A 72089-nucleotide genomic window follows, 5' to 3' on the forward strand; every position below is an offset into this window, starting at 1 on the left:
ATTACGACAAAACTGATTAGATTGCAGGTTTAGTGTCTTTTTAACTCATGTAATGGCAAAGGTGTATAACATTGTCATTTGCTTTTAAAATGGAGCTATATGCATATTCCAATTCCTATATTTTTATTGGACAGTATTTTAAATTTGGTATTGTATCAATGTGTCTATACTGAATTGTATACAGAATAGTCTTTTACCACACTTTGCAATGGAATGAGAATACTGTAACAAAATACAAATCCACCCATTTGATAAAAACTACATTGTGCTTGATGGTGTTTGTGACAGTTTGGCTTTTGTGGTGATGTCAGGGCAGGAAGAAACACACAGAGTGGTGAGTGAAATGTGCTGTTGCACCGGCTTATTATAAATTAACAAATAAAACAGATGCACAAAACACTCAAAATAAACGGCACAGTGGCCAAGCGAACAGACAAACAAACACTGACCTATAACAAGTAGTGGACTGGTGTAGACACAGCATGTGTAGCAATTATTATTAGTATTATTATTTTGTTCTCCTTTCTCTCTCCTGTACCTCCTCGCTGTACACCCAACCCAGTGTAATTCATGCATCTATGTATAGACAGCTGTGCTGCGATTCAATTACTAATTAATCACTCAGTTGAATCCCAGCATGTGAACTAATTGTGCAATCCCCGTGCCTCCATACAAATACCCAATTTAATCTGCATGTGAAGTGATTGTGCAATCCCTGTGCCTAAATACAAATATACATCACCTGTGCTACATAACCCACATTCCGTGCACCATTACAATAATACATATAACAGACAACATAAAACACAAAATACGCCGCCACAGTATTGCACTCTGTTTTCAAGTGTTGTAATACTGCATCATTGCACAGTGTCAAATCAGCTGCACAGTAAAATAGAAATGGTTTTAATTTAAGACAACCGATCAAGAGAAGCTTACTTAGAAGCAGACTTCTTTCCCTGACCAAAATAATAATAATATTTCTGTACAAAAGACAACAATGTGGTTAACATTAAAAACATGCACAATATGCTAATGTGTATGCACTGTATTGTACATATTGATCTAAGATAATTTTAGTCCACTAAATCAATCACTGGCATACATTTTGGTATTGATTTTCAATTGTATAAGATCCCCTGTGTGGACAGAATATTGAGTTCACTTACTTGGATCAACAGTCAAAGTCATTCTAACAGCGCTCTGGCTGCATTAGCGTTTTACACAGCGCTCTGGCTGCAGTGGCGTTTCACACAGCACTCCGGCTGCATTAGCGTTTCACCCAGCGCTCTGGTTGCAGTGACGTTTCACACAGCGCTCCGGCTGCAGTAGCGTTTCACACAGCGCTCTGGCTGCAGTAGCGTTTCTCACAGCGCTCCGGCTGCATTATTATTTCAAACAGCCCTCCAGCTGCAGTGACGTTTCACACAGCGCTCCGGCTGCATTAGCGTTTCACAGAGCACTCCGGCTGCAGTGGCGTTTCACACAGCGCTCCGGCTGCATTAGCGTTTTACACAGCACTCCGTCTTCATTAGCGTTTCTCACAGCACTCCGGCTACAGTGGCGTTTCACACATCACTCCGGCTGCATTAGCGTTTCACACAGCGCTCCAGCTTCATTAGCATTTCACACAGCGCTCCGGCTGCAGTGGCTTTTCTCCAGCACTCTGGCTGCATTAGCGTTTCACACAGCACTCCGGCTGCAGTGGCGTTTCACACAGCGCTCCGGCTGCATTAGCGTTTTACACAGCACTCCGGCTTCATTAGCGTTTCTCACAGCACTCCGGCTGCAGTGGCATTTCACACATCACTCCGGCTGCATTAGCGTTTCACACAGCGCTCCAGCTTCATTAGCGTTTCACACAGCGCTCCGGCTGCAGTGGCTTTTCTCCAGCACTCTGGCTGCATTAGCGTTTCACACAGCGCTCCGGCTGCATTAGCGTTTCACACAGCACTCCGGCTGCAGTGATGTTTCACACAGCACTCCGGCTGCAGTGGTGTTTCACACAGCGCTCCGGCTGCATTAGCGTTTCACACAGCACTCCGGCTGCAGTGATGTTTCACACAGCACTCCGGCTGCAGTGGTGTTTCACACAGCGCTCCGGCTGCAGTAGCGTTTCTCACAGCGCTCCGGCTGCATTTCCATTTCACACAGCGCTCCAGCTGCAGTAGCATTTCACACATCGCTCCGGCTAATTGGCGTTTCAGTGTAAGAGGGCCATACTTACGTAGCTGCATCTCCTTTCTACTGCAAAACTCCTCCATGTGATCAGTGTGGTGCCACTCTCTATCCAATAACCACACGCAACACAGCTGATCAATGTGTATAAAACATATCACTACATGTTTATTTCCTCTGCTATTCACTGCAGAAGTTTGATTTTGGGGCAACTACCATCACATTGAAATGACCAAGGAATTAACTCTAGCAAGATGATTTCTACTTACTGGGCTCAACAAAGAGTTTGCTGCCGTTTCCAAATGTTAATTTCCAAGTACCAGCATACCCAATTGCACCGACCAACACAAAAACATGTTTCTAATTGAGAAGTTCAATGCTTGGTGGCAGTATTAAAATCAAATACAATTCACAACAAGTTCATTTTCACTAATAAAATGGGCTGATTTATTATTTTATTTATTTATTGTTTTTTTTTCTGCAAAACAAACTGCAAAGAAAAGGTGCAATAAAACCCACTCCTCGTTACTTCCACTACCTGAGATAATCAAACACTGCACTGTATCCTCTTTATAATGATGGTGGGCTTGCTCATCTCCCACCTTTAACTAGTGTTCAGTTTTTACTGCCAACGCACAGGCACACACCACACACTCGGTTTGTTAATGACAACTATATACTAGTTTCACTTATCATATTGGGTGCCATGTGTAAAAAAGTGTTAATATTTTAACATTTTTTTTTTCAGATTTAACTTAAATCTTGTATTTTTTTCCCACATTTATAAATGTTGTGAATTATATATATATATATATATATATATATATATATATATATATATATATATATATATATATATATATATATATTAATGTGTACATTCAGATATAATTTATAAACCTAGTTACAAGACTTAACATTTAGCGATTTGATTGGCTCTTGTAATGCTAATAGGGAAATATGCAAATGTGAGCATTACAAGAGCCAATCAAATAGCGTGAAAGCCCAATGTGGACAGAGGTCATTTGCATACAAACTCCAGATTTAGCTGGCAAGTTAAATATTTAGCTAAATGTTAAATCGTGTTAAGAGAGTTAAGATTTAGTTAAATATTTAGCTAACTATTAAATCTTGTTTAGAGAGAAGATTTAGTTCAATATTTAGCTAAATGTTAAATCTAGTTAAGAGATTTAAGATTTAGTTCAATATTTAGGTAAATGTGTAATCTAGTTAAGAGTTTTAAGATTTAATTAAATATTTAGCGCAATGTTAAATCTAGAACGAATGGGATCGGATCCGAGTTGACTGGATCCCGATCATAAGAAGGTGTCATACTAAGAGAATCTGGATCAAGCTCCATTGATCCGTAATCTTGATCCAGTTTTGGAGCTACACGTGGTGAAACTAACCAATGAGAAGCGAACATGTCTGTGTGGGGCGAAGTTTCAATAGTCCCGCTGTCAAATGTGTAAACAGCCTGAGATCACAGTAATGTCACGGAGAAATGGCAAATAAAAAATAATATAAAAATATCGATTATGCCACTCTTAAAAATGAAAGTGGGCACTTTCTTAAAAATAAATACTTGGATATATATTCATTATTATTATTATTATTATTATTATTATTATTATTATTATTATTATTATTATTATTATTATTATTATTATTCAGAAAATGTACCAGGGCCGATTTTTACCCTGCGTTCTGCTGCCAGATAGTGATGGGAAAAGTGAAGCCTCCTGAACCACTGAACCCTCTGAATCATTTGGTTTGCAAAAAGATTCCGAGCCGAAGCACACGAAGCGCTTCATGCTCTTCAGTGCCATCTCTTGGTAGATCTGCACAACTCAATACATTGAGTAAACACAGACCTCTATCTCCAGAGAAGGCATTTAGTACAGTGGACAACTGCACTGACGTTTCATACACTTTTGACATACAGTATATATATACTTTATAAAGTAGAGAGGTGGAAAATAGTGGGCTCAGATCCCTGCAGTTTCCTTTTTTAAAAAAGTTGTGTACTCTGTATCCTTTATACACATAATAGATCGTTGGATTTTTTACCAATAATGTTCATAAAGAGCTCTGTTTGTACATATGTAATGCTTTTTTGTTTGTTAATTTGAAAAAAAAATATTTATGAAATATAAAACAAAAAGCAGCATCTTGATTAAAAAAATAAAAATCCTTTCAGCTTGACTGCAACACCACTGCGAGCAGTGTTGACAAAGAGTACGCATTGGATAAAAATAGTTTCCTTCTACCAGCTACTGCTAAACACCGTTCATGGATCACATGACCTAGTGGTTCAATGAACCACATGAAGCTTTGCTTCGTAACACTGTTTGCTTCAATTGGTTCATGTAGGGTCGAATCAGCTGATGATTCAGCCACATCACTACCGTCAGTATAAAGCAGGTACTGTATATAGAAATGTCCGGGGTTAGTGTACGAGTAGGCAATGTAACTGCATCACTGTGCGTAGTTAACACAGTGGTATATCACTGTACAAAAACCTGGGGAGGAAGACAGGGGGTTAGACAAGTGGTTCAGCTAACCTCAGTGTAGGTGACAACTGTCGTTCTTTCTTTCTTTCTTTCTTTCTTTTATGAAAGAAAGAAAGGCTATGTAGTACATGCAGTATCAAAATACCACACTGTGACGCACTTTGACACAGCAAGTATTAGTGTAGCTGTACTGTTTAGGATTGATTTTAAGATCCTGCTTTTAACTTACAAAGCTTTAAATAACCTTCCTCCCCTATATCTAAAATATCTGCAGATGTGTCCCAAGTCACTCTCTTAGATCACAGGATGAAGATTTGCTCATCAGTAATCCACAGATACAGAGAAAGAAGGCAGGTGGCAGAGCGTTCAGTTTTAGAGCACTACAGTTGTGGAATGATCTGCCACAATTTGTAAGGGAGGCACCATCTCTTGTTGCTTTTAAATTAAGATTAAAAACACATTTGTATCATTTAGCATATATATTTTAAAGGGAAAATGTAACAACCTATGTTATACTACTTATTTTTCTTTTTTAAGGTATGTGATTTAAAGCAGTATTTTATCATCTTATCGTTTCCTATTTCTCTAGTTTCATTTGTATATTATAATCTCTTTATCTGTAAATTGCTTTGAGGCATTGATCGGCACTATATGAGAAATGAAGGCTGATTGATAATCTGGGCATTCCAAACCCAACAGACCATGACAATCTCCCGTCTCCGAACTTGTGTGCATTTCACGTAATACTGTGTACATGAAGTATATTAATAGTAAAATACTGTAATAAAGCTCATGCTTTGTTGCTGACAGTGACACTGATGGATACCGATAATGCAAATACTGCCCTAACCCCCACCCCCAGCATGGGGGTGTGTCCCGGTGGGGCGGCTCGCAATAAAGGGAGCCGCTGACCACCTCCGTGCCAGCAGCCAAGGACCAGGAACATCCAGCTGTCCCGGACAAAGAAATGCATATCTCCGACCACCGTATGTGGAACTGGGATCAGGGTTTTGATTATTATCCAGAGTAAGGATTAGTTTAGGGATTTAAAATCTCACAGTCTACAAGTTGTATCAGCGGGACCTCCCTGTGTAGCGGGAGCAGTGCTGCGGGGAGTCCCTGTGTAGCTGGAGCAGTGCTGAGGGGAGTCCCTGTGTAGCGGGAGCAGTGCTGCGGGGAGCACCTGTGTAGAGGGAGCAGTGCTGCGGTGAGTCCCTGTGTAACAGGAGCAGTGCTGCGGGACCTCTCTGTGTAGCGGGAGCAGTGCTGCGGGGAGTCCCTGTGTAGCGGGAGCAGTGCTGCGGGGAGTCCCTGTGTGGTGGGAGCAGTGCTGCGGGGAGTCCCTGTGTAGCGGGAGCAGTGCTGCGGGGAGTCCCTGTGTAGCGGGAGCAGTGCTGCGGGGAGTCCCTGTGTAGCAGGAGCAGTGCTGCGGGGAGTCCCTGTGTAGCGGGAGCAGTGCTGCGGGAAGTCCCTGTGTAGCAGGAGCAGTGATGCGGGACCTCCCTGTGGAGCGGGAGCAGTGCTGCCGGGAGTCCCTGTGTAGCGGGAGCAGTGCTGCGGGGAGTCCCTGTGTAGAGGGAGCAGTGCTGCGGGGAGTCCCTGTGTAGAGGGAGCAGTGCTGCGGGGAGTCCCTGTGTAGAGGGAGCAGTGCTGCGGGGAGTCCCTGTGTAGCAGGAGCAGTGCTGTGGGACCTCTCTGTGTAGCGGGAGCAGTGCTGCGGGGAGTCCCTGTGTAGCAGGAGCAGTGCTGTGGGGAGTCCCTGTGTAGCAGGAGCAGTGATGCGGGGAGTCCCTGTTTAGCGGGAGCAGTGCTGCGGGACCTTCCTGTGTAGCAGGAGCAGTGCAGCGGGACCTCCCTGTGTAGCGGGAGCAGTGATGCGGGGAGTCCCTGTGTAGTGGGAGCAGTGCTTAATGTCTTCATGGCACATTATGTAGTTTTGTTTTCCTTTTTTGTACACTTGTTGCCTACCTGTGCACTACATAAGAACATAATAACATAAAAAAAAGTTTACAAATGAGAGGAGGCCATTTGGCCCATCTTGCACGTTTGGTTGTTAGTAGCTTATTGAATCTCATCAAGCAGAGTTGGTTCCAGACCCTCACAATTCTCTGTGTAAAAAAATGCCTCCTATTTTCTGTTCTGAATGTCCCTTTATCTATCTCCATTTGTGACCCCTGGTCCTTGTTTCTTTTTTCAGGTCAAAACAGTCCCCTGGGTCGACATTGTCTATACCTTTTAGGATTTGAATGCTTGAATCAGACCAACACGTAGTCTTCTTTGTTCAGGACTGAATAGATTCAATTATTTTAGCCTGTCTGCATACGACATGCCTTTTATACCCGGGATAATTCTGGTCGCTCTTCTTTGCACTCTTTCTAGAGAAACAATATCCTTTTTGTAATGCGTTGACCAGAACTGAACAAAATATTCTAGGTGAGGTCTTACTAATGCATTTTAACATTACTTCCCTTGATTTAAATTCAACACTTCTCACAATATAGCCTTTTTTACAGCTTCCCACCCATTGTCTAGATGAAGACATTTCTGAGTCAACATAAACTCCTAGGTCTTTTTCATAGATTCCTTCTTCAATTTCATTATCTCCCATATGATATATATAATGCACATTTTTATTGCCTGTGTGCAGTACTTTACACTTTTCGCTATTAAATGTCATTTACCATGTGTCTGCCCAGTTCTGAATGCTGTCTAGATCATTTTGAAAGACCTTTGCTGCTGCAACAGTGTTTGACACTCCTCCTATTTTTGTGTTGTCTGCAAATTTAACAAGTTTGCTTACTATACCAGAATCTAAATCATTAATGTAGATTAGGAATACCAGAGGACCTAATACTGTGTACTCCTGTGGTACTCCACTGGTTACCTCGCTCTATTTTGAGGTTTCTCCTCTAATCAGTACTTTCTGTTTTCTACATGTTAACCACTCCCTAATCCATGTGCATGCATTTCCTTGAATCCCTACTGCGTTCAGATTGAGAATTAATCTTTTATGCAGGACTTTGTCAAAAGCTTTCTGGAAATCTAAATAAACCATGTATGCTTTGCAATTATCCATTGTCGATGTTGCATCCTCAAAAAAATCAAGTAGGTTAGTTAGACATGATCTCCCTTTCCTCAAACCATGCTGACTGTCTCCCAGGATAGTGTTACCATATAGGTAATTTTCCATTTTGGATCTTATTATAGTTTCCATAAGTTTACATATAATAGAAGTCAGGCTTATTGGTCTGTAGTTACCTGGTTCAGTTTTGTCTCCCTTTTTGTGGATTGATATTACATTTGCAATTTTCCAGGCTCTCGGTACAACACCTGTGTCAAGAGACTGTTGCATGATCTTGGTTAACGGTTTGTAAATAACTTCTTTCATTTCTTTGAGTACTATTGGGAAGATCTCATCCGGCCCAGGGGATTTGTTTATTTTAAGAGCTCCTAGTCCCTTTAACACTTCTGCCACTGTTATGCTAAAATGATTTAAAACTGGATAGAAACAAGTCAACATCTGGGGCATGTTGTCCATGTCCTCCTTTGTAAAAACCTGTGAAAAGTAATAATTTAATATATTTGCTATTTTTTTCTTTGTCTATGGTTTTGCTATTTGTGTCTCTTAGACATTTAACCTCCTCTTTGAATGTTCTCTTGCTGTTATAATATTGGAAAAACAGCATCCATTTTCAGTTCACAAGAGCCTGTGCAAACCATAGCAAATGCCTAAAATGAAAATGAACAAAAAAGAGAGAAAATTGAGAGCAAACAAGTAACCCTTCTGTTAGTATCCCATAGGAGATCCCATCAATATAAGACTTGCATGTATTGTAACTCCATGAACTTCCATGCAATCAATTCCATTTGTATGTGTTTATATTTTACCTTGTTGTTTTGAGAAATGCATGCAGGTAAGCATGATAGTAAATTAATCTGCAGGGTGTGAATTTCAGCACGGGATTGCAGAAATCTCACATTTTCCAAGCTGCTCTGCATATCTGCAACTTTCAGTGCGGGAAAACCCTGCAAAGATATTTTAAGACATCATGCTACTGTATTTTTCACCCAATTTAGAATGCCTGAAACGTACAACAATCTATAAGGAAGTGGGTGCCAGTGACGAAATCACTGTGAGCTATCTTGTAACAATTGTAAATCGCCCTGGATAAGGGTGTCTGCTAATAAATAAATAATAATAATCAGTCCTGAACAAAGAAGATTATGCAGTGATCTGATTCAAGCATGCTGAGTTGTTCTGGTTAAAATAAATAAATAAATAAAAGTAGTGCTGGATATTTTAAGTGCCGTGAGACTTTATTCTCTCGTACGTGATTCTCGGCCGCTCTCTCTAAGGATTATAGAAACTCAGTTCACTGCAGTAAGTAAACAGTTTTGAAAAAAAGATGATACTAAGCCTATCTAGGTGTTGTTTTGCAAGCGGGGTGCCAGCGCACCAAAGGTTCTGCATATATTACTCAGGCACCGTAAAAGCCACCTACCTGGTTCAGCATGTTTAAAAGTACAGACTCTGGGCTTTCCAATGACGTGTTCAGTGTGTGTATGCCTTTGTAAGGATAACGATAGGTTGCGGATGCAACCCCGGTTCCCTGAAAGAGAAAATAACCATCAAGGTATGGGACATTGCCGTCAGGCAGTAGGGATTGGCTGAGCTTTATGTCAAAGCTGCCGATAGGCCTCCGCGCAAGCTGCCGTGTAAGCCCGCCCCCCTGGGAGCTTACTATACGCAGCGCGCGGAGAGTGACTTCCTCTTTTGCCCTTCAGGCCGTGAAGGCTTCCAGAGCGACCTCGCGGCTTGATGGTTATTTTCTCTTTCAGGGAACCGGGGTTGCATCCGCAACCTATCGTTCCCTTTCAAGTCGAAAATAACCATCAAGGTATGGGAACAGTGTTCCCAAGCCGTCGCGAGGGAGGATTCTCGGCAGTAGGACAGCCTTACGTCATAACGCAACTGCGTAGGCAGTACATCTACACATATGCGGAGCTGCGCCTCAGTGTCTATGCTCGCAATGACACCTGTCCCAAGGTGGAATAGTCACACCATATCGTCAACCACTCTAGACGTCCGCAACCTGAGGCGTCATAGAGTGCAACACAGATGCTCCAAATGACGGAGCAGAGGATTCCAGTAAATTTAACCTGTAAAACCTCATGAAAGTATGCGGCGTAGCCCAACTGGCTGCCGCGCAAATATCAGACACCGGCACCCCTTGAAAGAGGGCCCAGGATGTCGCCATACCCCTGGTAGAATGCGCCTTCAACTGCCCTGGTGGTGGAAGGCCTGCAGATTCATACGCTAATTTAATAGCATCCACTATCCAGTGGGAAAGGCGCTGTTTAGACAGCGGCTGACCCAAAGATCTAGAACCATGGCATATGAACAACTGTTCTGTCTGCCTCACAGTCTTTGTACGGTCAATATAACACCTCAATGCCCTCACGGGGCAGAGCATGTGTAACCGCTCTTCCTCTGGGGAAGAAAAAGGAGGAGGATGGAACGCCATCAACTCGACTGACTGGTTCATGTGGAACAGGGATATAACCTTTGGTAAAAAGGCCGGATTAGGGCGCATGGAGACCTTAGAACCGTCTCCTGCAAAACGAGTACAAGAAGGATGCACTGAAAGTGCATGTAACTCGCTCACGCGTTTTGCTGATACCACAGCCAGCAAAAATGCAGTCTTAATAGATATGATCTTCATATCCACGCTGTGGAGAGGCTCAAACGGTGCCTTGGCAAGGGCTTCTAGCACCACATCAAGGCTCCACGACGGTAAACTGGTCGTTCTTGGAGGCCGCAAGCGTCTTGCGCCTTTCAGAAACTGAGATGCCAAAAAATGGCAACCAGGTGATAACCCGTCAATGCGTACATGGCAAGCCGAAATAGCGGCCAAATACACTTTAAGTGTAGAGGGAGACTTACCCTCATCTAACAGCTTCTGCAGAAACTGTAATATCACTGCCATAGGGCAGGAGACTGGGTCATGGCCCTCAGCCAGACACCAACTCTGAAATAATTGCCACTTATACGCATATTGCGACCGAGTAGAGGGCGCTCTCGCACTCTGAATGGTGGATATAACCGCCGTCGAAAGCCCTAAGGCTGACAGGCGCTCCCGCTCAGGGGCCAAGCCCATAGCTGCATGAGCTTGGGGTTCGGATGCCATAGCCCTCCTTGGGCTTGGGACAACAGGTCCGCTCGCAGAGGGAGCTCCCTCGGGCGACTGTGCAACAACTGCACTAGACTCGGGAACCATATCCTCCGAGGCCACCGAGGAGCGATCAGGATCACTGTCGCTTGCTCTACCCTGACCTCCTCCAAGAAGGCGGGGAGCATCGAAATCGGTGGAAATGCGTACAGGAGCCCTGGCGGCCATTCGTGAGCCAGTGCATCGACTCCTAGGGGGCTGTCGAGGTCCTTCACCGAGAACCATAAGGGGCAGTGCGTGGTCTCTCGCGAAGCGAAGAGATCGACTTGCGCTGTGCCGAACCAGTCCCAAATGCGCTCTACCACCCGAGGGTGAAGACGCCATTCGCCTGCAAGAGGACCTCCTCTGGATAGGAGATCCGCTGCGTAATTGACTCTGCCCGGTAGATGAACCGCCCGCAGAGAGGCTAAACGCGGTTGAGCCCAAAGCAACAGCCGTGTTACCAACCGGTGAAGACCGGGGGACCGCAAGCCGCCCTGGCGGTTGATATACGCCACTACCGTGGTGTTGTCTGACCGCACTAACACGTGCTTGCCTAGAAGCACTGGCAAGAAGTGCCGCAGGGCAAGGTCCACCGCTCTGAGTTCCAGAGCATTGATGTGGGCCGACCTCCAGGGTCCTGACCACACTCCGCGAATCCCCGACCCGTTCCAGACTGCTCCCCAACCTTGGCTGCAAGCGTCGGTCGTAATAACCTCCCTTTGGAAGATGGGACCCAAGCGTACGCCCTGGCGGATGTTCGACGGAACTTTCCACCAGCGCAGTGCTTCCCAGCAGGTTCGGGATACCCTCAACCTGCGGTGTTTGTCTCTCCGCGGATGCAACGCGAAGGCATTGAACCAGGCCTGCAGAGGTCTCTGGTGTAGTAAGCCCAAAGGAAGGGCTTGCGAGGCGGCAGCCATCAACCCCAGCATGCGCTGACACAGCTCCATGCTGACTGTTTCTCTCAACCTGAACAGGGAGAGACACCGCTCCAGTGAGGCAACTCTTTGTGTCGACAGGGTCGCTTCCATGGACACAGAGTCCAGATGCAGACCCAAGAAATCGGTCTGTTGGCTTGGCACGAGGCGGCTCTTCTCTGAATTGACCTTCAGACCTAGCCGCTGAAGATGGTTCGTAACCATCACTGTGTGCTGTGCCAACTGCTCCTTTGACTGCGTGCAGACGAGCCAGTCGTCCAGATAGTTCAACAGTCGGATGCCTTGAACCCGCAAGGGGGCTAAAATGGCGTCCATACACTTCGAAAAGGTTCGAGGAGCTAGAGACAGGCCGAATGGCAGGACACAAAACTCGTAGACCCTGCTCTGAAATGCGAAACGTAGGTACTTCCAGTGACCCGGACAGATGGGAACGTGAAAGTATGAATCTGTGAGGTCTACGGTGGTAAACCAGTCGCCCTGCCGGACAGACTGGACAATGTGCCTGTGCGTAAGCATCTTGAACGACAACACCCGTAGGTATTTGTTCAGTAGCCGCAGATCTAAAATAGGACGGAGCCCGCCGTCCTTTTTTGGCACTAGGAAGTACTTGGAGTAGAACCCCTGGTCGGTCAGAGCAGGGTCTACTAGTTGAATGGCACGCTTCTTGAGCAATGCCTGTATTTCTGCATTTAGAGCTGAGGACTGAACCGAGTCCTTCACTGCAGTTACCACCACTCCCCTGAAGGGGGGGGGGTTTAACCGGAATTGAAGGGTGTACCCGGTGAGTATAGTCTTGCGCACCCAGATGTCGTTGGTGCATTGTTGCCAGAACAGAAGCTGTGGAACAGTGTAGGGGTGGGTTAATGGCTGCTGGGGTTTCTCAGGGCTGCTTAGGCTGCGCTCGCTCACGAGGGGCCTGACCAGAGCCACGAGGGCGTGGTCTGCTACCTCCTCTGGGGCGCCACCCTCCGCGCTGCGGTCTTGCAAACGCGGGTTGGCTGCGTGCTGAAACCCCCAAAGGGGCGGTTTTACTGCCCTGTGGATGCGCTTGCTGCTGCGGCGGCGCCCTGCGCCATTGGCGCTCTTGTGGCCGCCTTGGCTGGAAAGGTTTGCTTGGCCACATCTTAGCCAACTGCTGCGACGCCTCACGCGCCTTGACGGAGCGTTGCAGCATCTCCTCCACCGCTGGGCCAAACGTGTGCCCCGGGGATATAGGAGCATCTAGCAACGGGGCCTTATCAGGCTCCTGTACCCTAGCCTGTGAGAGCCATAGCTGCCTCCTTGCCACTACAAGGGAAGCAATGCTCCTGCCCTGTGCTCGCGCATTCAGCTGAGCCAGCTTAACCAAAAGCTGTGCAACTGCACCCAGCTCGGTTCTAAGTCCGACGGATGGGGACTCAGGCAGGTCGCGAATCAGCGCCGCCTGGTAGACTGTCAGGAGGCTGGCCACGTTAGACAGTCTAACTGCCTCTGTAGCCGTGGCATAACCCTTTTTTAGTTGGGCCTCCGTAATCCTACACTGCCTGTTAGGGCAGGAAGGGTCCTTAGCCAGCCCCGATAGTGTCGGCGTCTTTACTAGCGCGGCGAACGCGGCGCCCACTGGCGGAAAAAATGCTAACCCAGCTTCGCTCGCCCCGTGCATGGTGAAGACCGAAGCCTTGCGAGAAGTCGCAGGGGCGGAGGCCGGGGCTCCCCAGGTGGACTGCACCTCCTTAATAAAATCCGGGAACGCCGGGAGCATCCTGGACTTAAGGGGCGGAGCCGATGGCAACTCAAATAAAGAGCGTCGTGTTGGCTCTGACGCAGGCCAGTCCACGCCTAAGTGACGGGCTGCCCTCTCCACCACTGACCAGATAGGGTCATTAGTATCCAGCACTTCAGGGTCGTCCTGCCCAGAGTGCTGGGATGCCACCTCAGGCTCTGTGTCTTCAAAGAGCGGGTCTGCGTCAGATGCGTCCCTTGAGACAGCATCGGCGTCCCACTCTACTTCCTGGGGCACTGGTGGAGGAACCATCGGCTGACTAGCGCTGGGTCCGGTTACCATCTCTGGGGCCCGAGGCGCCACATTCGCTAGGGTCATGAGGAGGGATTGTTGTCCCATCATGAGCTCCATAAACTGCGACATTTGGAGGTGAGCTCAGCCACCCCAGATGTGTCCTGATATCGTCTACCCCTTCGAGGGGAACGAGAGTGCCTTCTCCGGCGAGGCGATCGAGACTCCCGACGGGGGCGAGCCCCGCGAGAGGAGGGACTGCGGGAACGTTCCCGAGCACGTCTAATTGGAGACCTCTGACCAGCTGTAAGCTGGGAAGATGGGCTCAGAGGGAGCTGAGACGTCGCCGGCAGCGACACGACAGATGATGGTGGGGCCGAGACGCTGTGGGACGAGCCCGAGGATGGGGAACGACCTCCAACCGCCTTCCTAGCTCTCTGGCGAAGGGTGCGTGTTTGAAACCCCGCACATAGCTGGCAGTATGCCCTGTCTGCCAGGGCAGATGCAGCATGGTCCGGCCCCAAGCATGCGACGCAGTCCTCGTGAGGGTCGCTGGCAGGCAACTTGGCCTGACAGGTCACGCAACGGTGGAACCCAGACATAGTAGAACGCCGAAGCGTCTAGTATTGACGTCAATCACCAAGAGTGTGCATTGAGCACTGTCGCGTTAAAAGCCGAGGTGCGCGGGTCGAACACCGAAGCGCCGGGCACCAAGCGTCAAGCACCTGAAGTGCGTGCGTCGAGCGCCGCCGCGTCGAGCGCCAAGGCGTCGAGGGTGCGTGCGTCGAGCACCGAGCGGCGAGGTGCGTGCGTCGACGTCGAGGGTGCGCGCGTTGAGGCGTCGAAGCGTCGAGCACCGAGCGTCGAGCGCCGAAGCGTCGAGCGCCGAGGCGCGTGCGTCGAGCGTCGAGCGTCAAGGGTGCGTGCGTCGAGGCGCCGAGCGCCGAGCACCGAGCGTCGAGCGCCGAAGCGTCAAGCGTCAAGCGTCAAGCGTCGAGCGCCGAGCGTCGAGCACCGAGCACCAAGCGTTGATGGAACGTGCACCGAGCGTCGAGCGCCGAAGCGTCGAGCGTCGAGCACTGAGCCCCAAGTGCAGAAGCACTAAGCACCAAGCGCAGAAGCGCTGCACAAAGCGCCAAAGCGCTGCACCAAGGAAATCAGCACCAAACAGCAAAACAATAAAAACAATTATTCACTGCCAAACATAAACTATATATACATATGCATGGTTAAAAGTGCCTGGGGTCTGCCAAAAAATATGCTGGGAGACATTGTTACCTTACTTTGGCAACTTATTTCTCTTACTGTGTGACAGGTATTGACTTTTTTCCTATGTTTCACTTGAGTGTTGGGAACTACAAATTAAAAGTGAAATGGTGCTTTATTTTTGCTGTGCCAGTACCCTGAAATCACATATACTATCCTTGCTGTATAGAGAGTCTGGCAGTTCTCAACAGGTGCGTGTTAAAGAAACAGTAACTGGGGCTCCTGAGTGGCGCATCCAGTAAAGGAGCTCCATGTAGAGTGCAGGATCCATTCTATAGTCTGGAGGTTGCGAGTTTGAGTCCAGGCTATTCCACAGCCGACCAAGAACGGGAGCTTCCAGGGGGCGGTGCTCAATTGGCCAGCACCACCTGAGGGGAGGGATGGTTAGGTCGGCCAGGGTGTCCTCAGCTCACCGCGCACCAGCGACCCCTGTAGTCTGGCCAGGCGCCTGCGGACTTCCCTGTAAGCTGCCCGAGAGCTGCGTTGTCCTCCGACGCTGTAGCTCTTGGGTGACTGCATGGTGAGTCCGCAGTGTGAAAAAAAGTGGTCGGCTGACTGCACATGCTTCGGAGGACGGTGTGTGTTCGTCTTTGCCGCTCCCGAGTCAGCGCAGGGGTGGTAGCGGTGAGCTAAACCTAAAAATAATTGATCATTTCCAAATTGGGGAGAAATTAATAAAAAATAATTGGCAACAACTAAATTTATTTAAAAAAAAAAAGATACAGTAACTAATTAATAAGAAATTACTAGGCCCAGATTAAATGTATGCCTGGGTGTTTAAGGAAACTATCAGGATCACTGGCTGCCATTGTTCTTAACAAGTGTGTGATTTGTGGTAATAGAATACTGTGTCCAATTGTAATTACATCACTTCAAAAACAATCAGCAGAGAAAGGAAAACAATCCCAAACATAGAATATATTAAATAAAATCCCTCTTCCTTCGCAAATGTTGTTACATCACACTACAATAAACCACACAATCTGTGGCACACACACACACACATCTACTTGTTTATTTGATTGTGTTGCCCTCTTGTGTACAAATTAAGTAATAGTAGCACGAATAACCCCTAGGTTTTAATAATAAACCATGACAGTTTGTCTCCTCAGCAGTGTGGAGTAGTGGTTAGGGCTTTGGACTCTTGACTGGAGGGTCGTGGGTTTAATCCCTGATAGGGGACACTGCTGCTGTACCCTTGAGCAAGGTACTTTACCTAGATTGCTCCAGTAAAAACCCAACTGTATAAATGGGTAATTGTATGTAAAAATAATGTGATATCTTGTAACAATTGTAAGTCGCCCTGGATAAGGGCGTCTCCTAAGAAATAAATAATAATAATAATAATTTTGATGCGGTGAACATGCTTGTGGTTAGTAAATTATTATTATTATTCATTTCTTAGCAGACGCCCTTACCCAGGGTGACTTACAATCGAAAGCAAATACATTTCAAGTATCACAGTACAAGTAATAATACAATTAAGAGCAAGATAAATACAATGACTTTGGTTCAAGCAAGTACAAGTGTGACAAAATACAATTCAATGATACAGCAGTTAACAGTGTCAGTGATAGTTACATCAGGATATGATTAAATACAAAATACTACAGATTAAACACTTGGCAGATTACAGTACTCTGACGTACAGGATTAAATACAGTAAAATAGGGGCAGATAAGAGCAAGTAAAGCGCATTTAAGGAAGGGTGATAAGTGTCCCAGGCGAAGAACAGAGGAGTTCTACATGTGCTTTCTGAAGAGGCGAGTCTTGAGGAGGCGCCGGAATGTGGTCAGAGACTGGGCAGTCCTGACATCTGTAGGAAGGTCATTCCACCACTGCGGGGCGAGGGTGGAAAAGGAGCGGGCTCTGGAGGCAGGGGAGCGTAGAGGAGGTAGAGCCAGTCTTCTAGTGCAGGCGGAGCAGAGAGGTCGAGTGGGGGTGTAGGGAGAGATGAGGGTCTGGAGGTAGCTGGGTGCAGTCTGGTCAAGGCATCTGTAGGCTAGTACAAGAGTCTTTAACTGGATGCGAGCGGTGATCGGGAGCCAGTGGAGTGAGCGGAGCAGTGGAGTTCTGGATGAGCTGGAGCAGACGGGTGGCGGACGCAGGGAGGCCAGCAGGGAGGGAGTTGCAGTAGTCTAGGTGGGAGACTCCCAAGGTACCAATAAGAATGATCTGCCTGTAAATGTTTCCTAGCAACAGCACGGTTCAGATGATTTTGTTGATGGTTAAATTGCAATCATACTTGTGGTTCCATAACTGCAGATTTGTTTTGGTTTTCACATATATGAATATAAAAATTATTTACTGTAATAACGAATAAGAAGATAACGCCAAACTAATGTTTTATTTTATTTTTTTTAATAGTTTTTATAAAGACGTTGCGTTGACTTTCATAATTTGAAAAGTTACTGTTCTAAACCTCAGAGGCCCATGGGATAGCCATAGTTATAAGAACGTAAGAAAGTTTACAAACGAGAGGAGGCCATTCGGCCCATCTTGCTCGTTTGGTTGTCAGAAGCTTATTGATCCCAGTTATGCAAGCCGAGCTAAAGCTATGCTGCCTTTGAAGTAGCTCTACGTCTTCATGTGTACATTTGTAAGGACGTTGTTTTAACTGGGAGCAGAATGCCAGTTGCATTGTGATATCCTGGGATACTAAATTTGTCTTATTCACATATACAGATTCAATCCGGTGCAACGTCCATTTTTGCTACTTTGTCAAAAGTTGCTACCGATAGAAAAAAAAAGACACTTATAAACATCACATTTTGCTACCTTGTCATAATCTGCTATCTGGTCAAAATCTGATACCAAAATGTCATATGTAGCTATTGAAACTATTTTTTTGGTTTAGTTAAAATATTTGAAGTGCTTTTTAAACCCCCAAAAGTAAAGACTAAAGCTAAGGTTTACAATTTTAAAAAGGCAAATTATGAAGGAATGAAACAGAGACTAACAGAAGTAGATTGGAGTAAAATAATGTGATATCTGTATAATGTCAAATAATGTATAATGTGATATCTTGTAACAATTGTAAGTCGCCCTGGATAAGGGCGTCTGCTAAGAAATAAATAATAATAATAATAATAATAATAATAATAATAATAATAATAATAATAATAATAAAATAGAGAAAACATCCACAGAAAAAAGATGGCTAGTTTTAAGAAATGTAGTACTAGAGGCACAAAACAATTACATACCATCAGCAGACAAATCAAAATCTAAAACAAAATGGCCAAAATAGTTTAATAGATGAATTAAATATATTCATAGAAAAAAGGCACTTTATAGAGTGTTTAAAAAGGGACCAAGAACAAAGTACACAGAAAGAGTCAAAAAGGAAGTTAAAAAGGCCAAGAGAGAGAGAGAGATAGAAATGAGCATTGCTAAGGTGGCTAAAACCAATTGCAAAAAGTTTTTCCAATATTATAACAGCAAGAGAACATTCAAAGAGGTAAAATGTCTAAGAGATACAAATGGCAAAATCATAGAGAAGAGAAAAAATAGCAAATATATTAAATGATTACTTTTCACAAGTTTTTACAAAGGAGGATACGGACAACATGTCCCACATGTCGACCTGTTCCTATCCAGTTTTAAATAACTTTAGCATAACAGAGGCAGACGTGTTAAATGGACTAGGAGCTCTTAAAATAAACAAATCCCCTGGGCCGGATGAGATCCTCCCAATAGTACTTAAAGAAATGAAAGTTATTTACAAACTGCTAACTAAGATCATGCAACAGTCTCTTGACACAGGGGTTGTACCGAGAGCCTGGAAAATTGCAAATGTAATATCAATCCACAAAAAGGGAGACAAACCCCTATATGTTAACAGTGTCCTGGGAGACAATCAGCATGGTTTTAGGAAAGGGAGATCGTGTCTAACTAACCTGCTTGATTTTTTTGAGGATGCAACATCAACAATGCATAATTGCAAAGCATATGACATGGTTTATTTAGATTTCCAGAAAGTTTTTGACAAAGTCCCACATAAAAGATTAATTCTCAAACTGAACGCTGTAGGGATTCAAGAAAATGCACGCACATGTAAAAAACAGAAAGTACTGATTAGAGGAGAAACCTCAAAATGGAGCGAGGTAACCGGTGGAGTACCACAGGGATCAGTATTAGGTCCTGTGCTCTTCCTAATCTACATTAATGACCTAGATTCTGGTATAGTAAGCAAACTTGTTACTATACCACTGGTGGTGGTTGGCAGGGATGCGGTTAATTTCCTATCGCTGCCAAAAAAATGTGAGAATGTAGCTGCAGCCTTTATTGAGTAATTGATGATTAATTTAGCTCCAGCCACATGGGATATAAGGGGAAAGAAATGCTTTGTTTGGGGTGGTGTGTGACACTTACATTTTTGTACCTGTAAAATTCAGTGAATGCTCTGCTCAGCCTGAACAGTTTTCTGTTTGTTTATCCCTCTGTTTTGGCCTGTATGCTTTTTTCTTTTGTATTTTGTGTTACTTTTGTTTACTAAAGCGTGCTGAAGTGCTTAAACTGCAGCCTTCCTTGCCTCTGAGTCTCCGTCCCTGCCAATAACACCTGGGCCCACAACGCTATCCTGTCACAAAGCCATACTTATTTAAACAGCAAAGTAAGTATAATATTTAAGCTTTCTCTTTCTTTTTTTCCTTATACACTTATATATTTTGCACCAAGAGCAGGGGGTCGAGGCAATGCACCCCTATGTATGCCCTCGCTCGACCCGTTCCTTGTCTTTGTGCTGATATCTATTGTGAAAACTAACTGCTGACCTGGGGGGGGGGGGGGGGGTTATGGGCTCTAATGAATTTGCAGTGACACTAAAAAGACACATCTTGTAAGATAGAGTTTTAAACCAGTGTTAAATGTTGTTTGTTTCATGTAGAAACCATGAATACACGTGTTCTCAGATTAACACTTTGAAAATATAAATTATTTTGGCAGTTTATGTATAAAACAATAGAAATAAATCCCTTTATTCTACATTTGGTGTTAATCTATAGGATTAGCGTAAAATGAAAAACTGACAAACACAATATAATGTGCTTTAAGAAACACAGACTAGGGAGCCTGCTGAATGTTAAATGAGGAAGGCAGTCCCACTGAATCTTCAGATATTGTGCTGCTGCATAGATTGATTCAGTCAATGTGCTCTCTAGCACCACAGTAGTACACAGCGCTATCTTCAATGTGTGCAGTCTTTATCTCCAGAGAGAATGTGTTATTAGAGTAGTCTATCTCTGCTACTAAGCGCTCTTTAAATCCTATGCCATAATCCTTTCCTTCCCTGCTAATATATTCCGGAGACTGCCTGTATCACTGTCTGTACCATTTTATCATTGATTTGTAGCACGTTATGTTGGTTTCTCAACCCGCTTCCCTTTGTCTGCCTGATTGGGCACCGACTAATTGAATTATTGATCAATTTACACACCTGAATATAAATATCACATATTTTTTTTTACAGACTGCAAGGCCATCTTGTGTGTTTGCATTTGGAGGTTGGCACGCCGAGTAAGAGAGAGTGCAACGAACCAGTAAATGGAGAATCCCGATTAAGTATTGGGCTGATGTGCCAGTCCTGAATAATGAACGCGTCCCCCTCCAAAACACTGTTCAATAGTTAACCAAGGATAACCCCCTCGGTTATCCCTATAATTAAATTAACTATTTTAACTGACCAATTAAGTAGAATTAATGACTACGCCATTTTGAAGCGAATATAACTCCAAATAAATAACAGGTTCTTTAAAAATCTAAAAAGCTCAGTGTGTAAAGTGAGGACAACAAGGTATAAAAACAACAAGAATTTTATTTAAACAAAATATCACAGCTTTTACCTATAGCAGCAGATTTGATAGCAGCAACCTTTAAACTATAGCAGCAGATTTTTAACCAAGAGCGATCCCATCAGACCCTAAGCACTAGGATACTTTAAATAATGTCACACCAACACTTCTAAATAAAAAAAATAATAATTAACAGCACAATAACACTTAAATGACACCCTTCAAAGCAAAATAGTGATTTCCACAAACACAATTCCAAATAAAATATCAAACCTTAAATAACACACTTAAAAAAAAAACTAATCAGTGATTTTCATAGAAAAACAGAAAACTTCATGCAACCTAAAAAATGCCTAATGCTTAAACCCTCCAATAGCCGCTATTTTAGTTAATACACAGGTGGATACAGTGCAGGTGTGCAATCAAAAGTTAACAGGCCTTTTATAACTATACATTGTAAACACATACACAATTACAGTTAGGATAATCAGGAGAAAGACGCTACTCTAAAAGTCTAAAACAACCAATAACACAGGAAAGAAGTTTGTATGCAGCGCTCAGATATTACATCAAAATTCACAGGATCGTAATTACCAACTCGGAATACAGACAATGCACATTCTCTTTTGTAATCAACCCCATACACTTGCGACCGACGTCTAAGAGCACGGGGGATACTTCACTGAAACCACTCCAATATAGAGCGGACCATGATTCTACAATTATGGTACATTTTGCAACATGTGAAAGGAAAAACAAGAGTAAATATTTTTTCAAAATATTTTTTTTATTCAAAAAATAAACCTTCAAATATACAGAAACTGCTCTTTGCAGAGCTCAACAGCAAAACACTTAAAAGATTAATGCTAAAAATCCACATGTAAACAGTATTTTTGGTCAACTCTGTTACTGACATGTAGCATACTGTTCAGCAAAGTGTGTCTACTATTAAATATCTAATTCGTGGATATATGGCAGTTCATGTGTCCCTTATCTTAGTTTAAAAAAAGCTAGTTGTTAACAAGTAAAGAACTTATGTTTAAAATCTATTAAGACTGTTGATCTGCAGAAATGATTCCGAGGTATTACAATTTTTATATGAAAGTCTTAATATAAGGTTCATTTCTATAATCTGAAGGGCATTGTATCATTGAGTTTGATTTTGTTTGTAATCAACTCAAGCTATCTTTTCTCTAAACTATATTGAATACATTTTAGACTAATAAATTCAAAGGTAACATAACTGACGTGACAGTAACATAGTTGACCGTGGTAACAGAATTGACAGGACGGGGGGGGGGGGGGGGGGGGTGATCAGTGAAATAAAAAATGTTCATTTCATAAATTGTCCCATTTTTAAAAACAACATTTTGTATCAAACATCTTTTAAAATAAACCCATTAATCTATATAAGAATTGGTTTGCACACTAAAATTAATAGTATATATATATTGTTTTAAATTCCACAATAAACATGGATAAAATAACAGGTTTAGAGTCTTTTCATTGCTCCTTGTTTTTTAAACATTTTGTTCTTTAAACATTTATGAAAACAATTTAACTTTTAAATTCAGCAATTTAAGAACACATTTAAAACTTGTGAACATTGCAAACAAATGTCGTGACTAAGTGACTGAGACTAAGAAGTACTAGGATGCCACAAAAAATTGAATATGCGCCTCATATAGTGTATCACACATTACGTACTTAGTGTAAACTAAAGCTACTAAACAAATATCCAGGAGTATTTGGAGGTGGTGTGGATGTTGTATGTGTTTAGCTTGTGTATGAGGCTCCTGCAGTCATGGAAACTCATACAAATAGCATAGCATACAAATCAATGACATGCTTTACACTTCTGTTATTTTGGACCATACTGCTTTACAGATCTCAACATGATGGGCAGTCACAGGCTTTGGTGGTGGAATCATGCATATCACATCATCATATAAGTACCACAACATATCATCACGATTGGGCCAATAAAATCTGTTGGACCCAACGCGATGCATGCACTTCACTTGTACATGTGTTTCATTAGTTTGAAGTACAATTCCAGGATACAGCTCATCTTCATACTTAAGGACACACCATTTCCCAAGGACATCTGGGATTTTGCCATTGAATGTCCCAATCAGCAGGCTCTGGACATTCAGAAAGAAGTTGAACTGCAAAGCTGAAGTTTTGTGTATTGTAGCATTAACATTCTAGCACCTGTTGTGTTGAGCACAAACAGCTAACATCTCGATATGTAAGCTTTCCTGGAGCAAGTGTGATGAGCTGATGAATTTTCATTGTTGAAGGTACAATTGGAAGACCTGTAGGCATTTCTTTTGTGGCTTTGTCTTCAGTATCATTATCCACGTAGAACAACTTTACAGTTGTACCTGCATCACATAATGACTTGAACAAATGAGCAGCACTTGGTATATCCCTTCCGTGACTGACTAACCTGTCAGCTGTTCTTTTCAGAACACCACCTACTCCATCGGGAGCACCTTTGCCATGGCTTGCCTCAAAGAAGTTCCATGTTCCTGCAGTGAACCCTCTATTGTGTAGTTGAGTGCTAAAAAGATAGAAATTTCCGTTTTGCCTGTATTGTGTGCATGGCCCATCACTGAAAAAGTGAACAACAGACACAAAGGGATACACTTCTTTCAGATGATCTAGAACAGGAGCAAGGTATTCCCATATTGCTGGAGGGCCCTTTTGTTTGGATGGAGATATTGTACTAAAGCAGACATGCTCTTCTTTTCCACCAAGATACAGCACTCCAGTATGTAGTGTAGCTTGTTGTTGAGATGAGGCAAAGTGCACTGCTTGAATTTCACTACCGAATTTGCAAGAATAGTTTTCTGAGAAGTCGATATGAATCAAGCACTCATGTGCTGACATGTTTTTCTTCAGTTCACGGTGGTACAAGAACTGTTTTATGTTGAAAAGATGTCTTCTGAACTTTTGGAGTTGGTTTTGAAACATCTCAACTAGCTCCTCCATGGCGCTTTCCATTTCTTGCTTTACTGTGACTTTTACAGGGACCTGTTCCTTTACTTTATCTTTGTTTTTTTTTCCTTTAGCACTGACTTGGTTGTCCACTGCCAGTATGATACATTGGCCTGTGCATCATAGGTAGAAGTAAGTGGAAGCTCAGTATCTTTGCATTGGGCACATTCACCATACATACATGTTTTCGAAGCAGGATCACAGCAAATCGATTCAGCCAAGCATTCCAAGTCAATACTATCGAAGTTTAAGCTTATGCAGCTTGTCTGCAAGGAAACCAAGATTCTCATGAAGTTTACAGAGACATGTTTCTCGATCAGAAATTGTTGGATGCACAACCCAAAATGGTCGCATGCGGCAGAACAATGAATAGGAGATGGTTGCAAATGGATTCTCCAGAAGGAATCTTCTGTGCAGATTCTTCAATGTGTCAGTTAGGAAGCGTTTTTGCATTTTGTATTTGTTCACTGTAATGGTTTGTTTCTTGCTTGCAGTTATACGGCTGGTATCATCTCTGACGTAAAAGACAACAACTTCCCTCTTTAGTTCATTTGCAGCTGTTCTGAATTTTCTCCGAACAAATGTCAACGGTTCCTGTTCATTTTCTAGGCCCCTACGAAACCGCTTTCTTGAAAACCCAAAGGCTTTCTGAGCACATTTCTGCGATCTGTACTTCTTTAGAATTCTTCCTGTAATGATTTGTGAAATAAGTTGCTTGTTCTTTTCTTTTTTGGAATTGCAATATTTCTGTTTAATGTCTTCAATTAATGAATGATGAAAGACAAGGGTTTTACGGAGAGTATCTGGAACTGGAAATCCTCTTAGCAACCTATTTGTTTTTGATCTGGGAGATTCTGTTTTCTTTAACAAGCGTTGGTACCTTTTCTTATACCTGTCTAAGTCTCTGCTGTCCTTTTAGAGAATTTTTTAATCTTTTAATTTCTCTATATATTTGACTGCTTTCCCTTATTTTTCTTCTGCCAGATAGCAGTTGCCTGTAAATAAGCAAAAGCAAGATCAAAAGGTATCCTTGAAAATGTTATTTTGTAAATAATTACTTAAAGGTCTACTGAGGAATATTAACACTAACCACTGATTTTTGTTTTTTTTACATGCAATCTTAAATGTTTCCACTTATACTGTATGCATTTATACTCTATCTAACCTTGGTGGTCCAGGCTGTGGATTCTCCTCAGGGCTCTGTGGGGGTGTTACCAGAGATGCTACTATTTTCTTCCTTTCTCTAGACTGCTGTTGAGCTTTTCTCCAAAATTTGCGTTTTCTACGTTTCTCCCTGTCACTTAGCTCTGCCACTGACTTTACTCTCCCTGCTTCTTTTTTTTCTTGCCATTTCTGGCGCTCCCTTTGCAAGTACTGCTCTCTTTTAATGGGATCGGCATCACGGCGAGCACGATAGCGCCGTTGCTTTTCTGCAGCAGAAAGTACCATTTTATTCTATATCTGTCTGGGAAAAAAATAAGAATTTCCTTACTGGTCTTTATACAGTTTAATTACAAATCCAGACAAAAATGAATGTTAAATATTGTAACAAAGTAATCTTATTTGTGTATTTTTTTTAATGTCAAATCTGTTGCCTTCAGTCAACTCTGTTACTTTAAATGGGTAACAGGGTTGACTGGTAACAGTGTTGACATTTATCACTTATTCGGCCTTCATGCGCCATGTGGAAAGCAACCTGAAACCACATGTTGTGATCTTAGTAGAGGGCTTTATAAGCAATGTAAAAGTGTTTTTTGTTTTTTTTTATGGATCAAACTATCATAATTACTTTTAAGTAACATTGTTGACGGTTAGATAATATACTGTCTACCCAAACACAACGTAAAGTGAAAAATATAGTCACAGATGTTTAGAAACATACCTGTAGTTGTGCCTCTTATCATCTTCCCTGTAGATGAGGTCACATGCTGAAGATCACATGGTTTTGGGATAAACCATTATTTTGAGGGGGGATTTCTCCTCCAGTAACAGGGTTGACACTGATTTTACGGACAACATTACATATCATAAATTTTAGACTGTAGATACATTTTAACTGTAAAAATATATAAATATATATTTGTACAAATATGTTCTAGTTTGTTTTCCATGATAATGGCTGAATTGTATATATTTTATACAATTTACTGAGTTTATTTCATTAATTAAATTATATGTTAGCCTATAGGGATATCACCAAAACATGCATATTGGATATATCATATTAATTATTTGCTCAGTTAATGCTTTATGTTATATTATTTCAAATTTAAAATATACAATTGGCATTGTATTTTACAGTGTACATTGGTTTTGTAATTTTATTTTATAATTTACCCAAAATATAGCCCAGGGACATAAAATGTACCCTATTTGTAGAATCACCCTCAATATGAATAGTAGTAGTTTACCATTAACTTCTAGCGCTTCAGCCAATTCACAGCGCCTCGGTATTACACTTGAAAAGTTACCATCCTTACCAAACAGTAGTTCCCCGAACAGTGCTCTCCGCTCACAAATCTCTCAAACCCGGTCGCTCTCTCGCTGATTAACCCCACCTCTTTTTATACAGCTGGCCCCATTACGAATTAGCACTGCAATTACTATGGAGACCAGTAGTCTCCCTGGGGTTTAAAGAGACAGTGCAACAGTAAAAATGATAAAAAAATAATAAAAAAATCACACAATAAAACTCAATCTCTTATTACATTCAAAAAAAATAAACATACATTCAAAAAAAAAACAATACATCCATTGCACATCCGTTACAAGCGGCTTGAGTGTTTTTACGTGGCGGTAGCCGGCAGTAATTTAGGAAGTGAAACAGAATAGGCTGTATTGTGATGCTGGTTTCTCTCTCTCCGTCTCTAGCTCTGTTTTTCCCTCCTCTGCACGGATATTGTGTGTGTACATATAGACCGCCGTATTTTGTTTTTTTTATTAGTAGTATTATTTTGTTTCACTATTTCATGAAAGTGTGTCCTCCGCTTTTATTCGCTGAGTAGCGATGCTATTGCACTGGCACATTGTTTTAATACATGGCCTTCATTGATGTGAACCTTGTTTACCCGTTTGAAATCTGCTTACTTGCTACTCCTGTGATTTGGGGAGGTGTTACATACTGGCAAGATGCTTGAATTAATACATTAGAAAATTCATGTTTTCTTTGCTACTGCTGTTTTGTCTGTCTTTCAGTAAATGTTGGTCTGATTTGTGGAAATTGTAACTTCAGTTTCTTTTCAATATGTAAAACATCCCCGCGTCAATCTCTTTTCCTTAAATGTCAGCAGTTGTTTGATTTGACGCTGCACATCTCGTCCTAGAGAACAGTTATTTACTGCGGATACAAATTACATGAAATGGTAACATATGTTTCCACAGTTCTATAGTGTGCTTCCCTGCACTCATTCTTTCCCGTATGATTTGTTAAACTCTTCCACTGTAGAAATGTTAGAATGGTTGTTTATTGGTTATTAACACAGTTCCGATGTCGTCTTAATTTGTGGATTTATTTGATTTATCTGTGTCACACTTTTGGAAGAACGATGAGATTGAAGGTGTGAAATGTAGGCTATATTTTTTTTCTAGCTGTTACCAAGTCGGTGGGCAGAGCCACCCTATTTAAAAAGTGCGTGGGCTGTGGACGGTTGGCCCACTCGTCTCCGGCGCCTATGCTTTATATGACCGTTTTATTACGTTTTGAACAAGTCTGAAGATGACTTTTAATGAAGTCTACATGTGGGAAGATGGATACACATACTTGTTAAGTTTTTTTTCTATCTTCCACATGTTCCCCTACAAGTTATAATGATGACAGAATGAAATTATATAGGAGTGACTTAATATGATTGGATTTTTTTGAATAATACATTATAACACAATAATACGATCTGATCCTGGATATGAAGCCTGCCATATTGTACGGAGTGTGTGGCACGCTCAGAACTGTCATTGTGCAGAGTGTGTGGTGGTTGGCCTTTTGCAGTTATTTAGCTGTAAACTAATCTATCTATATATAGTTTTAACATTGTCGATGCATGCTTTTGAATTATTTGCTTTCTAATATGTGTATGACAAAATATGTTACTGAAAATTGGCCATTTCAAGCAATCCTTGATTTAACCAAACAATTGAACTAAAAACAAATGTGTATTTGGGATAGTTCTGAAAGCAATTTTCACTTAATAAGAATACGCCCTTATAGCTTGCGATCCTAAGTAGTTTGATTGCATGCAACATTGCCGATGAGTGCAATTAAATGAGGTAAAATGTTGTTCAATTAAAATATTCATCCAGTCTAGATTTCCTGATTGAGATCAGTCGTTGAATGGGACGTTATCAAGCAAAAATCATCCCCTAGGAATGGGCCAGTAGGTAGCTACTAGCATACTAACCCCTAAATCTACCCCCTAAAGCTAATGTCTTCAGCTAACCTAATCTATAGTCCTAAAGGGAACTCTGTTACTATTAAAGTTTTTTTTTTTTTTTTTTTTTTACTATTTAACATCGCTTTTTAGCGCCCTCTAGCGGCTACTACACCCGACGTCCATAAAGCGCCTGTTTGGGAACTACTGGACCATTTCTATGTGATGATTTTGCTTGATAACGTCCCATTCAATCGATTTCTTGTATGTCTTCAGTTTTCTGTTAATTGTACAGCTTTTTAGAGTGAGAAGCGATTTACCCACCCCTCAGTCGTACAATGTTTTAGACGCTCACTTCATATAGCGCGAATAATGCGTGAAAACCCACACCATGTTAATTATTATTAGAATAACTTCTAGTGTTTAGAATTGCCCTTTTGTGACAATCAAGCGTTACGCATGAAAAATGGTTATGGATTTGTTTTACATAGAAAAACACTGGCTCTATAAATTCAGACAAATAAATAAATAAATAAATAAAACATAAAGTTGCAATATTAGTGAAGAGTGTAACAAAATTTCCCCTCACTTTCCTCCCCCTCCCCCTCCACCTCCCCCTTCCCTGCGCCTATGTTTCAAATCCGATCACTACAAAATTTAATACCAACCAAACCTAAACATATTGGAAGAGCTGAGTGAAATAATCGAGTTGATTGGTTGAAAAATGTAGGAGTAGGAGCTGTCCAGTTTTTAGCTGTCATTCTTAAAACAGCCAAATGTCCATATCTGGCTCTGGGAAGGTTGTAGGTCAACGAACCTCGTGTAGAGTGATAGAGAACCAATAGGTTTCTATACATGTTCATTGTAATTATGACCCTATCTTGCTCCTAAAATGAGTTATAAGCTGTGTAATTTTGGGGGGTCATGACCTGTTACCCCCCAAATCCACCAGTCCGATCCCCACCAAAAGTAATAGCAACTCAAGTGAGACAGAGTGCAGTAGTTGTGCAAAGTTTTGAGTTGATCAGTTCAAAGCTCAAGGAGGAGATGCGTGTGGAATTTTGTTGGAAACTGGAATAATAATAATAAAGAAACCGAGAGAAAACAAGGTCTGCGTTTTACAACGCAGACAATTAGCATGTATACATGTACTGTTGTTGTTGTGATTGTGGTAATGTACAAACCGCAAAGTGTTATTGTATAAGCTCAGATGCCAGTAATTCAGTTTAATATGAAACGAGTTTGAAGCAAAAGTCCACCTAGCTTAGTTTTTATACTAAAAAATCAAAAACAAAACACAAATAAACCATTGATGAGGCTTAGAGTTCCGCCTCCTCTCGCAGGTTCTCGTTTAACACGAGTGAGTTTGTTGTAAAAATGCATTCTGCAAACAGCACACGGTCGAGTATTTTTTGCAAACAGAATCACGGGCGAGTATTTTATGCAGAGAGCACCCGTTAGCAGTTTTTTGGAAAATGGAAACAATTATGCAATAAACTACAGAGTTGTTTTGTTTGTAAAATTAGTGAATATTTGTATTTTTTAAGCAATATGATCAAACAAATACAACATTTAGATATTGGCATAGTAAGTCTTAAATCCATATTAATCATAGAAGGTGTGCATTTGTATTACAACAATACAATGAAATATAATTTAAATGAACATATTATTATGATTACTATTATAAGATTATCATTTAGTGGGAAATAAGAACATAAGAACATAAAGTTTACAAACGAGAGGAGGCCATTCAGCCCATCTTGCTCGTTTGGTTGTTAGTAGCTTATTGATCCCAAAATCTCATCAAGCAGCTTCTTGAAGGATCCCAGGGTGTCAGCTTCAACAACATTACTGGGGAGTTGGTTCCAGACCCTCACAATTCTCTGTGTAAAAAAGTGCCTCCTATTTTCGGTTCTGAATGCCCCTTTATCTAATCTCCATTTGTGACCCCTGGTCCTTTTTTCTTTGAATCAGATCGCCGCGTAGTCTTCTTTGTTCAAGACTGAATAGATTTAATTCTTTTAGCCTGTCTGCATACGACATGCCTCTTAAACCTGGGATAATTCTGGTTGCTCTTCTTTGCACTCTTTCTAGAGCAGCAATATTCTTTTTGTAACGAGGTGACCAGAACTGAACACAATATTCTAGGTGAGGTCTTACTAATGCATTGTAGAGTTTTAACATTACTTCCCTTGACTTAAATTCAACACTTCTCACAATATATCCGAGCATCTTGTTAGCCTTTTTTTATAGCTTCCCCACATTGTCTAGATGAAGACATTTCTGAGTCAACATAAACTCCAAGGTCTCTTTCTTAGTTCCCTTCTTCAATTTCAATATCTCCCATATAATATTTATAATGAACATTTTTATTGCCCGCATGCAATACTTTACACTTTTCTCTATTAAATTTAATTTGCCATGTGTCTGCACAGTTCTGAATGCTGTCTAGATCATTTTGAATGACCTTTGCTGCTTCAACAGTGTTTGCCACTCCTCCTATTTTTGTGTCGTCTGCAAATTTAACGAGTTTGCTTACTATACCAGAATCTAAATCATTAATGTAGATTAGGAATAGCAGAGGACCTAATACTGATCCCTGTGGTACACCACTGGTTAACTCACTCCATTTTGAGGTTTCTCCTCGTATGGGTACTTTCTGTTTTCTACATGTTAACCATTCCCTAATCCATGTGCATGCATTTCCTTGAATCCCTACTGCGTTCAGTTTGAGAATTAATCTTTTATGAGGGACTTTGTCAAAAGCTTTCTGGAAATCTAAATAGACCATGTTGTATGCTTTGCAGTTATCCATTTTCAATGTTGCATCCTCAAAAAAGTCAAGTAGGTTAGTTAGACATGATCTCCCTTTTCTAAAACCATGCTGGCTGTCTCCCAGGATATTGTTACCATATAGGTAATTTTCCATTTTGGATCTTATTATAGTTTCCATAAGTTTACATATAATAGAAGTCAGGCTTACTGGTCTGTAGTTACCTGGTTTGGTTTTGTCTCCCTTTTTGTGGATTGGTATTACGTTTGCAATTCTCCAGTCTGTCGGTACAACCCCTGTGTCAAGAGACTGTTGCATGATCTTGGTTAACGGTTTGTAAATAACTTTTTTCATTTCTTTGAGTACTATTGGGAGGATCTCATCCGGCCCAGGGGTTTTGTTTATTTTAAGAGCTCCTAGTCCCTTTAACACTCCTGCCTCTGTTATGCTAAAGTTATTTAAAACTGGATAGGAACAGGTCGACATGTGGGGCATGTTGTCCGTGTCCTCCTTTGTAAAAACCTGTGAAAAGTAATCATTTAATATATTTGCTGTTTTTTTTTCTTCATTTATGATTTTGCCATTTGTGTCTCTTAGACATTTAACCTCCTCTTTGAATGTTCTCTTGCTGTTATAATATTGGAAAAACATTTTGGAATTGGTTTAAGCCCCCTTAGCAATATTGATTTATATCTCTCTTGGCCTTTCTAACTTCCTTTTTGACTTGTATTTGCAGTTCCAAGTACTCTTTCTGTGTGCTTTGTTTTTGGTCCCTTTTAAATGCTCTGTAAAGTGCCTTTTTTCGCTGAATATTTTTTTTTTAATTAATCTATTAAACCATTTTTGCCATTTATTTTTAGATTTAGATTTGTCTACTTTTGGGATGTAATTGTTTTGTGCCTCTAGTACTACATTTTTAAAAAACAGCCATCCTTTTTCTGTGGATGTTTTCTCTATTTTACTCCAATCTACTTCTTTAGTCTCTGTTTCATACCTTTGTAGTTTGCTTTTTTAAAATTGTAAACCTTAGCTTTAGTCATTACTTTTGCGGTTTTAAAAAATATTTCAAATGAGACCATGTTGTGGTCTGAGTTTGCCAATGGCTCTCTGACCTCTGTTTTAGTTATTCTGTCTTCATTATTTGAAAAGATCAAGTCAAGGCATGCCTCCTCTCTAGTCGGTGCCTTGACAAATTGCGTTAGGAAGCAGTTATTTGTCATTTCCACCATTTCAATTTCGTCCGTCGTGCCCCCCATCGGGTTTTCCCATTTTATACGGGGGAAGTTGAAATCCCCCATTAGTATGTCTTCTCCTTTTCTACACGCATTTCGAATGTCATTGTACAACAGATTATTTTGCTCAGCGTTTGAATTTGGCGGTCTATAGCATGCTCCTATTATGCCCTTTGAATTTGTGTCCATTATTCTGACCCATATTGATTCTGCATTGTGTTCTTTGTCCTGATTTAACACCTGGGCTTCAAGACTATTTCTTATGTATAACGCTACCCCTCTGCCTCTTCTGTCCTGCCTGTCTTTCCTTTATAGTGTGTACCCACTAATATTATATTTGTCTCCATCACTCTCAGACAACCAAGTTTCTGTAACACCTATCACATCGTAGTTACTTGTTAGTGCAGTAGCTTCAAGTTCTAATATTTTGTTTCTGAGACTTCTAGCATTAAGATAAATACATTTAATAGTGGTCTTACCTGAGTTGTTGCCCTTGTTTTGATGTGGTCCCCCTTCTGTTTTTTTGTTTTCTCCCCCCTTCCTTTCTAGTTTAAGTGCTTCTGGACCGCCTGAAGGATCCTTTCTCCGAGTAGATTGGTTCCCTTTCTGTTTAAGAGCAGTCCGTCCCACCTGTATAGATAGTCCTTGTTGTAGAAAGTGCTCCAATGTTCAAGAAAGGTGAAGCCTTCCTGTGTGCACCACGATTTCAGCCATGCATTTTGATTTTGTATTTCCAGCTGTCCATATGGTCCTTTGCAGGGCGCCGGCAGTATCCCAGAAAATACCACAGTTTTGGTCTTGTCTTTTAATTTCCTTCCTAGCTCTCTGAATTTGTTTTGCAGGGATCTTGGCCTGTCTCTACCAATGTTTGTACCAATGTGGACGACTACTACCGGGTCGTCTCCTGTTCGTTTTAGGAGCCTGTCCACATTCTCAGTGATGTGCTTGACTGAGGCTCCTGGAAGGCAGCACACTGTTGTAGTAAGGGGGTCCAAACTGCGAACTGAACTTACTGTGTTTCTCAGTATGGAGTCCCCAACAATTATGACCTCCCTTCTTTTTGCTGCCTGGCCAGCACTGTTTATAGGGTCCTGGGTGTTTCTTTCATTCTCTTGATGTTGGTGTTGGTTTTGGTCATCTAAATGTTGAAGTGGCTCAATGTGGGTGAGTAGGGAAGCCTATTAGATTTACTACCAGTATTTTAAAAATTTACTCTACTAAACATTTGAATGGATAACTTTTATAGCATTAACCTAAAATGCAGGTATGTTAGCTCCCTCAAGCCCCTTTCACATTGGCACTTCTACCCGGGTCTGGACCGGGGTCCTGGCTACCCAGGTCACAATCCTGTGTAGTGTGAAACCATGCACCTGGGTCATACCCGGGTCCCAGCGACCCACCTCAGGATGTGGGTTGATACACTTTGACCCGGGTTGAGCGAGACAAAATGCATGACGGCCAATGAAATAACAAACAGCCACGCCTGTGTGAAGGTTTCACTTCAGCAAGCAACGTTTTTGTTTATTCAGTTTAGCCATATTTTTGTTGCTTGAGACACACCATGAGCCAGATTGCAGCAGGGATGAAGAAACATTTGCTCTAATCAACATTTGGGTCAACAGTTCAATCCAGAGAAGCTTGGATGGAAGCGTCTGTAACAAACTGCTTCCAGGGTATTGATACGCAAATTGTGTACTTGTGTCTGTCACCCAGGTCAACCCTGCTTTATCAAAACCAGTGTGAAATCGCATAGACAACCTGCATGACACCGGGTCCTGACCTGGGTAGGCTCTGACCTGGGTAGAGCATGCCAGTGTGAAAGGGGCTTTAGTAGATTTTAAGGATCTGAATTGCTGAATCTACGGTACTGTAGGAAAACTTGTGTATTATAAATGTATGTGTATAATAGGTTTATAATAAATATATATGCAGTCAAAAAATGTTTAGCAAATAATACAAGGATATTTCTTATGTAATATTTATTTTTTTATTCATTTATTTAGTATTTGTGTAACACTATGCCTCCTCCTTTCATATTTTTTGGTTGCCAAATGAGGCTGGCTGCAGTTTTGAAGACTGAGTGAAAATAGCCAGAGAGCAGAGGTGTTAATAAGGAAGGCGATCAGAGGAAGAAGAGCAGGGACAATGGATTTGAAGACGTCAGTAGTGAGTAGTTTTGTAATATTGTATTAAACCCAGAATCTAATTAGAATACATTTCAACTCATGTTGTCTTACAGGCAGATAATGCCCTTGTTTTATTGTTTTAACAGGAGTTCATAACACTTGTTAATATAGATTCAACATGACAGTGCCACCTCAAACACTGCCTAGGGCGCTCAGCGGGGGGGGGGGGGGGGGGGGGCGGGAACAACTCAATTAGAGTCTCCAACCATCATGGAACACCCTCCATATTTGTACATGTTATTGCTGTACAACCCCTGTTATAATACTGTTAAAATAATTAATATAGAAATGTGGTATAAAGATGTTACAAATGTAAGATTATTATTCATAATAACAGCCTACAATAAACCATCATATGTTTGATGTTCTGTACGCCCTAAAGCAGAATGCTGATTTTAACATGTCACAGCGACATCTGCTGCTCTGTCACAGGTAATGATTGTAATCTGCGCCCAAAATTTAAACAGAGCAGAGTAGACTGTCATCTTCTCACTCGTTCTCAACTTAATGGATAATGTGCCCTGTATTCACCCTGATCTCTAAGAAGCTAAAACATAGCACAGTTGGAGCACATCCACAACAAAGATGCACAGTTTATCCTTCTTCTACAGTGCTTTCAGATTGGTTTTGTGCATCTGTTTCCATGGACACAGAAATTACAGACTTTATTCTGTAGTGTACATTATTCTGTAGTGAATAAGATTGCATACAGTTAAAGACATTCATTTTACAGAATGTGATTATTTTTTGTCATCAGCATAATTAACCACTTAGATCAATTTAACATTGAAGGATTAATAGTGTTTTAGTATTCCACAGTGCAAATCACATTGAAGGGTTAATAATGTCTTTAGCATTCCACAGAGCAAATCGTGGGGGCTATGATGTTTCCTTGTTCAGTCTTGCACTTTGAAGATAAAACCAAATACAACAAACCACAACTAATGAATTATTGTATTGAATATTTCAAGATCCGCAGCCCATACTATACACACATAATCCATAATCTCCATACAATATCTTCAGCAGTATTAAATACATTTTCAGAACACATTTCACATAAATACAAATTGCTATTAGTTATGTAGTATTCATTGTCTTTTCTTTTTCTATCACTGTGCCACACGATGCTCGTACAATTCAATTTGATTTTCAATCTTTAAAACATACACACAAAGCTGAAAATAATTTCTGTTCTTCAATAACGAATCCCTTTTTTAAAAGGTTTGTCCATGTATCTTGTAACCAAACCTATAATACTGGACTTCTCTGTAGACAGGATTCTAATAAACAGGCTGGCTGAGAATCACACAGCCATTATTCATCCTAATACATTTGCTTCAGGTCTTCATGCACACAGCTAGACAGTGTGTTATTCTGGTTGGAATGTTGCTCTGACTCAGCTTTGGCACACAGCGCCGTGGGATCTTTCAAATCAAGCACAGTAGTGAAGCAGGTGAGTCTTCCAGCTTGGCTTCCAATTGTAAACGTGAGACGGATCACTGGTTTCCAATTGTAAAGTGAGACTTAATGCTGGTTTCCAATTGTAAACTGTAGACCAGGGGTAGTCAGTAGGTGGACCGCGATCGAATCCGGACCGCCAGAACATTTTGACTGGCCTGCCAAGTCATATGCCTATCTGTGTTTTTACTTGCATTCACATTGGAAATGCTGTGCATTCTTTAGACCACATGGTTCTTCTGAGTGTTGTGCATGGGGGTACAGTAGGTGTCACTGATAGTAAGTAGCAGATACAGTGAACGGCATGAATAAAACAATGTACAACAGTATTAGAAGCTAAATGAAGTGAAACTGCGTGTGTTGCTGCTGTCGTCTGTTTTGCAACCGTCAATCTTTCCCATCGCTATGTCCAATAATCATGATTAATATATATAAAAAAACAATTAAATATACAATTCAGATACAATTTTCATACTTTATTACTCGAGTTTAGAAAAATCGTACTTCACAAAGGGAGTGGGTAAAAGGCAAGAGGCAATAAAACTGCTCAGATCATCAGAAATCATACATCAAATTATTACTGCCTCCCCATGCATTACATACCAACAGGAATGATCACTATGGCTGTTTTCCTAAATAAATGTTTATGCTTCCAGACAAAGAATGATAATCATCACTTGTGGTGCTGAAGACAGCTCTCCATTTTTTTTGTAATGTCCCATATGCAATTTAAGTAATCATTGTAATAATAATTGTAGCTGATGCAGCAATGACCAGGGTCCAGACCTATGACTGCATTTCACATGTGGCATAGTACCCTATTGTCCTCTATTAGTCTTTGTATTATATTCTACCATAGATTAATAGTACAATACAGTGCCTTGCATAAGTATTCACCCCCCTTGGACTTTTCCACATTTTGTAGTGTTACAACCTGGAATTAAAATGGATTTAAGTAGGATTTTTTTCACTGATCTACACAAAATAGTCCATAATGTTGAAGTGGGGAAAAAAATCTACATATTTTTCAAAATTATTTACAAATAAAAAACTTAAGTCTTGATTGCATAAGTATTCACCCCCTTTGCTGTGACACCCCTAAATAAGCTCTGGTGCAACCAATTGCCTTCAGAAGTCACAATGCTGGTAGAGACTTACCCAAAAAGACTCACAGCTGTAATTGCTGCCAAAGGTGCTTCTACCAAGTATTGACTCAGGGGGATGAATACTTATGCAACCAACAAATGTCTGTTTTTTGTTTAATTAACTTTTGTGTCACAATAAAAATATTTTGCACTTCAAAGTGTTAAGTATGTTGTGTAAATCAAATGGTAAAAATCCCAATTAAATCCATTTTAATTCCAGGTTGTAACTCTACAAAATGTGGAAAAGTCCAAGGGGGGTGAATACTTATGCAAGGCACTGTATATGCTGAAATTTGATTTGTTCATGGCTTCCTTATTTTTTGATGCAGTCACTTTACTTTTAACACACTTCACAGACAATCTCCCTGAGGTTAAGTATGCAAAGCTTCACTTCAATTGGCAAAACAATTTCAGAGAAGACGATGTTTCAGTATTTTTGACAAATCTAATATGACCACCAAGCAGTTGGATAGAGCACATATGGTTTATATGTTCCATAGTAACCATGACCATATCTGCACTCTGTAAAGATTTCTAAGCTAATTTTACATTTGACCTTAAGGAGAGGTCAACGGGCACGATCAAGGCATATTTTGAATAGAGCTTATATAGGTTCCTATCTGTGTTCCATAGATGAAGAGAAAAAATAGCAATTATATTAAATTATTACTTTTCACAGGTTTTTATGAAGGAGGATACGGCCAATATACCCCACATGTTGACCTGTTCCTATGCAGTTTTAAATAACTTTAGCATAACAGAAGCAGAAGTGTTAAAGGGACTAGGAGCTCTTAAAATAAACAAATCCCCTGGGCCGGATGAGATCCTCCCAATAGTACTCAAAGAAATGAAAAGTTATTTACAAACCGTTAACCAAGATCATGCAACAGTTTCTTGACACAGGGGTTGTACCAACAGACTGGAGAATTACAAATGTAATACCGATCCACAAAAAGGGAGATAAAACCGAACCAGGTAACTACAGAACAATAAGTCTGACTTCTATTATATGTAAACTTATGGAAACTATAATAAGATCCAAAATGGAAAATTACCTATATGGTAACAGTATCCTGGGAGACAGTCAGCATGGCTTTAGGAAAGGGAGATCATGTCTAACTAACCTGCTTGATTTTTTTTGAGGATGCAACATCGACAATGGATAACTGCAAAGCATATGACATGGTTTAATTTCAGAACTGGGCAGACGCATGGCAAATTACATTTAATGTAGAAAAGTGTAAGGTACTGCATGCAGGCAATACAAATGTGCATTATAAATACCATATCGGAGATACTGAAATTGAAGGAGGAATCTATGAAAAAGATCTAGGAGTTTATGTTGACTCAGAAATGTCTTCATTCTAGACAATGTGGGGAAGCTATAAAAAGGCCAACCAAATGCTCGGCTATATAGTGAGAAGTGTTGAATTTAAATCAAAGGAAGTAATGTTAAAACTTTGCAATGCATTAGTAAGACCTCATCTAGAGTATTGTGTTCAATTCTGTCACCTCACTACAAAAAGGATATTGCTGCGCTAGAAAAAAGTGCAAAGAAGAGCGACCAGAATTATTCCTTGTTTAAAAGGCATATCAAATGTAGACAGGCTAAAATAATTGAGTCTATTCAGTCTTGAACAAAGAAGACTATGCGGCAATCTGATTGAAGCATTCAAAATTCTAAAAGGTATTGACAATGATGGAGTTTCGTTGCATGTTTTTTTTTTTAGCTTGAGACATTTGCACAAGAAAGATGTCTTGTGTAAAATGCTTTTTTGGGTTTCCGTTCGCTCAGTTTATTTTACTCAAGTAAACCAGGCTTTTCACCCGACGTCATGTAAATGAATGGGAAAGGTGGGAGTTGATATGTAAATTATCTATGCGTAAAGTACTCATGGTGTTTTTGAAGATTACTAGTGAAATTTTGTGAAAATGTGGTTTCCATGCACAGAGAACTGGTACAAGAGTGAATCTAAGATGCTGAAATAAAGCAAAATACCTTGTGCCTGGCTGGTTAATAATGTGTTTTACTGCTCTTGCTCAAATTGTTTTTCAAAAATCATTAGTTGGGTGTATCGTTAGTAGTGAATACTATTTCAACTAATTTATCTTACAACTCATTAATTAAAAATGAACTCGGAGGTATAAAATGAAAATGAACAACAGGTATTGCAGATCACCATGGCTGAAAACTAGCAGAGATGTTATTTGTATTTCCGTTTCATTCAGGTGATGCTGCATATAGGGGATCAGATGATGCTGCGTATACTACCCTGGCTTAGAAACCTTATCCATCCAGACGGCTGACAGCTGCTGAGGAAGCATTCAACACCACGCTTGGGCAAATACGGGTAGTGGGCACTTGAAAGGGAGGTGGCGGATACTGATGAAACAGACTGAAGTGCAGCATTAGATTGTTCCCAAAATTGCCACTGCCTGCTGTATCCTGCACAAACCTGTAAACAACAAAATGAGGTGTTCAGGAATCAGTGGCTGCCTGTGAGACAGCCAGACAGACAGGGAAGGTTACCAGTGTTACCAAGTATCACGAAAAAAAAGCGGCACTGCCTTTCAAAACAAGCACAACCAATGTTAGAGTATGGGTGTTTATGCAAGTTCCAACTAGCGACACTCAAACAAGCCAAATTACGCTTAATATAAGTGGTCTTGGCAACTGTGAAAGTTACCTCAGCTGCCAGTTTCAATTGGACAGCAGCGATCTGAGGAGGCTCGTGCTGTCAGAGAATCTCTCCTTTTTTATAAGTTGGATTTACTGTTAAATATTAATGATGCAAACAAATAAAACACAATCAATACATTAATTTGCAATTTTATTTGGTCAGTTATGAGAGGGCATCAACAACTTGTTGGTATATATGTTGCGCTGTTTTGTCCGATGGAGCATGATCTCCAGTTCACCAACTACATTTATTAACGTGGTGGGTGGACACACGTCTTCAGACATAGCTGGGATCAATAAAAAGCACATGAATTAATTCAGTTAGACATTTAAGCAGCTCGCTTGCTCTTTGTGGTTAACTTTAGTATAGTTTTACAGCAAGGATATTCTCAAACAGCTGCTTGAATACTATAACAAGGGCATAATGCAGATCATGGTAAGTGGTGTTATACAGAACTGTAAACCCACAAGAGATATACAACATGACAGGCCAGACACAGCAAAAAACAATAATAAAAAAGCTGCATGCATTTTCATTGAGGTGAACTACTCCACTGCTAACCATAAAACTGCCCATCAGCCACTACTTTCTGCTGTCTTGGAATCTACAGTAACAACTGACCTGCTCCCTTGTAATATTTATAGTTAAGGATAAACACGCTTATTAACATTTACACGTGAAATGCGGCTTTCCATGCGAAACTGGGTGTGTTTTTCCTGTGTGTTTCATCATTTTTGTCAGCCACAAACCTGATTTACACGAGTAATTCTCCCAAATGTGCACGCTTATCCCCATTTCACGTGTAAATTGCCCTTCATGAGAAACCCCATGAATGTCGTCCCATTGGAACTTTTTCGACCTGAAAAAAGAAACAAGGACCTGGTGCCAGAAATGGAGATTAGATAAAGGGACATTCAGAACAGAAAATAGAAGGCACTTATTTTTTTACACAGACAATTGTGGGAGTCTGGAACCAACTCCCCAGTAATGTTGTTGAAGCTGACATCCTGGGATCCTTCAAGAAGCTGCTTGATGAGATTCTGGGATCAATAAGCTAGTAACAACCAAACGAGCAAAATGGTCCGAATGGCCTCCTCTCAATTGTAACCTTTGTTTTTATAAGTTGTTAAAACACAATACAAATTCTATCAAAAATTGTAGCTGCTAGACATCAAAATGTTATCAATAACATTATTCATCACGACCAGAAGGGCTTTATCAAAGGCAGATTTTCATCAGATAACGTTAGACAATTAATGAATGACCTTACAAATAATGAACTAGGATAACCCTGACCCTGCTACAGCTGTATCTATCGATGCTGAAAAAGCATTTGATTGAATATAATGGACATTTCTGTATAATACTTCAGTAAGGATGGGGTTTGGAGATAATTTTGTGAGCTGGATAAAGACACTATATTTATGCACATGTGCAGCAGTTCATACTGGAAGTTTTCTCTCAAGTCCATTTAATCTGTACAGAGGAACTAGACAGGGTTGTCCCATTTCACCTCTTTTATGAATTTAGCAATCAGACCTTTAGCAGAATTAATTCAGCAAACTGAAGGTATCCAGGGAATGCTACAGTATATGCAGCTGACATTATAGTTACTGGTAAGAACCCCAGTTCCTCCCTTCCATGCCTCATGGATATAATAAACTAATACAGTGATGTTTCAGGATATAAAGCACATTGGTTAAAATCAGAAGCTATCCCTCTGTCTAAAAATGTTTTTGTACTGAATATCAAAATGATCTATTCAGATGGCCTGCACAATGTATTAAATACTTGGGGATTTAAATTTCAACAAATATTAATGATACTGACAGATTTAATATGAATCCACTAATTGATTGTATTTTTCAGTAAATGTATATGGGGATATAAGAAAGCAAGGCTTAAAATCAGTAAACTGTTTGACAGTCATAATAGAGGAGGTATGAATATTCCATATCCATACAGGTATTATTTAGCTTATTAAGTTCGGCCTCTTAGAGATTGGTTTGTAAAATCAAGCAATCCATAAACTTGGTTTAAATTGCTGAAAGTATTGCCTCCCCCCTGTTTAAAAGACGTGCTGTTACATGGCCCTCCACCCGCTCTAAAGAAACACTTTATTTTCAAAAGATCATCCCTTCTTTTAAAGGACTGTAAAAATAATTTATTTCATTTCAGGAAAACCCAAACATGTTGTATAATAAGAAACCTTTATTTAATCTCACTTGGATTAAAAAAGCTTTTTTCCCCTTACATTAGAATTGTAGTGATTCAAAATGCGTTCTTTTTGTTAAAGTTCTGATGTGCCACCTTTGAATGTAAACATCAATCTCTCTTTCCTTCTTTCACCTGAAGAAGTCACCTTTGAGGTCTTGAAAGCTTGTGATTCATTATTGTTTAGTTAGTCCAATAAAAGGTATCACATCTCTTTCTCTTTGTCTATCATATCAAGATTTCCATTATACAAGAGTAGATGTTAAAACATCATGCTGATTTGAACTCGGCTCTCGCCAAGATAAGCACCAACTAAGACGTAGCTTTACAGTAAACTAATGTGATCCATCTGCATCTCCATCCATGTGTGCTTCCTTACATATGATGATGTAGATATCATTCTGCGTGGTGTTAATGGCTGAAGTGTAATGCTGGCTCCAGGGATCTTCTTATTTTGCCTCCCTAGCGCATCAGCACACACAACGGCTGCGATGCTGGCTCTGGGGATCAACCACAGTGCGGTCTCCCCAGCGCATCAGCATGACAACCGTCTGGACTGAGCTAAGTAGGGTACATCTCTGGGGTCTTCAAGTGGGCAGCTTCCATCCTCGGTGTTTTGTCGACTAGCCCACAACACCAAGAGGGCTCGACGGTGATTCTGGTGTCCTAGCATCACCCCCCTCCATCCCCCACTCAACTCAGCCCAGCTTACTTACCCGTACATCAGCGTTTCTTTCTTTCTATTGTGCTTGAGATCCCCAGCCAGAATCTTTCCGTCTCAACCACAGCCAGTTGCTGCTGCTCTCTGCTGCTTCAGATAAGTTCTTCACTGTGCGACGCAACTCTTGGCCTCTGAATCCAACGTCTCTGAGAAACCGGGTTGTAGAGTGTGCCACAAATCCTCGACAACCCACCTCCACTGGGTAAACCCGGACTCTCCATCCTCGCTGTTCCGCTTCAGCGGGTAGTTGAGCATGCTGGAGTTTCTTTCTCTCATACTCCTCTTCTACGGCATTCTCCCATGGCACTGTTAACACTACCAGGTGAACAAGACGTGCTGATCCAGACCACAAGACAATATCTGGTCGAAGATTAGTGGTAGCAATCTCAGGTGGAAAAATAAGCCATTGACCAACATCTGCCAGCATTTTCCAGTCTCTAGCAGCTTCCAGTTGTCCTGGGCGAGAACTGGTTTTAACACCTTTTCTTGGTGGTTGTTCTCCTGGGCGGAGGAATGTTGACTTTTGTGTGTAATGTTTTGATGGAACAGGTGGCAACTTATTGGTCATGTTACGCTTGTCTTCCAATGCTAAGGCCAAACATTGCAGCACCTGGTCATGGCACCAAGTAAACCGTCCTTGGCTAAGAGCCACCTTACATCCTGTCAAAATGTGCCTTAATGTTGCAGGTGATGAACACAAAGGACATGAGGGATCCTCTCCTACCCAGAGGTTTAGGTTCTGTGGTGATGGGAGAACATCATATGTTGACCTGATGAGGAAACTGATCCTGCTCTGTTCCATTGACCATAGGTCTTGCCAGCCAATCTTGCGTTGTTCCAGACTCTCCCATCTCATCCATTCCCCCTGCTTGGCCTGGGAAATGGCCTTTACGCACCTTATCCTCTCCTCCTGCTTTTGCACCTCGTTGACTACCAGCTTCCTCCAATTGAGCTGGGGCTGCCTTGTGCCATGTAGGAGGAGCTGAACTGAGACCCTCTTCCATGCTGAACTTGCCCCATGATATCACCAATTCAAAGGGCAGTCTTTGCATCCTCCACAACTTTCTTTGCTGCCCACTTTCTTCCAGTTTTCAACACAGGTGCTGCCTCCCTTACACATTTGTCGCGTGACTCTACTAATGTCATTTCCAGTGATACCTTGGCGCACTTAAACTCCTTGGTTAGAGCGGAGACTGGTAGCTGCAGTATTCCTTTACCATAGAGGCCCACTCTGCTGAGGCAGCGTGGAACTCCCAACCATGATGTAGGAACTGATTAAAGCTTCCAGCTTCTCTCGGTGCGAGCTCTACCATGTGGTACATGACCTTGAGTTTCGTTAGTGCCCTCGCCTACGCCTTGGGACGCATAACTCCAGTCACAGTCATCTACCACATGGTAGAGCCTGCATTGATTAATTAGTGTAGTCAAAATGGGAGAGAAAGTTAGGAACTCCAATAATTGCATCATCCTGGATTAATGTTCATTTTAATGCATAATTCTATTACTTTTAGCAAACAATATGTAATGCTAAACTGAAATCGCAAGCCCTTTGCTAAGTGTTACATTTGAAATATGTAATATACTTAACTAACAGTTTTATTAATGATTTGTTTTGCAAATATATATATATATATATTGTGAGGAAAGGGTAGTGTCGCCTTTAAGAAATGGCGGCGCTAGGGGAGAAACTACACAACCCAGAAACCCGAGTGCCTATTGACTGGGGGGGGGGGGGGGTTACTGGATTTATAAGGAAGCAGGGCAGAACCATCAGGGCGTTGTGTGATCGTGGGGAACACCGTCCTATTGTTCTGCAGAAAAGAAGCCTGCAAAGTCCAGTGTGTTGGTAGAACATCGTAAGGTAAAGTGATCGTTTGTATTTAGAATATAGTTGAGTATTTAGTTTAAATGGAGCGCGATTTTCCTCTTGTTAAGGTAGCCTTTTGTTTTGGTGAAAGTTTATTTATTTTTCTTTTGTCGTGTTGCTTGTCGAAGTTTATTTTTACTTCTCAGCAATTTAAAAGAGGCCCGCGGTGTTCCGCGCTGTGCGGTTGTGCGCCGTCACAACAGCAGGGTGTTTAGTTTTATGCTTTACAACCAGGAGGTGTATTGGTTATTCACGCGCTGCAGAGACAGTGAATAATAACCAGAAAGAACAGATTTATTAGACTGGAAGTGCAAGACATTGTTTATTGTAATACAGATTCAAGACACATTGCATATGGTTTACACAGGAAAAGTGGACACTTGTTTTTAGTTGGGACACAATTTGCTTCTGTGGACAACCAGGAGTTGGCTGCAGGGGTTCCTTCCCCACAGCCCGGATATAACTTGTTCTATCTTTGTTCACTTCTCTGGACGTCTGGGGTCATCTCAATTGTGTTCCTGGGCTTCTTCTTTAAAGGGGATCCATCCTGCGTTTACTTGTGTTACAGGACTACTCCAGCAGAGGGAGCCTGTCTTGGACTTACCTGTGTTACAGGTCTACTCCAGCAGAGGGAGTCTGTTGTATACTTACCTGTGTTACAGAGTTACTCCAGCAAGGGGAGCCAGCTCTGTGTTCATCTGTGTTATAGGACTACTCCAGCAGAAGGAGTCCATCCTGTACTTACCTGTGATCCAGGACAGCTCTAAGGAAGAGAGCTGGCCCTGTTCTTACCTGTGGACTGACTCACTTCGGCGGAAGGAATCTCGGTACTACTCTCCTGTCTCCACGTCTCCAGTGGCCAGTGTGGTTCGCTCCAGTGGACTCGGTCCCATCTAAGTGGATCATGCACAGGCCAAAGCCTGTAGAAGTGTAGTAGTCTTGAAGTAGCTTAGAGAGGGTTACTGAAGAAGTGAGTTAGTCAGTGGCCCGTACAGGGCATTAGCCTTTGGCAGAACTTGTTTATTGTGTAAATAAAATATACTTGCCTGCAAACGTATCGAGTCTGTGCCAGTGGTGGGAGCGGGAAACCAGTGATCAGCAGCACTACACGACGGGATCTGTTTTATATATATATATATATATATTCATATATAAAAAAATAATAATTATTGTATTACACACACACAGTGGTTTGCAGAAGTATTCACCCCCCTGCAAAGTTTTCACATTTTGTTGCCACCTGAGCGTACTCCACAACGCTTTCAAATTAGATTTTACATGTAGAATCTACACAAACTACTCCACATTGATAGTTAAGAAAAAATGCATATAGAATATAAATAAGTAAGATTTACAGAGAAAAACAGATTAATCTCAGTTGCATAAGTATTCAACCCCTTTGCTACTGCAGCCCTAACTCAGCTCAGGTGCAAATTATTTATTTGAAAGATCACAAAATTAGTGAAATGGTTTCAGCCTGTGTGTACTCAAAGTGGTTTAACTTGTAGATAATTTCCCTCGGGTCTATAAAGACTTTCAAGCTGCAACTCACATAGTGATTCAACAAAGCAACTGTGCAGACCAAGGAGCTTTCAAACAAGTCAGGGATAAAGTGGTAGAGAGGCACAGAGCAGGAGAAGGGTACAAGAAAATGTAGGTTTTTATTATCCCTCTCAGCACTGTGAAGTCCATCATTAAGAAGTGAAAGATGCATCATACTACCCAGATCAGGTCGCCCTCCCATACTGAGCAGACAGGCAAGCAGGAAACTGGTTCAGGATGTCACTCTGAAGCCAACAATGACCTTGAGAGATCTGCAAAGTTCTGTGTCTGAGATGGGAGTCAGTGTTCACACATCAACAATAAACCGGTCCCTACACAAAGCTGGCCTGTGTGGATGGGTGGCAATAAAGAAGCCATTACTCAAAAAGTCTAATCTTAAAGCACTTATGGAGTTTGCGAAAAAGCATGTAAATGATACTGCAGACATGTGGAAAAAGGTTTTGTGGTCAGGCGAGACAAAAATTTAACTTTTCAGTCTAAATTCCAAGCGTTACGTCTGGCGCAAGCCCAACACTGCACATCACCCAGTCAACACCATCCCAACTGTCAAGCATGGTGGTGGCAGCATCATGTTGTGGGGATGCTTCTCTTCAGCAGGGACTGGGAAGCTTGTCAGGATAGAGGTGAGAATGGATGGTACAAAGTACAGTCGAATCCTTGAGGAAAACGTGTTTGAGTCAGCCAAGTCTCTGAAACTGGGGAGGAAATTCACATTTCAGCAGGACAATAACCTGAAGCACAAAGCCAAAGCCACACTGGAGTGGTTGAACAAGAAGAGAATTAAAGTTCTTGAGTGGCCCAGTCCAAGTCCTGACTTGAATCCAATCGAAAATGTATGGCGAGACTTGAAGATTGCAGTCCATCGATGATCCCCAACAAACTTATCAGTACTGGAGCAATTTCCCCATGAAGAATGGGCAAATATTTCACCATCCTACTGTGCCAAGGTAGTAGAGACCTATCCAAAAGAACTCATAGCAGTAATTTCCGCAAAAGGTGCTTCTACCAAGTACTGAATTAAAGGGCTGAATACTTATGCATATAACAGTGTTTAGTTTAACCACTACAGCTTTGAATAAAAAAGGTTTGTTTGAAAAACTGTGCATACATTATGTGTAATTCAACAAAATGTGACATTATTGGTAGGGGGTGAATACTTCTGCAAACCACTGTATGTATGTCTTTAATGGGCTATATTCCAGCATATCTTGAATTGTTTTTCTTCACCACTTGAAACAGGCACATCTGTGTTTTGCTATGTTGGATTATCTTTGCAGCCCGATATAGTTTTTGCACTGTAACTTAGCAAGATGCAGCATTGTGAGTCACTGAGAGCACAGTAATAGGTGGATGAATCTTTCAGCTGTGATCCTGTAATTGTTAATGTTGTCGACATCTCTCTGGTTTTCAGCTCCATGGAAAAACGTGTGTCGAGACCGTCAGCTCGCTGTTCAGCATTGCTGACTGAATACCTCCTGATCAAAAACAGAGGAGGATTCGCCTCATCATGTTGGTACCAATAAAGATCGTAGGTGGAATAACTTGTCGTGTATTTACAAGTAATATGGACATCTCCTCCTTCCTGAACTTGTTTTTCAGACTCTTCCATTGTTAGTGTATTTCCAAGGACAAAATCTTAAATAAATAAAAGAATGCTTCAATACATCTAGTTTTTAAATAAACCACTTCATTGTCTTTTAAAAATAATAAAATAACAGAGTTTATTATTATTATTATTATTATTATTATTGCAAAAATATTTTTAAAGCAGAATTGAAACTTACCAATTACAAAAAGTACAATGAAACACACAGGTAACATTGCCTGCAGCCTTCATTGAGAATCAGCTTGCTTAGAAACTACAGACATGACACACAGACGGAGTATAGCTCCCCTGAAGGTGACTTGACTGTTGAGAATGAGCTGTATGTTCATACAGCTGGGCATCATGGGTAAACAGAGACATCCATTTCACATCATGTGACTGTTCTTGTCATCAGGAGGATTTATCTCAATACAGATTGGGTGAGCTGTGTCAGCTTTGCAGGGTATTGGAAGGTTCTGGAAACCAGAAGAATTCTGTAGAATGTAAACTTATTTTAAATAGAGCTGCACACACTGGGCTGATGAGCCAGGACTGATAGAGCTGCACACACTGGGCTGATGTTCCAGGACTGATAGAGCTGCAGACATTGGGCTGATGAGCCAGGACTGATAGAGCTGCACACACTGGGCTGATTAGTCTGTTAGTCATCCGTGATCAGGAGTGGGTTAGAGGAGTGAAACATGTGGATTATCCCTCCCTAACTGATATATATATAACTGATATACAGTATATAGGGCAGCAGTGTGGAGTAGTGGTTACGGCTTTGGACTCTTGACCGGAGGGTCGTGGGTTCAATCCAAGGTGGGTGACACTGCTGCTGTACCCTTGAGCAAGGTACTTTACCTAGATTGCTCCACTAAAAACCCAACTGCATAAATGGGTAATTGTATGTAAAAAATAATGTGATATCTTGTAACAATTGTAAGTTGCCCTGGTTAAGGGCATCTGCTAAGAAATAAATAATAATGATAATATATAGAAACAGACAGCACCACATACAGTTCTTAATTAGCACACTTTGTAACAAGGGACAAGCCACAATGTTTGTCTGCTTGACTAAGTTTATTATAGTTTTATTAACACAAGGCATCAATGAGCTCATCAATGGGACACTATGGGCTTCGTAGTATTACAGAACACACAGACCACTGACTGATCTAGGTGGTTAAGCTTTCCTGTTCAGTCATGCACTTTGGAGCTAAAACTAAATAAAACACACCACAACCGCCACTAGGGACTGTATTCTGCATCCTGGTTTAGATTTTGCACTAGATCAGCACTCGCATGCAGCACTGTGGGTCGAACAAAGCACAGTAGTATGTTGCCGAGTCGTCCAGCTTCGTACTGGCAATTGCTAAAGTTGTCACCTTGTCCCTGGTTTTTAACTGTGTGGAAAAACGTCTGTCCAGGTTAGTAGCACGGTGTTCAGAATTGTTCTCCCGCCTCTGAGTTAAATAGAGAGGGGGCTTCTCTTTGGAATGTTTATACCAGGCAAGAGCATAGTAGGTGAAACTTGTAGTGTATTTAAAAGTAAGCTGAACAGTTTCTCCCTCACGAACTGTCCTTGAATGATCATCTTGTGAAACTGCATTTCCAGAGACAAGATCTGAAATAAATAAGTAAACAAATAAATTAAACATCATGCTTTATTAATGATGAGACTGTATTTGACTGGACCATTATTATTATTATTATTATTATTATTATTATTATTATTATTAGATTAGAGGTAAATTAAGTAACAGAACAGAAACTACCAGTGGCAAGGACTAGCATTGCAAATTGAATGATCTTTGTTTGCAGTCTTGCAGAAGAATCAAACAGAAGAAACACAGAGATTCCCCTGTATCCCCTTTATATGAACATGAAGAAGTAATCTGCTCTGTCTATAAGCTTCCTTCTCATGTGGGTGTGGGGTTCATCTGTGACATATTATCAATGTTAATTTCACATTGTGTGATGATAAAAAAAGGTGATGACGAAAAGGATGCATCACACCCTCGCTTCCATTTGGTTTCCTGCCAAGGCAGAAAATGTCTTTGAAAAAATAACCAGTGCTATGATTTTATTCTCTTTACTCGGTGACATGGCTAATATCATGCACGTTTGTAGAATTAAAGGCAAATATAAACTAGGTGTAAAAAATAATCATTAATCACTAAGCAAGTATGGCAAGTTCTAACTATTAGAAGTGGTTTTTTTCTATTATTATTATTATTATTTTTATTTTGTTTTTATTTGTGGCACCTGGCTCTGGACTGTATTTATAGTGCATTGCCTGACCGTCAACCAAACTGTCACATCCTTACTTCCAAAAGTGACTGTATAAATGACTTGTCTATTCGTAGGATCTTTGGTCTTACACTGAGACACAGCGACATCTAGTGGTGTTCTTAGCCTTGCACATAGCACAACTTCTATTCGAGTCACAGGAAAACTGCAGCATTCACCAAACAACATCTGGTTCAGCTTGTATTCTTCCGTTGAAAAGACCATGTGCATTAATTCCTGCCAAACAGTTTCCTAGAAATCACTCCAAAGCTCCTTATTGTTTTCCCCATACTATCTGTGCAGCTTTGGTTGACAAAGAAATCCCAGTTTGAAGAACGAGTGAAGGGTACATCGACCCTTGAGTGTGTGATATAAGGAGCTTGCACGCTCACATTTGAGTGTGTGATATAAGGAGCTTGCACGCTCACACTTGAGTGCATGATATAAGGAGCCTGCACGATCACATTTGAGTGCATGATATAAGGAGCTTGCACGTTCACATTTGACTTGTTGTTTTATTAAAGTGCATTGTTTGGTGTTCATATCTGAATTGTGACACGACCCTTGTGTAATAATGTATTTTAAATGATTCTGGTATTTGAGGATATACAGTACACCATATTGTAGTGTTTCAAAAGTAATACTAATACCAGCAATGCATTGTTTTCCAGGACCAGCTTTCTCCCATGGTAATATTAAATCTTTAGCTAGCGTCATCATTGGGCCAGTTTACACGTGTGCTTTTTATTCACATGAAGCAGCCATGCCTGTGCTCATTGGGAAGAAAAGCTCATGAAAAGGCCCCAAAAAACGGTCGCAGTATTTTAATGGGAAAGTCTAATTTACGTGTTGAAATCAGCGCCAACTTACACATGGAAACACGAGTTTCTCATGAAAATGTTAATTAGCTTGTTCAAGTCCCTTCTTAATGCCACTATAAAAGTCACATGAGAATACCTAAGTTACCATGGTCCATGGATGGCAGCAGGTACGTTAATTTTTATTTTTTTGTATTATTATTATTATTATTATTATTATTATTATTATTATTATTATTGTTATTATTTCTTAGCAGAGGCTTTTATTCAGGGTGACAATTGTTACAAAATATCACAATACAGATAAGAGCCGTTATAAAATAGAATAAAGTCAATAGTAAACAAGAGCATGTTCAAATAGGAAAAAAATTTAAAAATACAGTAAATAATTAAGTTTGAAAGCGACTTCAACTTAGAGCAGTTAAACTTATAATAAAAATTTTTGCTTATAAAAGTAAATTCTATTAAGAGCAAGAAGTAATAAATGGATAAGAACGATTTCAAATAAGGGCAATTACAAACAACGTGAGCACGGTTACCTTTAAGAGTAAAATCAAGTACAAGATACAGAACATATAGTTCTAATTGAGAGCAGTAGTAGAATACAGTAAAGTGTGGAGCAGTTGTGAGTACAAGGTGATGCAAGTAGTGATACAATTGGGCGATACATATAGTCCAGTGTAGTCAAGTGTTGTGAGGTTTACAGATGCTGTCTGAACAGGTGTGTCTTGAGGAGGTGCCAGAAGTTGGTCAGTTCCACCACTGAGGGCCATGGCAGGAGATGAGGGGACCCAGGAACCGGGTGTAGAGAAAAACCAGGGGGGGTCCCAGGACTGAGCCTTGGGTGACACCTGTCGAAAGAGAGTAAGAGGCCGAGTGAGAGCCACGCCAGGACACCCGGTACATGTGATCGAAGAGGTAGGAGGAGAACCAGGCAAGAGTAGTGCCGGAGAGTCCCAGGACAGTGAGGGAGGACAGGAGAATAGAGTGGTTGACTGTGCAAAAGGCTTGGAGGGAGTTGAGCAGAGAATGTTTTGACAGCAGAGCAGAGAGCTGGTGAGGGTTTTAGAGAGGAAAGGGAGAAGGGAGGTAGGACATTAATTCTGGAGGGATGAGGGATCAAGTGAGTGTTTTTTTTTAATACTGGGTGATGAGAGAGGTGTTGAGAGTAGAGAAAATGAAAGGGAGTTGAGCAGGGGCAGCATCCTGTGGGGAGAGGGTCCAGAGCACATGTGGTTTGAATTTAAATCAAGGGAATTAATGTTAAAACTTTACAATGCATTAGTAAGACCTCATCTATAATATTGTGTTCAGTTCTGGTCACCTTGTTACAAAAGGGATATTGCTGCTCTAGAAAGAGGGCAAAGAAGAGCGACCAGATTTATCCCAGGTTTAAAAGGCATGTTGTATGCAGACAGGCTAAAAGAATTGAATCTATTCAGTCTTGAACAAAGAAGACTACACGGTGATCTGATTGAAGCATTCAAAATTGTAAAAGGTATTGACAATGTTGACCCAGGGGACTTTTTCGACCTGAAAAAAAGAAACAAGGACCAGGGGTCACAAATGGAGAATAGATAAAGGGGCATTCAGAACAGAAAATAGGTGGGATTTTTTTTACACAGAGAATTGTGAGGGTCTGGAACCAACTCCCAGGAATGTTGTTGAAGCTGACACCGTGGGATCCTTCAAGAAGCTGCTTGATAAGACAACCAAACGAGCAAGATGGGCCAAATGGCCTCCTCTCGTTTGTAAACTTTCTTATGTTCTTATGTTCTTATTCCAAGTGGCCTAAAGTCTTTCCTATGGGCTCAGTCACCTCCCAGGCCATAATTAACATTCTGGACACTCTCATCTCCCGCTGGGTGCTGCCTCAGGCCATCACCACAGATAACAGCCCACAGTTCATCTCTGCTGAACTTTCCACTTTCCTCAGCGACAAGGGGAGCAAGCACACCCGCACAGCCGTCTAACACCCTCAGGCTAACGGGGGGGTCGAGTGGTTTAACAGAGCCTTAAGAACGGCATTCAAACGCACCTGGCTGAAAGTTACGCATCTCAGACAGCTCTTCTCCAAACCCTACTTCACTACAGAGTGACCCGACACACCACCACATGGGTTTTGTCAGCACTGCTGAGGGCGAGAGCTACAACTGCCACTGGACAGGCCGCATCTCCCAACAGCTTGCTTTATATCCATACAGATGGTAAGCATGGGTGAAACAGAGACATTGTGTGATTACTTTTGTAATTAGTAGAACATACCTTCAATATCCAGTGCTGTTTCATGTTGTCTTCAATATCCAGTGTTGTTTCATGTTGTCTTCAATATCCAGTGCTGTTTCATGTTGTCTTCAATATCCAGTGTTGTTTCATGTTGTCTTCAATATCCAGTGTTGTTTCATGTTGTCTTCAATATCCAGTGCTTTTTCATGTTGTCTTCAATATCCAGTCCTGTTTCATGTTGTCCTTCAATACCCAGTGCTGTTACATGTTGTCTTCAATATCGAGTGCTGTTTCATGTTGTCTTCAATATCGAGTGCTGTTTCATGTTGTCTTCAATATCGAGTGCTGTTTCGTGTTGTCTTCAATATCCAGTGCTGTTTCATGTTGTCTTCAATATCCAGTGCTTTTTCATGTTGTCTTCAATATCCAGCTTCATATTTTCCTGGACTATGGTACTATTGAGACTTACATATTTTGGATCACGTCCGATTACTGTTACATAACAACATAAGAACATAAGAAAGTTTACAAACGAGAGGAGGCCATACGGCCCATCTTGCTCGTTTGATTGTTAGTTGATCCCAAAATTTGCTTATTGATCCCCGAATCTCATCAAGCAGCTTCTTGAAGGATCCCAGAGTGTCCGCTTCAACAACATTACTGGGGAGTTGGTTCCAGATTCCCACGATTCTCTGTGTAAAAAAGTACTTGCTATTTTCTGTTCTGAATGCCCCTTTATCTAATCTCCACTTGTGACCCCTGGTCCTTGTTTCTTTTTTCAGGTTAGAACCAGAAGATAAAAAATATACTAGATTTTCAGATTACATCCACAGAAATAATAAAATGCCAGAGGAAGATAGTTCTGAGGTATTTTTTATGTCTCATAAGGATAAATTTACCCCATTTCTTCTAGATGTTATCAACGATGCCTTTTTAATAAGGAACATGCTAAATCTATGCTAGCATATATGTCTTATTCTAAAACAGGATAATGGCCCTTCACAGTGTAGCAGCTAGCATCCTCGCTTCTCCAAACAGATTGCAAAATTCTATCAAAAATTGTAGCTGCTAGACGTCAAAAGCTTATCGATAACATTATTCATTACAACCATAAGTGCTTCATGAAAGGTAGATTTTCATGAGATCACGTTAGACAATTAATGACCTTACAAATACTGATGGTAAAATAGAAACAATTGTGGAATATGAAGTGGAGGCACACTGGCCATGCTTCCACTGTCCATTCTCTTATTTTACACACTGGCCATGCTTCCACTATCCATTCTCTTATTTTACACATAGTAATGTATTTTTCAGTAAATGTATATGGGGATATAAGAAAGCAAGGCTTAAAATCAGTAAACTGTATGACAGTCATAATAGAGGAGTGTGACAGGATGGACCGAGGTTTGAGACTCAGAGACAGTGTAAAGTTCAAAATAAAGATTTTTAATAAACAAAAATACAAAATAAACCAGCACAAGGGCCAAACAAAGAGATTTAAACACAAAATACAAACACAAAACAAAAACTTACAAAATAAAGTTTCCAGGCTGGGCGTTGCCTTCACTGGAACCAAAAACTTACAAAGACACAGCACAAACAAAACACTCCTCTTCTGGAACTCTCTTTCTCCTACTCTCTCCCCAACCAGGGCCTCTCCCCTGGCTTTATCCCCTGTGGCTGGAGCCCAATTATTCAATAATTGCCGATTAGTCAATTAGGGCTCCAGCCACATTCTCACATGTTTTTCTGGCAGGGAGGAATTTTAACCCCCTCCCTGCCAGTCCCAACCATGATCATAAAGACGGGGCAGTACCCCGTCACATATCCCCCCCCTTGTGCCAAGCACAACATGGCCTAAATGGCCACCTCCCCCCTCAGTCTCAGTCCCGGAAGAGGGGGAAGCACAGTGTCCATGGGGGTGGCCATGGTGGGACGTTCGGCACCACCCAATTCTTCGTGGCCAGCAGCTCCCTCTTCCGGGGCTCCGGCCACACACCATCTTGCCGCGAAAGTGCAGCTGGGGGAGCTGGTCTCCTGACCTCCCTCCCCCTCTTCATGGTCAGCAACTCCCCTCCGTGGGGCTCCGGCCACAGTGTAGCGACCCCAGGCGAAGCAGGATCCCTGGCAACCCCAGGCGACGCCAGCAGCAGCGGACCCTCGGGAGGCGACGGCAGCAGCAGCGGACCCTCGGGAGGCGACGGCAGCAGCAGCGGACCCTCGGGAGGCGGAGACGGGAACGGCGGCCCGGCTCCCTCTGGTGGCGGAGGCGGGAACGGCGGCCCGGGGCCCTCTGGTGGCGGAGGCGGGAACGGCGGCCCGGCTCCCTCTGGTGGCGGAGGCGGGAACGGCGGCCCGGCTCCCTCTGGTGGCGGAGGCGGGAACGGCGGCCCGGCTCCCTCTGGTGGCGGAGGCGGGAACGGCGGCCCGGCTCCCTCTGGTGGCGGAGGCGGGAACGGCGGCCCGGCTCCCTCTGGTGGCGGAGGCGGGAACGGCGGCCCGGCTCCCTCTGGTGGCGGAGGCGGGAACGGCGGCTCGTCTCCCTCTGCTGGCGGAGGCGGGAACGGCGGCTCGTCTCCCTCTGCTGGCGGAGGCGGGAACGGCGGCCCCTCTCCCTCTAGTGGCGGAGGCGGAAACAGCAACTTGTCTCCCTCTGCTGGCGGAGGCGGGAACAGCAACTCGTCTCCCTCTGCTGGCGGAGGCGGGAACAGCAACTCGTCTCCCTCTGCTGGCGGAGGCGGGAACAGCAACTCGTCTCCCTCTGCTGGCGGAGGCGGGAACAGCAACTCGTCTCCCTCTGCTGGCGGAGGCGGGAACAGCAACTCGTCTCCCTCTGCTGGCGGAGGCGGGAACAGCCTGTATTCTTCCCCTACAGGTCCCTTCAGCCCTAGGCCTGTGGGCTTCCCCTTCTCGGGCCGTGGACGCACCGACTCCTCCTGCTCGGGCCGTGGACGCACCGACTCCTCCTGCTCGGGCCGTGGACGCACCGACTCCTCCCTCTCGGGCCGTGGATGCACCGACTCCTCCCGCTCGGGCTCCTCCCCCTTGGGCTGTGGACGTTCGGGCTCCTCCCTCTCGGGCTGTGGACGTTCGGGCTCCTCCCTCTCGGGCTGTGGACGTTCGGGCTCCTCCCTCTCGGGCTGTAGATGTTCGGGCTCCTCCCTCTCGGGCTGTGTACATTCGGGCTCCCCCTCTCTGGGCGACGGCAGCGGCTCCCCCTCTCTGGGCGACGGCAGCGGCCCCCATTCTGGCTCTCGGGACGGCGGCTCCTCCCCTTCTGGCTCTCGGGATGGCGGCTCCTCCCCTTCCGGCTCTCGGGACGACGGCTCACCCCTCTCTGGCTCTCGGGACGGCAGCTCCTCCCCTTCTGGCTCTCGGGACGGCAGCTCCTCCCCTTCTGGCTCTCGGGACGGCGGCTCCTCCCCTTCTGGCTCTCGGGACGGCGGCTCACCCCTCTCTGGCTCTCGGGACGACGGCTCACCCCTCTCTGGCTCTCGGGACGACGGCTCCTCCCCTTCTGGCTCTCGGGACGACGGCTCCTCCCCTTCTGGCTCTCGGGACAGTGGCTCCTCCCCTTCTGGCTCTCGGGACAGCGGCTCCTCCCCTTCTGGCTCTCGGGACAGCGGCTCCTCCCCTTCTGGCTCTCGGGACAGCGGCTCCTCCCCTTCTGGCTCTCGGGACAGCGGCTCCTCCCCTTCTGGCTCTCGGGACAGCGGCTCCTCCCCTTCTGGCTCTCGGGACAACAACTCACCCCTCTCTGGCTCTCGGGACGACAGCTCCACCTTCTTTATTGGAATGATTGGGGCATCTCCCATATCTAACGCCAGGTAATTAACGACCATCAAGGCCAGCTCTGCGAAGGACGCCGGGTGATGCTGTTCCTCCCACTTTTCCCACCTCCCCCAATCTCGACACCACAGCGTGTTGATAACTATGGGGAGGTCGTGGAAGAGGTCCGCCTCAGGGTGCATCAACCAGTCCCATATTTCCTGGGATGGTGGTGAAGGCGGTGATGTAGGAAGTGGTGGGGTGGCTGCCGAGGACGGGGTTTGCAGCTGCTCCTGGTCCCGATTGTGGGGGCATCCTGCCCAGTTGTGGCCATCCACCTCACAGTACCCACACCAGTCAGCTGGTAGCCCATCTGGACAGGACCTCCACCGATGATCCTCCTTCCCGCACCAGGAGCACCAGGGGAAAAGACTGGCTGGGTCCTCCAGCTGGGGTGGCTGTTGTTGCAGCAGCCTACATTTCTTCGGCTGCTGCTTCTCCTGCCTTTGCCGCTGTCTGCTCTTCCCCATTTTCCAAAAAAAAAACCTCCCAAAATTCAAGAAAAAAAAAAAATACTGCTCTGAGCCTCCAGGTGGCGCTATCTCGTTTCTGACACCAACTGTGACAGGATGGACCGAGGTTTGAGACTCAGAGACAGTATAAAGTTCAAAATAAAGATTTTTAATAAACAAAAATACAAAATAAACCAGCACAAGGGCCAAACAAAGAGATTTAAACACAAAATACAAACACAAAACAAAAACTTACAAAATAAAGTTTCCAGGCTGGGCGTTGCCTTCACTGGAACCAAAAACTTACAAAGACACAGCACAAACAAAACACTCCTCTTCTGGAACTCTCTTTCTCCTACTCTCTCCCCAACCAGGGCCTCTCCCCTAGCTTTTATCCCCTGTGGCTGGAGCCCAATTATTCAATAATTGCCGATTAGTCAATTAGGGCTCCAGCCACATTCTCACATGTTTTCCTGGCAGGGAGGAATTTTAACCCCCTCCCTGCCAGTCCCAACCATGATCATAAAGACGGGGCAGTACCCCGTCACAAGGAGGTTTGAATATTCCTTTATTTAACCTCACTTGGATTAAAAAAAGCTTTTTCTTCCCCTTACATTAGAATTGTAGTGATTCAAAATGGGTTATTTAAGTTCTGATGCCTCCTTTGAATGTAAACATCAATCTCTCTTTCCTTCTTTCACCTGAAGAAGAGACCTTTGAGGTCTTGAAAGCTTCACAATCCTAATCTGACTAAACTGGAGATGTTTTTATTAAATCCATTTGTATCCAAGTTATACAAATGATTTAAACATAATTAGTGTAAAGTCACAATGTGTGAAAAAGGAATTCCAATAATTGCATCATCCTGGAATAATGTTAATTTTAATATGTTTAATATAATTATGTTATTTTTAGCAAACAATATGTAACTAACAGTTTAATTAAATATTTGTTTTGCAAATAAAAAATATATATACAGTATATATATATATATATATATATATATATATATATATATATATATATATATATATATATATATGTCTTTAGTGGGCTATATTCCAGCACAGTGGTTTCTCTTCACCACTTGAAACAGGCACATCTGTGTTTTGCTATGTTGGGTTATATTTGCAGGCTGATATGGTTTTTGCACGGTAACTTAACAAGATGCAGCATTGTGCTTAACTGAGAGCACAGTAATAGGTGGTCGAATCTTTCAGCTGTGATCCTGTAATTGTTAATGTTGTCGACGTCTCTCTGGTTTTCAGCTCCATGGAAAAACGTGTGTCTAGACCGTCAGCTCGCCTTTCATCATTGTCGCCCGAATACCTCCTGATCAAAAACAGAGGAGGATTCGCCTCATCATGTCGGTACCAATAAAGATCGTAGGTGGAATAACTTGTCGTGTATTTACAAGTAATATGGACATCTCCTCCTTCCTGAACTTGTTTTTCAGACTCTTCCATTGTTAGTGTATTTCCAAGGACAAAATCTTAAATAAATAAAAGATATGCTTCAATACATCTAGTGTTAAATAAAACACTTCACTGTCTTTTAAAAATAATAAAATAACAGGGTTTATTATTATTATTATTATTATTATTATTATTATTATTATTATTATTATTGCAAACAGATTTTTAAAGCAGAATTGAAACTTACCAATTACAAAAAGTACAATGAAACACACAGGTAACATTGCCTGCAGCCTTCGTTGAGGATCAGCTTGCTTAGAAACAACAGACATGACACACAGACGGAGTGTAGCTCCCCTGAAGATGACTTGACTATTGAGAATGAGCTGTATGTTCATACAGCTGGGCATCATGGGTAAACAGAGACATCCATTTCACATCATGTGACTGTTCTTGTCATCAGGAGGATTTATTCAGGAGGAAAAACGTCTGTCCAGGTTAGTAGCACGGTGTTCAGAATTGTCCTCCCGCCTCTGAGTTAAATAGAGAGGGGGCTTCTCTTTGGAATGTTTATACCAGGCAAGAGCATAGTAGGTGAAACTTGTAGTGTATTTACAAGTAAGCTGAACAGTTTCTCCCTCACGAACTGTCCTTGAATGATCATCTTGTGAAACTGCATTTCCAGAGACAAGATCTGAAATAAATAAGTAAACAAATAAATTAAACATCATGCTTTATTAATGATGAGACTGTATTTGACTGGACCATTATTATTATTATTATTATTATTATTATTATTATTATTATTATTATTATTATTATTATTATTATTATTATTATTATTAGTAGTAGATTAGAGGTAAATTAAGTAACAGAACAGAAATTACCAGTGGCAAGGACTAGCATTGCAAATTGAATGATCATTATTTGCAGTCTTGCAGAAGAATCAAACAGAAGAAACACAGAGATTCCCCTGTATCCTCTTTATATGAACATGAAGAAGTAATCTGCTCTGTCTATAAGCTTTCTTCTCATGTGGGTGTGGGGTTCATCTGTGACATATTGTCAATGTTAATTTCACATTGTGTGATGATAAAAAAAATGGTGATGACGAAAAGGATGCATCACACCCTCGCTTCCATTTGGTTTCCTGCCAAGGCAGAAAATGTCTTTGAAAAAATAACCAGTGCTATGATTTTATTCTCTTTACTCAGTGACATGGCTAATATCATGCACATTAGTAGAACTAAAGGCAAATATAAACTAGGTGTAAAAAAGAATCATTAATCACTAAGCAAGTATGGCAAGTTCTAACTATTAGAAGTGTTTTTTTTTCTATTATTATTATTATTATTATTTTTATTTTGTTTTTATTTGTGGCACCTGGCTCTGGACTGTATTTATAGTGCATTGCCTGACCGTCAGCCAATCTGTCACATCCTTACTTCCAAAAGTGACTGTATAAATGACTTGTCTATTCGTAGGATCTTTGGTCTTACACTGAGACACAGCGACATCTAGTGGTGTTTTTAGCCTTGCACATAGCACAACTTCTATTTGAGTCACAGGAAAACTGCAGCATTCACCAAACAACATCTGGTTCAGCTTGTATTCTTCCGTTGAAAAGACCATGTGCATTAATTCCTGCCAAACAGTTTCCTAGAAATCACTCCAAAGCTCCTTATTGTTTTCCCCATACTATCTGTGCAGCTTTGGTTGACAAAGAAATCCCAGTTTGAAGAACGAGTGAAGGGTACATCGACCCTTGAGTGTGTGATATAAGGAGCTTGCACGCTCACACTTGAGTGCATGATATAAGGAGCTTGCACGCTCACACTTGAGTGCATGATATAAGGAGCCTGTACGATCACATTTGAGTGCATGATATAAGGAGCTTGCACGCTCACACTTGACTTGTTGTTTTTTTAAATGTATTGTTTGGTGTTCATATCTGAATTGTGACACAACCCTTGTGTAATAATGTATTTTAAATGATTCTGGTATTTGAGGATATACATTACACCACTTTGTAATGTTTCAAAAGTAATACTAATACCAGCAATGCATTGTTTTCCAGGACCAGCTTTCTCCCATGTTGGTAATATTCAATCTTTAGCTAGCGTCATCATTGGTCCAGTATACACGTGTGCTTTTTATTCACATGAAGCAGCCATGCCTGTGCTCATTGGGAAGAAAAGCTCATGAAAAGGCCCCAAAAAACAGTCACAGTATTTTTATGGGAAAATCTAATTTACGTGTTGAAATCAGTGCCCACTTACACATGGAAACACGAGTTTCTCATGAAAATGTTAATTAGCTTGTTCAAGTGCCTTACTTAAAGCCACTATAAAAGTCACATGAGAATACATAAGATACCATGGTCCATGGATGGCAGCAGGTACGTTAATTTTTATTTTTTTGTTGTATTATTATTATTATTATTATTATTATTATTATTATTATTATTATTATTATTTCTTAGCAGAGGCTTTTATTCAGGGCGACAATTGTTACAAAATATCACATTACAAAATATCACAATACAAATAAGAGCAGTTATAAAATAGAATAAAGTCAATAGTAAACAGGAGCATGTTCAAATAGGAAAAAAATTAAAAAATACAGTAAATAATTAAGTTTGAAAGCGACTTCAACTTAGAGCAGTTAAACTTATAATAAAAAATTTTGCTTATAAAAGTAAATTCTATTAAGAGCAAGAAGTAATAAATGGATAAGAACGATTTCAAATAAGGGCAATTACAAACAACGTGAGCACGGTTACCTTTAAGAGTAAAATCAAGTACAAGATACAGAACATATAGTTCTAATTGAGAGCAGTGGTAGAATACAGTAAAGTGAGGAGCAGGTGTGAGTACAAGGTGATGCAAGTAGTGATACAATTGGGCGATACATATAGTCCAGTGTAGTCAAGTGTTGTGAGGTTTACAGATGCTGTCTGAACAGGTGTGTCTTGAAGAGGTGCCAGAAGGTGGTCAGTTCCACCACTGAGGGCCATGGCAGGAGATGAGGGGACCCAGGAACCTGGTGTAGAGAAAAAACAGGAGGGGTCCCAGGACTGAGCCTTGGGTGACACCTGTCGAAAGAGAGCAAGAGGCCGAGTGAGAGCCACGCCAGGACACCCGGTACATGTGATCGAAGAGGTAGGAGGAGAACCAGGCAAGAGTAGTGCCGGAGAGTCCCAGGACAGTGAGGGAGGACAGGAGAATAGAGTGGTTGACTGTGCAAAAGGCTTGGAGGGAGTTGAGCAGAGAATGTTTTGACAGCAGAGCAGAGAGCTGGTGAGGGTTTTAGAGAGGAAAGGGAGAAGGGAGGTAGGACATTAATTCTGGAGGGATGAGGGATCAAGTGAGTGTTTTTTTTTTAATACTGGGTGATGAGAGAGGTGTTGGGAGTAGAGAAAATGAAAGGGAGTTGAGCAGGGGCAGCATCCTGTGGGGAGAGGGTCCAGAGCACATGTGGTTTGAATTTAAATCAAGGGAAGTAATGTTAAAACTTTACAATGCATTAGTAAGACCTCATCTATAATATTGTGTTCAGTTCTGGTCACCTCGTTACAAAAAGGATATTGTTGGTCTAGAAAGAGTGCAAAGAAGAGCGACCAGAATTATCCCGGGTTTAAAAGGCATGTCGTATGCAGACAGGCTCAAATAATTGAATCTGTTCAATATTGAACAAAGAAGACTAGTTGGTGCTCTGATTCAAGCATTCAAAATTCTAAAAGTTATTGACAATGTGAACCCAGGGGACTTTTTCAACCTGAAAAAAGAAACAAGGACCAGGGGCCAGAAATGGAGATTAGATAAAGGGACATTCAGAACAGAAAATAGAAGGCACTTATTTTTTTACACAGACAATTGTGGGAGTCTGTAACCAACTCCCCAGTAATGTTGTCGAAGCTGACACCCTGGGATCCTTCAAGGAGCTGCGTGATGAGATTCTGGGATCAATAAGCTACTAACAATCAAACGAGCAAGATGGACCGAATGGCCTCATATTGTTTGTAAACTTTCTTATGTTCTTATGTTCTTAAGAAGCTGCTTGAATTGATTCTGGATCAATAAGCTGCTAACAACCTTTCTTATGTTCTGGTATATTTAAGTAATTTAATCTTCCCTGCGTATATTCTGAGACACCTCTAAAAGCATTAAGGAAAGTGTCATGTTGAATGTTGCATTATTTTGAGATGTGCTTTGATGTTTTAAAAGTAGATCTAATTTATAATAACAAAAGATCACATTTTAAAAATACATTAATATTAGGGCATGTTATCACATGGACAAAATGCAATGAATCACTGATGCATATGCATATCTCAAAATAATCTCAAGCGCACCTAATGCATAATATATAAGCCAATTTTCTTGTTTATTATGTTTTGTTTTGTGTTAAGGTTGTTTTTAGGTGTGTATCCCTTTAAAACATACAATCCTGTTTCTTAATTACTTTTTGAAAACAGGATATAGTTTCCTCGGTAAGGGGCCGCTGAGAGGAAACAGGTGAAGAAACAGGAGTAGCACATATAGAGAGGATGCACAGGGTGTGGATTTCTTGTTTTTCTTGATTTATAGCTATTGAATGTTTGAAATAAATTTGTTACTCGGGTTCTCAGAAAAGAAAAATGCCAATATGGAATAAAATTGTTAAATAATACTTTGGTGTGTGGTGTTTGCCTACAGACTATGATTGGTATGTATAGGGTTTGTTGTATCTTACATAAAATAAACTTGATTTATACTGCGTTTGTATTTTTAGCAATCTCTCTGTGATGGAAATGGAATTTACTATTGATAGCGAACGATATCGATATCATGTCAAAATATCGATATTCGTGCTCACCCCTAATAAAAATACAAAACATGCACAGGGGTGGGGTGTACCTACTGGCTTATTTTAACAAGTGACAAGATGAGTATTCTGATTAATTAGTTTAAGTCTGCCACTGCAGAGACACAGGTTATCACCAAGGCAAACAACATGAGGAGACAGCGCTTACACCCACAATTGACAGGAAGTGTCCAATGTGATGTGACCAGCCAACCAGGAACTTTCTCTGGCCACCTTTGTTTCAAAATCCCATAAAACCAGAGTTGTAGCAACTACAAGTGTTCCTTCACAATAACTGCAGCGTTGTATTGTTGGTGTTCCACTGCTCCTGGTCTTCACAATGACTGCAGCATTGTATTGTTGGTGTTCCACTGCTCCTGGTCTTCACAATGACTTCAGCGTTGTATTGTTGGTGTTCCACTGCTCCTGGTCTTCACAGTGACTGCATCGTTGTATTGTTGGTGTTCCACTGCACCTGGTCTTCACAGTGACTGCAATGTTGTATTGTAGGTGTTCCACTGCTCCTGGTCTTCACAATGACTTCAGCATTGTTTTGTTGGTGTTCCACTGCTCCTGGTCTTCACAGTGACTGCAGCGTTGTATTGTTGGTGTACCACTGCTCCTGGTCTTCACAGTGACTGCAGCGTTGTATTGTTGGTGTTCCACTGCTCCTGGTCTTCACAGTGACTGCAACGTTGTATTGTTGGTGTTCCACTGCTCCTGGTCTTCACAGTGACTGCAGCGTTGTATTGTTGGTGTTCCACTGCCCCTGGTCTTCACAGTGACTGCAGCGTTGTATTGTTGGTGTTCCACTGCTCCTGGTCTTCACAGTGACTGCAGCGTTGTATTGTTGGTGTTCCACTGCCCCTGGTCTTCACAGTGACTGCAGCATTGTATTGTTGGTGTACTGTAGATTTCTTTCTGTTTTAACCGATTTGAGATACTGTGGTATGAAAGGCGCTATATAAAGCCCTAGGTCCCTCTGGGAATGTACTTCTGTGGAGCAAAGGGATAGAAGATGTTGTGTTATTGACATTTTCTTTTCACCAAAGGCCTTTTTTTTCTCCTCGGTGTTCAAAACTAAGACTAATGGATTGTTCTTATTTTCCCATTTTACTGCAGTGTTTAGATTTAATTTGCTTTATAACACAGAACATTATTTAATAGCACTATTTTCCAGGGGTGGTTTATACAATTTAATTGCCAAGCTACCATTGTTGTTAAGGTGATGTGCCTTGGAGCTTGCTTCAACACTTTGGAGCCCAAGAACTCTGGGTCTGTCCTCTTTCATTCATGTCAGCACCATCACAGGAGATGGGCAGGGACATTACAGAGCAGGATCAGGTTGGGTCCAGTCTATAAGGGTGTTATCCAATGCAAGACCGGATGCTGCTTTGGCTAAAAATACTTTGTGATATTCTTAAAAATAGTGCCGCCATATCTGACAGAGGTTGAGAATGTTAAACAAATAAGAATCCAGTTCCTGCAGCCAGAGAGAGTCAACTTCACAGAAAACAAAAACCAAGGACAAATTCACCAAGAGTAAGATTTTTTTGGAGCTGAGGATCCCAAGATTTAAGGATGACAGAGAGGTCTCTGCAGTCTACAACCCTATGATCTGATGAAGAAACAAGAATTTAAATCAAGTTAATATCTTTACCTTCGATTATATTGCATGTAATCTGAGGAGAGGGAGAGAGAGTGTCAGTGAACCATTGAAGCAGAGTAGGAGGCAGAATGAGAAGCAGTCGCGAGCAGGAAGATTGGCAGCGATGGGGGAGGGGCGGTGAAAGAGGCGGAAGTGACAGGCTCCTGAAGTGGCTGATGGGGGCGGGGCGGTGAAAGAGGTGGAAGCGACAGGCTGCTGAAGTGGCTGATGGGACGGGGGGCAGGCTGCTGGTTCCAGATGAGTAATCCTGTTATTAAAAGTATCCAGGCGGTCAGAAACTGAAGAAACGGCAGCGTTGAGAGGATGAATGAGTTTCTTGCTGTCACAGGAGATATAGAGATGAAGAATCTGGAGAATCCATAGAGTCTGGTGAAACGGCAGACTGAGGGCTGGAGGGGAAGGAGCAGGATGGGGAGCATGTGAAGCTACGGGTATAACCCAGGTTTTAAATAGTTAGACTAATTGATAGTTTCGGTTACAATAGGCACTCTACCTCGCCAGAACTGCAGCTCTAACCTTCCCAGTGTGGTAAACTAACAGAAAGCACTGATCTCTCATCAAGGCTCTATTGCTTTTCTTGAAAAGGGTAAAAATAATGGCATTCCCCTGGTATAAATGTTTTTTAGTATATTTTAAATAGGGGCAGATGATCCAAAACTTTCTTCCTTAAATATGATCTGATTAGATCTGGTGATAAAAACTGAAGTGAGATTAACTCCTGAGTAAAGGGGGGACTTTGTATTGTGATGTCAGGAGGATGGAGTTCATATTGTGAAGGAACTATATTATTGTTTACAATTAAGAAGAATTATGGGAGAAGTGTGTGTCAGACTTTGATCCCAGTGCATCTTTTTATATATACGTTACTGTACAGCACAAGCTACAGCTTTGGCTTTATTCCATTACACGTTGTCGGTTTGTGTGGTTTAATCTCCCAAGTACAAAGGTCAGAAACCAACAATGCTTTTACAAAGAAACATCTGTTGATCTTCATCTAGTAATTCTCCCTTCAGTTTTGTTTTATTCTAATGCAGTTTTTGCACAAGCTGTGAAGGATTTCCAGCACTGTGACTCACTAAAAGCAAAGTAATAAATGGTGGCGTCTTTCAACTGAGAGTCTTCAACTTTGAAGGTTGTCAATTTTCCCCCTGATTTTACTTCCATTGAAAAGCGGGTTTCAAGGCCATCAGCTCTGGATTCTGTATTGTCTTGCCACCTCCATATTAATAACTGAAGTCCTGTTTCTCCATCATGTCTGTACCAGTAGAGGAGGTAGCTGCTAAGACTTGTTGTATAACTGCATGTAAAAAGAGCAGTTTGTCCTTCTCAAACTGTTATTATGGGAACAGCCTGTTTGACTGCATTTCCAGAGACAAGATCTGAAATAATAATAATAATAATAATAATAATAATAATAATAATAATAATAATAATAATAATAATAATAATATGCTGTTAATTTTAGAATAATAAAAAATTATAATTACCAAGTGCTGTAATTAGCAATACACACTGAAGGATCATTCCTTGCAATCTTCTACCAGAATCATCTTGCAGAGAAGGGACAGACATTACTCCTCTCTACAGTTTTCAAGTGGAGTACCAGGCTGTGCTTCACGAGTTGTGTGTTGCTATAGGTGGAGTGTTCCTGTGACACACTGCAGATATTCATTTTGTATCATGTGATAACAAAACAAGAATCAGGTGTTTAGGACCCGCCTCCTTCCCCACACTTCTAGCTTGATTTCAGACCAGGGTATTTTACACTTCGTAGTAGAAAGTTGATACATTTATAAAAAGTATGTATATGTAATGGCTATTGAGCAACTGTTTTAAAAGGTAAATGGCAGTGAACTTGATCACATGGCAATGACTAACACAGTGATCTTTATCAAATCATCAGGTGCATTTGTTTCTGAAAGTGCTACCAATAAAGATAGTAGCTGAAATAACTTGTCGTGTATTTACAAGTAACAGGAACACTTCCTCTTTCTTGAACTGCTCTTTCAGAATCTTCCACTGTTAGTGTATTTCTAAGAGCAAAGTCTTAAATAAATAAAAGACATGCTTCAATAAAATATATCTGCTTCCATCTCACAATATTAATATTATTATTACAAATACATTTTTTAAAGCTGATGCTTATCTATTGCAATAAATGAAATGAAGCACACAGGTAACATTTCTAGCAGCCTTTTTTGAGAATCAGCTTGAGACTACAGATACCATTATTCAAGTAGTTTCCGTGTAGATGACTTGACTGCTGTAAATGAACTTTATATCCATACAGAAGGTAAGCAAACAGATACATCATGTGGTTACTTTTGTAATTAGTGGAACTTACCTTCAATAATCAGTTCTGTTTCATGTTGTCTTCAATATCCAGCGCTGTTTCATGTTGTCGTCAATATCCAGCTTCATATTTTCCTGGTCTAATGCTACTGTTGAGACTTACATATTTCTGATCACGTCCGATTACTGTTACATAACAACATAAGAACATAAGAAAGTTTACAAACGAGAGGAGGCCATTTGGCCCATCTTGCTCGTTTGATTGTTAGTTGATCCCAGAATTTGCTTATTGATCCCAGAATCTCATCAAGCAGCTTCTTGAAGGATCCCAGAGTGTCAGCTTCAACAACATTACTGGGGAGTTGGTTCCAGATTCCCACGATTCTCTGTGTAAAAAAGTACTTGCTATTTTCTGTTCTGAATGCCCCTTTATCTAATCTCCACTTGTGACCCCTGGTCCTTGTTTCTTTTTTCAGGTTAGAACCAGAAGATTAAAAAAATACTAGATTTTCAGATTACATCCACAGAAATAATAAGGGCTTCATGAAAGGCAGATTTTCATCAGATCATGTTAGACAATTAATGACATTACAAATACTGATGGTAACATAGAAACAATTGTGGAATATGAAGTGGAGGCACACTGGCCATGCTTCCACTATCCATTCTCTTATTTTACACACTGGCCATGCTTCCACTATCCATTCTCTTATTTTACACACTGGCCATGCTTCCACTGTCCATTCTCTTATTTTACACACTGGCCATGTTTCCACTATCCATTCTCTTATTTTACACACTGGCCATGCTTCCACTATCCATTCTCTTATTTTACACACTGGCCATGCTTCCTCTATCCATTCTCTTATTTTACACATAGTAATGTATTTTTCAGTAAATGTATATGGGGATATAAGAAAACAAGGCTTAAAATCAGTAAACTGTATGACAGTCATAATAGAGGAGGTATGAATATTGCCGATTCATACAGGTATTATTTAGCTTAAGTTAGGCCTCTTAGAGATTTGTTTGTAAAATCAAGCAATCAAGGAACTTGGGTTACATTGCTGAAAGAATTGCTGCCCCCCTATAATTTAAATTTTGTTATATTGCCCTCCACCCCCTCTAAAGAAAAATATTATTTTTAGATTTGCACACATTTTCAGATCAGCCCTTCTTTTAAAGTATCAAAGTTATACAAAATGATTTAAACATAGTTAGTGTAAAGTCAAAATGGGAGAGAAAGTTAGGAACTCCAGTAATTGCATCAACCTGGAATAATGTTAATAATAATAATAATAATAATAATAATAATAATAATAATAATAATAATAAACACAGCAATAACAATAGGCTTCCCCAGCTGGGAAGCCTATTGTTATTGCTGTGTTTATTATTAGGCTTCCAAGCCAAAGGCTGGGGAAGCCTATTGTTTTTGTTAGGATTATTATTATTATTATTATTATTATTATTATTATTATTATTATTATTATTATTATTAGGCTTCCAAGCCATAGGCTAGGAAGCCTATTGTTTCTGTAAGGATTATTATTATTATTAGGCTTCCAAGCCATAGGCTGGGGAAGCCTATTGTTTCTGTAAGGATTATTATTATTATTATTATTATTATTATTATTATTATTATTATTATTATTCTTTCTGCCGAAACCTCTTCGCAGAAACAAAAAATCAGGTTTGTAGGTAGGTGGCTATGTGCAGATAACAGGTTAGGTGTCCAATCTTGCGCAAGTCACATGGTTTGGCAGCCATATTGGATTTTGCGAAATTTTTTAAAATGCCTATGCTTCGGAAACCGCTTACTCTAGAGTTCTGAAAATTGCTATACGTATTGAGGGATAGTCCTAGATTAACTGTTGTTAATATGAAGCTGTTTGGTTATGTGGTTTGGCAACCACATCGATTAATGTCATAAAAATGTCGAATTCTAAAAATTCAAACATCTTCTTCTCTGAAATCGCTTATCCAATTGAAACAAAAATTGGAATAAAACATCTCAGTATGGTCCTCTATTCCGCTTGTTCAAAGGAAGTTGCTACTGTGAAAATCGTGGCGTCCATGCTGCATGACATCATCAACACACGCAACTGGCTATAAAACCGCCTATGCTGCAACAAAATGCACGAAATTTCACACAGATGTAGAGGACTATGGGATGTTGTGCCATGGTCAATATGGCGGCCTTAGGTCACATGGTGTGGCAGCCATCTTAGATGTAATGATATTTTTTGTGCAATTTTCAAAAGTCTTGTTCTCATGAACGGTAAACATTACAGCTGTGAAAAAATGTGTACATAGTGCGCTCATGTCCACAATTGATTCTACTAAAGGAAAAATGGATCGGTCACATGGTGTGCCAGCTACGTTGGATTTTGCGTAAAACACTTAAACAACAATTCCTAATGAGCCTTTTGGCTTATTGATTTGAATCATGTGTATACGTTATCTTTGTACTGTCCTCTAAAAAGGTTACTCAGCAAAAGTTCCTACATCAACAAACATGACCGCCATGAGCAAATCAATATGGGCACTGATGCCAATTTGTCCACTTTTACCCTGAAATGACACATTCCCACCACTGGGGACAGCTTACCATGGAAATTGAGCCAAAAACGAAACTTAAAAACCTTAAAAGCCGCCATATTGGATAAATACGGTACTTGAAAATAAAACATCTTAAAGCAGAACACAACTGAAACAATTACATGTTTAATATATTACCTTTAAGTCACACGAATGTAGTTTGCTTAAAAATCGTCATATAATAATTTTTACAACTGAACTGTGGTCAAATACAAAAACTGTAGAAACTGTAAAGATTGCTTACTTATTCATGGAGAAAACCCCGAAAAAGCGGGCATTTTTGTATAATTCAAGCTACCGTGTCTGTAATCCATTTTAAAGATGCTTGTGAGAAAGGGGGGTGCGACTTTGGAGCCCTCGTTTACAATTAAATATGTATTTTTGCTAAACAAACACTTAGACCAAACGCTTCACAATCGCTTGCTCTATAAAATACCACTGGAACTGTAAAGATCACTTACTTGTTCACTCACACACAGTAAAACTTACAAAAAAAGAGCAGTACAAGAATGTGTTGTTTTAATCTATAAAACGCGACTTCACAGAAGGTACTTGAAAACAAAACATCTTAAAGCAGAACACAATTGAAACAATTACATGTTTAATACATCAGCTTTACAAGTCACACACACACACATACACACACACACACACACTCAGACACACAGACACACACAGACACACAGACATACACACAGACACAGAAACAGACACACACACACAGAGACACACAGACACACACAAACAGACACACACACACAGACACACAGACACACACAAACAGACACACACACACACACAGACACACACACACACACACACACACACAGACACACACGATGTTATAATGTTATCATGAACGGTAAATAGCACAGCCGTGAAAAAATGTCTACATAGTGCGATAACCAATGCACATAAAATTTACGATGACTGCTTGGAAGCCATAAAGTTGCTCGCAACTCTAGTTATTATTATTTTTCTTCCCAAACAACATTGCAGAGTTATGAAAACGCATACATAAGTAGATGCCTATGGCTGGACAACCAAACTGGTGTCCCAAATGAAAAAAGTCACATGATTCGACCGCCATATTGGATCTCATGGAAATTTTGGGAATTTTTCAAAACTCTTGCCATTAAAAACAACTTAAGGTGGAACTATGACAATGGCAGCAGATAGTGCAGCAATGGCCTATAAAAAACATATGTTCAATCGAAGTCGATTGAACAATTACTTTGCCCGCTACTCTGGATTGGCGCCAAATATTCAACAATCTTCTTGTCTTAAACCGCAACGTCAATCGACACCTAAATTAGCACGCATGTTCATGACCAGGTCCTTTCTACTGTTTGTAAAATCCACGCTTTTTCGTTACAAAACATGGCCGCGGCGCGCAAATAATCGTTTCACGACGGCTCTATTTTCATACATTCATGCATGAATCCAAGGTGCAATACACTAGAGTCATGAAACTTTATAAGACCATAGAGACTCATGTGAAGTACTGGTGATATGAAAATGACACATTTTGGTCACATGGTTTGGTGGCCATATTGATAATTGTAAAAAAATTGAAAAAATTGTTTTAGACAAGTATAAATAGTACCTTTGTTACACCATAGGGGGGAGCTGCTTACCTGCCTTTTGAGTTCCTGTCGTCTCCTTAGTTCCTGTTTAGGGACTCTATTCCTTGTTTTTGAAAAGTCCGCGGCGTTCTTTTTCCCGGGGTGGTTTGCCATGGTAGAGCGATCCTGTTTACCTTCGACTGTCATTCTTGTTGGAAGTTGATTTGTTTTTTTTTATCAGCAAGTGCTTTGTTCCAGTTTCAGGCTGTTTAGCCGGTGTTGTTCACCTTTGCTGCCCACGATCGCTAAAGCCTGGAGCCGGCTTGTAATGCACCACGTTGCTGACGGTGTTGGTTTTTCAAGTGCATGTTCATAGTTTTTGTGGATTACTGG

The 72089-nt window shown here is 41.4% G+C and overlaps 2 long non-coding RNA genes across 4 annotated transcripts; both read left to right on the top strand.

Annotated features, from left to right (window-relative positions):
• The first annotated feature begins 18956 nt into the window (after nt 1-18956).
• Nucleotides 18957-39859, top strand: LOC131699090 (uncharacterized). Of its 2 annotated transcripts, XR_009308018.1 has the most exons (4): nt 18957-19715; nt 33110-34433; nt 35798-35909; nt 39289-39859. It is a non-coding gene; the product is annotated as an uncharacterized LOC131699090 (long non-coding RNA). The 2 variants fall into 2 exon arrangements; XR_009308017.1 differs by lacking the exon at nt 18957-19715 and having other exon boundaries at nt 31937-34433.
• Nucleotides 39860-44441: 4582 nt separating this feature from the next.
• Nucleotides 44442-58644, top strand: LOC117963079 (uncharacterized). 2 transcript variants are annotated; one of them, XR_004660616.2, is made up of 3 exons: nt 44457-45369; nt 47517-47633; nt 58578-58644. It is a non-coding gene; the product is annotated as an uncharacterized LOC117963079 (long non-coding RNA). The 2 variants fall into 2 exon arrangements; XR_009308019.1 differs by lacking the exon at nt 58578-58644 and having other exon boundaries at nt 44442-45369; nt 47517-47768.
• Nucleotides 58645-72089: the final 13445 nt, after the last annotated feature.

Source organism: Acipenser ruthenus, chromosome 21 (assembly GCF_902713425.1).
Source record: "Acipenser ruthenus chromosome 21, fAciRut3.2 maternal haplotype, whole genome shotgun sequence".
In the NCBI taxonomy this organism is placed as follows: domain Eukaryota; kingdom Metazoa; phylum Chordata; class Actinopteri; order Acipenseriformes; family Acipenseridae; genus Acipenser; species Acipenser ruthenus.